General features: G+C 35.0%; 7 protein-coding genes across 9 annotated transcripts; 5 read left to right on the top strand and 2 right to left on the bottom strand.

The window, feature by feature from the left end:
- The first annotated feature begins 23,077 nt into the window (after positions 1–23,077).
- Positions 23,078–26,488, top strand: LOC112782690 (uncharacterized). Of its 2 annotated transcripts, XM_025825195.3 has the most exons (7): positions 23,078–23,666; positions 24,364–24,496; positions 24,581–24,652; positions 24,740–24,883; positions 25,514–25,585; positions 25,702–25,773; positions 25,858–26,488. In XM_025825195.3, exons 1-7 carry the CDS (start codon positions 23,564–23,566, stop codon positions 25,895–25,897), a joined length of 636 nt encoding a protein of 211 aa, XP_025680980.1. In that variant the 5' UTR covers positions 23,078–23,563; the 3' UTR covers positions 25,898–26,488. The 2 variants fall into 2 exon arrangements, with proteins under 2 accessions (XP_025680980.1, XP_072086383.1); XM_072230282.1 differs by having other exon boundaries at positions 25,702–26,029.
- A 5,536-nt stretch (positions 26,489–32,024) lies between these two features.
- LOC140182941 (uncharacterized) lies at positions 32,025–32,405 on the top strand. Its single transcript, XM_072230919.1, has one exon. The coding sequence runs from the start codon at positions 32,025–32,027 to the stop codon at positions 32,403–32,405; it is 381 nt and encodes a 126-aa protein (XP_072087020.1).
- A 4,408-nt stretch (positions 32,406–36,813) lies between these two features.
- On the top strand, positions 36,814–43,078 carry LOC112782688 (BRASSINOSTEROID INSENSITIVE 1-associated receptor kinase 1). Its single transcript, XM_025825193.3, has 11 exons — positions 36,814–37,653; positions 38,353–38,485; positions 38,570–38,641; positions 38,729–38,872; positions 39,503–39,574; positions 39,691–39,762; positions 39,847–39,926; positions 40,893–41,021; positions 41,120–41,461; positions 41,770–42,164; positions 42,404–43,078. The coding sequence occupies exons 1-11, from the start codon at positions 37,551–37,553 to the stop codon at positions 42,716–42,718; spliced, it is 1,857 nt and encodes a 618-aa protein (XP_025680978.1). The 5' UTR covers positions 36,814–37,550; the 3' UTR covers positions 42,719–43,078.
- Positions 43,079–43,582: 504 nt separating this feature from the next.
- On the bottom strand, positions 43,583–47,319 carry LOC112784250 (protein RAE1). Of its 2 annotated transcripts, XM_025827405.3 has the most exons (11): positions 47,083–47,319; positions 46,907–46,993; positions 46,675–46,752; positions 45,989–46,182; positions 45,573–45,714; positions 45,299–45,379; positions 44,939–45,067; positions 44,443–44,520; positions 44,270–44,341; positions 43,957–44,037; positions 43,583–43,875 (listed from the first exon to the last, which is right to left on the bottom strand). In XM_025827405.3, the coding sequence occupies exons 1-11, from the start codon at positions 47,131–47,133 to the stop codon at positions 43,825–43,827; spliced, it is 1,044 nt and encodes a 347-aa protein (XP_025683190.1). In that variant the 5' UTR covers positions 47,134–47,319; the 3' UTR covers positions 43,583–43,824. The 2 variants fall into 2 exon arrangements, with proteins under 2 accessions (XP_025683190.1, XP_025683191.1); XM_025827406.3 differs by lacking the exons at positions 44,270–44,341; positions 44,443–44,520 and having other exon boundaries at positions 47,083–47,314.
- An 11,357-nt stretch (positions 47,320–58,676) lies between these two features.
- LOC112782941 (aminotransferase ALD1, chloroplastic) lies at positions 58,677–61,563 on the top strand. The gene is made up of 10 exons (XM_025825623.3): positions 58,677–58,870; positions 58,975–59,000; positions 59,077–59,144; positions 59,291–59,407; positions 59,703–59,765; positions 59,920–60,024; positions 60,119–60,169; positions 60,271–60,591; positions 60,719–60,925; positions 61,029–61,563. The coding sequence occupies exons 1-10, from the start codon at positions 58,800–58,802 to the stop codon at positions 61,332–61,334; spliced, it is 1,335 nt and encodes a 444-aa protein (XP_025681408.1). The 5' UTR covers positions 58,677–58,799; the 3' UTR covers positions 61,335–61,563.
- A 352-nt stretch (positions 61,564–61,915) lies between these two features.
- On the bottom strand, positions 61,916–64,086 carry LOC112782940 (F-box/kelch-repeat protein At1g22040). The gene is made up of 2 exons (XM_025825621.3): positions 63,980–64,086; positions 61,916–63,607 (listed from the first exon to the last, which is right to left on the bottom strand). The coding sequence occupies exon 2, from the start codon at positions 63,575–63,577 to the stop codon at positions 62,141–62,143; it is 1,437 nt and encodes a 478-aa protein (XP_025681406.3). The 5' UTR covers positions 63,578–63,607; positions 63,980–64,086; the 3' UTR covers positions 61,916–62,140.
- Positions 64,087–64,812: 726 nt separating this feature from the next.
- Positions 64,813–66,210, top strand: LOC112783974 (heavy metal-associated isoprenylated plant protein 21). Its single transcript, XM_025827065.2, has 3 exons — positions 64,813–65,198; positions 65,492–65,567; positions 65,903–66,210. Exons 1-3 carry the CDS (start codon positions 64,974–64,976, stop codon positions 66,022–66,024), a joined length of 423 nt encoding a protein of 140 aa, XP_025682850.1. The 5' UTR covers positions 64,813–64,973; the 3' UTR covers positions 66,025–66,210.
- The last annotated feature ends 5,357 nt before the right edge of the window (positions 66,211–71,567 follow it).

Raw genomic sequence — 71,567 nt, 5'->3', positions numbered from 1 at the left:
CCCACAGGAAAATACTTGGTCGAATGAGTTTCTTTTTTGCTACTTCCTTCAACTACCTCCTAAATTCTGTCGATTATCACGATGTCTTCTATCATGGTACAATCGAAGTTAATCTGGCTTCCAGCACTAAGTCTATCATAAACTCACTTTCTCTCTGAAATAGATATTCTAGTATACCTTCAAGAATTACCCCGAGAACTTTCTCGCAATAGGGATTTGGCCTCATCTTCACTTGCCTCTTAAACAATTTCTAGCTAAAGGTTGAATCCACCCCATTCCTCTTCCTCGCAGTTTACTGTCACTGTGTTTCAAACAATAACTCCGCGTAGCTCTCCACACTTCCGATTCCTTACATATAATCCAACCCGCTTCCACTGCATTCACTCTAATTCTTAGGCTTCAAGAACTAAGACACTCTTTTAAGTTAAATAAATATCGCTCCGTCTCAATAACTAGAAATCATAGGTCGATCATTCGTTTAGAAACCACTATTATCACAACATACCGCGCGTTACAATTGAATGATATATACAAATATCATGCAAGGCAGTTAAAAATTTAGTAACTTGTTTACCATTACCTCGAGTCTAAGAATCAAACTTAACTGCGTCCCAACTCCTCCTATGTGAACAATCCCGAGATATATGCCCTGTCTTCTCGCATTGGTAACATACGCTTAGCCTGCCCCTGCATGGTCTGTTTCGGTGATACTTTTTGCATCTTGGACACTTTAAGTCTTCCAGTTGAGTACTAGTCTGCTCGTCTGAATCTTGTCTCCGACGGTTGTCATTCCATCGGTCATTGTTCTAGCGTTGAGAATGTGAAGTGATATAACAACCCCTTTTGAAATTTTGGCACCTAGGTGTAATCTTCTTTTTCTTTTTTCTTTGTGAAAGATTCCCGGCGGTCACTCCTTGCCACCACAGTCCTTCTTAAGCTTTCTCCCGTCGCTTGACCTGTGTTAACTAACTCTGGATAATTCACTATTTCCACTGGTACCACTGTACTTGGGACATTATTTTTGACTTCATGTCTATTACCATCATCGTTGCCAACTCTAACTTGTTGTTCCATCTTGCCCATCGCTCGGCTAGTCGTAGCAGCAACAGCACCAATGGCAGCAGCAGCACTCGTCATCGCGGTCATGAAATCGGACAAACTACCTACCAATATGGTTACCTTGTTACCTCTCCGTTCTGGACCTTGATTACGCCCACGAGATGCCATTTGGTTCCTGTTCATGTCAAACAAGTGATATCAAGGTGATCAGTCTTAATATCGCAAGTCTAGAACTTCAAAGTCCCAAATGCATGCTCATGAACATTCATGCCATATATATCAGTTAGATATCCTAATTAGCATGTATAGACACTCAGAGTATGCCTAGAAGCATAGTCAGTCCGTCCCTCAGACTCTACAGGAACGAACTGCTCTCATACCATAATGTAACACCCTACCACACAGAACTTTACGCTTAAGTCGTAAAACAGAGGTGGTGTGGTATTACGACTTCTAAAATAAAATATATATACGTATAATAATTGGAAGAGCATAGTATATGAGGAGCCTTTAAGGATAGGTAAAACCAAATCGCAAGATTAAAAGCGCAACACTCAGGAATAAGGATTACTTGCGTACGAAGGAAGCTAAGGTACATAAACATATGTGTATAGAAAGTGAGAATAGAAGGTCAAGGGTAAAAAATAACCAAACTTCTAACTCAGCATGCGAAGCTAAGACTGGCTGGAGAATATTTATATACATATATATAGAAATCCATAACCCAAAATGCATAAAATCAACCCTAGTTCTCCATAAACCTCTATGGGGTGCAAAAGTAAAGCATATATATAAGGAGAGTCTATACATATAGATATAACAAAATAGAACAAAATGTAAACTCCCAAAAGCCCCACTTCGCTGCAGAGAACTCCAGATTCCTAGCGAGGTGCCTCTCGACCTGCATCTGAAAAACATAAATATCTGTATGGAATGAGAACCGGAGGTTTTAAGCATGGTAATGGTGCCGCATACATAAGATATAAGATCCCAAAAAATCCAGAGGCAATCCTAGAATACCGACACTCAGATTATAAAACTTAAAGAACTAAAGCAGAAACCATAAATCAGGGTGGTCCTCTAAGGATTTCTAAACCTAACCAAAACCATACTAAAACCTTCAACTCTTCTGCTTTTCCTCCACTCCTCCAACGTCGGTGAAACCACACAGACAAACAAACAAATAATGGCAAACACAAGTAGAATACAAGTACTGCAGATAGCAAATATAACAATTAAACATAGTAAGTTCACTTAGGCATTCCCAATTAATGCACAAGCAAGCAAATCAAACAATATACATATGATGCATGCCTGTCCTATGGCTAATGAGTCTCATCTGTTGGTTATCAGGCCAACCTAACAAGTCCGGCTGCTAAATCTTGGACTGTTCTTCGATGCGCATCCCCAAGAGTCTACGTGGTGTGCACGAATCCCCATACTTTGTACACTAAACCAGCAAGTGCACTGGGTCGTCCAAGTAATACCTGAGTAAGTCATGGTCGATTCCACGAGGATTATGATTTGAAGCAAGCTATGGTTATCTTGCAGATCATAGTCAGGCGGATAGAAGAGTTGTTGGATTTGTTTAAATGCATAAAATTGGAATAAGATGGAATTACTAGGTTTGATTATAGTCAGTGATAAGAAGATGGTTAAGGCTTGGAGATGCTTTGTTCTTCTGGATTAATTCCGGTCTTACTGTCTTCTTCAATTGTGAATGATTTTTTCTATGGCAGGTTGTATGTGATTGACGCCGGTTGAGAGGTCGCCAATTCTCCTCCAGATCTGAACCCCAGGGTTAGTGTGGATCCATTCTGATTGAAGGTGAAGCTCCTGGAGTTTATTCTCCTTGGTGATCCTACTCAAAACACCATAGACAAGGTCGAATCTTCCGGATCAGAGGATGCTGCGCCTTTGGTTCTAGCCTCTACCACAAAGACTCTAATCTCCCCATACTTCGGCTGAACTGGTGTCTCGAGAAGTCCCCAATGAAATCGTGGATTAGCCGTCTAAGAGATGTATAATCAAGGTGGTGGTTCATCATTGTCCGATGAAAGACTCACTCTGAATCCATGTAGAATATGATAACCTTATGCCAGTTCAACACATTCATATTGATGAAGAACGAAGATACATCTTAGAATAGAGAATCAAACACGGATTGAAATAGAACATTAATACTTTTATTAATCCATAAAACTCAGCAGGGCTCTTCCCCTTAACCTAGGAGGTTTAGAAACTCATACTGATAGAGAATACAATAATAAATGTGTAAAGTGTCAAAAGGTCCTGAAAAAAAGTGTAAAAGTTCTCAAATAAATACTAGACTAATGACTCAGAATTACATAAGTAGGGTAAAACAGTCTTTTAGTGCTAAAATCCACTTCTGGGGCCCACTTGGTGAGTGTTTGTGCTGAGCTTGATTGAGATCCACGTGCTAGGAGGCCTCTAGGGTATTGAACGCTGGCTAGGGGGTTCTTTTTGGGTGTTGGACGCTGGTCTCTTCTCCCTTGGGCGTTGGACGCCAGAACAGGGCAAGAAGCTGATGTTGAACGCTAGTTTTGGGCCTTCAATTCTGAAGCAAAGTATGAACTATTATATATTAATGGAAATCCCTAGATGTTAGATTTCCATATCCATTGAGAACGCTCCATTTGGATGTCTATAACTCTAGAAAAGCTCTTTTGAGTGCAAGGAGGTCAGATCCAGACAGCATCTGCAGTGCTTTCTCTGTCTCTGAATCAGACCTTTGCTCTAGCTCCTCAATTTCAGCCAGAAAATACCTGAAATTGCATAAAAATACACAAACTCAAAGTAGAATAAAAAATATGAATTTTACACTAAAACCTATGAAAACTTAATAAAACTTAAACAAAACATGCTAAAAACTATATGAAAATGATGGCAAAAAGCGTACAAAATATTCGCTCATCACTATGCATAGCGTTTTCTCATATATAAATCTTGCTCATTGGGGGATATCCTTCTCGGAAATTTATACGTGCCCGATCACCCTGATAAACCCATATTTCGTGAGTTATTTTGTGCTTAATTTGAGTGATTTATTCAATCCTTCACCCACTTATTCATATTAATTGCATGGTTTTACTTTTCCTTCCTTATTATGTGATGTATGTGAAAAACATGTTTTCTAAGCTTCAAAATCAATTATTTTAATTGCCTTTATTTCCATTCGATGCCGTGATTAGTGTGTTGAGTAGTTTCAGATTTTCTAAGGCAGAATGACTTAAAGGATGGAAAAAGAAACATACAAAAATGGAAGAAAAGTGTGAAACGGAGTTTTGAAGAAATTGGTATCCACGCGATCGCATGGACGACGCGATCGCGTGCCAGAAGCGAAGAAGCAGCGACGCGGCCGCATGACTGATGTGACCGCGCGCCTTAAGTAGAACGCATATGACGCGGACGCGTGACTGACGCGACCGCGTGGCAAGGAAAACTCCAGATGACACGACCGCGTGACCCACGCGGACGCGTGACAGAGGCCATGTATCAGAATTTACAGAATACGCTCAAAGCGGATTCTGAAGCCTCTTTGGCCCAAATCCAAGTGCAGAACACATAGACTAGAGGCTATAAAGTGGGGGAATGCATCCATTCAAAAGGAGCTCGCATTTTTTATTACTTTCCATGATTTAGATTCAGTTTTGAGAGGGAGATTCTCTCCTCTCTCTCTTAGGATTAGGATTTAGGACTTCTCTTAGTTTTTAAGAGTGATTCTCGATCCAGGTTTTATGTTTCTTTGTTTTAAGCTTCCCTTTTCACTTTTACTTATTTATTCCAGCACTTGAGTTGATTATTTACTTTTATAATTTAATTTATGAATTATTCCATGTTATGATTTGAATTAATGATTTTTTGAGGTATTTCAGTTATTGATTGCTTTCTCTTTAATTTAAGTTATTATTGCTTCCCATCTACGGACATTTTTATTCCAGCAATTTTACTTTTTCCCCTTTTGGTCTTGGTTAAGAAATCAGTAACTCAACATTATCAAACTCAACATAGCTGATAATCGCTATCTTGCTAATTGAACCGAACTTCAATAATCCCAACTTTTTCTTAGGAATTAAACAGGATTCGAAGGTCAAACTAATTAGTCCCTTGACTTTCCTTTGCTTTAGTAAAGGTTAACTAAGTGGAATCTAGATTCAACTTTCATTATTGTTGAGAGAGATAACTAAGTTGGACTTCCAATTTCTTTTACCTTGCCAAAAGTTTGCTTTACAATATTTATTTATTTTAATTACCATTTATTTTACTTATCATTTAAATCACTTGCTTCTCACCTCTTAAACCCCGATTACAACCTTTATAGCCAATAATAAGAACATACTTCCTTGCAGTTCCTTGAGAAGACGACCCGAGGTTTGAATACTCGGTTAACAATTTTTAAGGGGTTTGTTACTTGTGACAACCAAAACGTTTGTACGAAGGGATTTCTGTCGGTTTAGAGACTATATCTACAACGCGACTGTTTTTATGAACTTCTTTACTGGCAAAAATCCCAACGTCAAAATGGCGCTGTTGCCGGGGAACTGCTAACGTGTGCCTTATTATTGGTTATTGTAAATATTTTTCTTTTGCTTGTTTATTTATTTTTGTTCTTCCTTTTTATCTTTATTTGCTACCATGAACTCTCACCCCTCTCGCTTTGAGTTTGGTTCTAACTTTGTTGAAGGAAATAGAAGTTACAGCAAGAATGTGCATCAAGGTCAGACCAATCAATGATGGATGGAGCCAAGAGGATCTAATCAACCCTTTAGGCAGTAACACCCTCCGAGATATCCTGGACAAAGACCATTCTACAATGCATACCCAGTTGAAAGATATGGTGGACAACCTTGTAACTACCAACAAGCCCCACCCCGTGCCTATAGACTATCCTTTCAACATAACCTCAAACCACCACACTCACAAGCTTCTCTTCACCATTCGCCACCATATGATCCTTTCTTACCCAGATTCCAATCCAATCACTCCCAACCACCACCACTTCTATATGTGTCCTGTCCAAATCCGGCAACCCGAGAAGCAGAGGTTCGCCTAAAGGAAACAGTAAATAAACTTCAAACAACCATTCGACAACTGGAGCAAGCAGTAATTCAATGGGCTTCTAGACACTCAATTATACAAGGGTCAGCCACAGCCCCATGTGGACAGTCTAATGAAGAGCGTAGCATGAAGGAGATACCAGAAGCTCCAGTGGACAAGACAGAGCATGAATTTGTACTAGAACAAGTAGAAGAAGCTGTCATTGTACAAGAAGATGAGTTGGTTGAAGATCTAGGAGATGCTGAACCTCCATGGGAATCCAGAACTGAGGAGAACTCCGTCAAGGATGTTACATTTGATGCTAAGGAGGATAGTACACAACCCCCAAGGCAAGTCATTTATGAAGAATCAGACGGAATAACCCAAGACACAAATTCCCTTGATAGTGATAGTCACAAGTTTAGCTCTCTTAGTAATGAACTTGCATCCGCAAGTGAATTCTCTGAGATCGAAGAATCTTCCCCAAGTGAATATGAAAACGATGCGGAGGTAGATTTCTCTCAACCTCCAATCTATGACTCAAGTGATGAGGAAGACATAGAAGACTTTGATCAGGACACTGATACAATTGTAGAACCTTGCAAGGAAGTGGAGGAATTCACAGAAGAGCACAAGGGAGTAGAACTTACAGAACCACCAGAAACACCTATCCCAAGGCCATTACCACCTAATACAAGCTTCAAGTGGGTACAATCCTTAACCTTTAACTTTACTTATTCACTTGAATATGGTTTACTTGAAACAGATGGCCAGCTTAGAGCTCTCTGCGGCTTTAAGAGTAAGAGGGAAATGGCTCGTACTCAGAGTTGGTGCACAAGGTTCAATAAGGTTCCACGCTTCACCTCGAAGTACATGGATTGGTATCATGCTCAATTGCATGGATCACGGAGAACGTTTGGTCACCATGGTGAGATTCTACTTTTTAAACCGCCCGGATGGAAACATATAGATCAAGACAGAGGCGGATTTAAAAACAAAGATCGGGATCATGGATTCTATTCTGACATTCGTCATCCCGGGAGCCTGAAAATCTGCTTGAAGCTGATCAGAAGCTTCATATGCCTAGTTTGGGACCCCGGAGGCTATTGGCATTCCAAACATTGGTGGAGATTTTTGGACGAATTTAAACATAAGCCGCCATAGCAGGAAGCTCCTACAATGTCCAACTTAAGGACTTAAACTAAAAGTGCTAGGTGGGAGACAACCCACCATGGTACGGTCGCTTCTTTTTTAATTTATTTCTTGTTAATTGCTTTCATTTTTATTTTCTTTTTATTTTACTTTATTGAACCTGGAATCATGCATAGCATTCACATTAAGCATTGTATTCTGCATACTACATTCTGCATTCTCAAAAAAAAAAAAAGCCACGCGATGCGACTGCATCAGCGACGCGTCCGCGTCGCAAGGAGAGGGGAGAAAATAAAAACGAACAGAGAGTCACGCTGGAGCGTGGCTGGAGGCGTGCCCGTGGCACAAATCGTCCCACGCGACCGCGTCGCTGACGCGTCCGCGTCGAGTGGGAATACTGGCCTCCCACGTGACCGCGTGACCCACGCGACCGCGTGCCCTGGATTTCGACATAACAAGGTGTATGGCCGAAAGTTGAGCTGAAATTGGGCTGGACTCGTGCTGGAAGCCCAAGCCCTACCACGCGACCGCGTCACCCTGGATTTTGGCAATACTAAGTTTTAAACAGAGAGTTGTGCGACCGCGAGGCTGCACTCGCGCCACTAGCACAAATCGAGTCACGCGATCGCGTGCCCCACGCGTCCGCGTCACCCAACCTTATCGTGCACCACGCGACCGCGTCGCCAGCGTCGCACAACCTATCCAGATTAGTGCCAATTTTCTTATCTTTTCTCCCCCAATCCTAATTTTTCCTCCCTCCTTTCTTACTTACTTCTTCTCCCCTTCTTTCCCTTCTCATTCTTCTCATCTTTTATTTTATTTTACTTAATTTATTTGCATATTTTATTCATTGCATCTTTATTTTGTGCATATTTTTGTTTTCTTTTCTAAATTTATTATTTTCCATTGGTGTTAAAAGTTCTTATTCAACGGTTATATCTTTTCTGGTATTATCTTGGTGCTTCATGACTTGTTTAATTTTGATTGAGTAATATTATTTAAATCAATGCCAATCTTTTATATCTGTATTACTTTTGCATTGACATGAATTTATATTATCTCTCCTTCCCCATTGTTGTACATTTTGTACCACTGGCATGCCATGGCTTCTATTGTTTTCTCACTTGCATGTTGTAGCTACCATGTAATTGAGACCCTTATTATTTGGCATTAACCCACCCATACTGTATTTATTTTCCTATCCTTATTTCTGGGTTACTCTTCTTCCCTTTTTCTTTCAGGATGGCCACCCGGAAGAGAACCGGAAGACGTTTACATGGGGAGACAGGCAAGTCAATCTGCACAATCTATAGAGAAAAGCATCAGTTGAAGCCACCCGTCCACTTGCGCATCTTAGCATGCACCGAGGACGGTGCAATCTTTAAGTGTGGGGAGGTCGATACCGATCTCCATGGGTTAGTACCTTTCTGTTTCAACACCAATGTTTAAATTTTCTTTGTTAAATTAGTTATTGCATTTGCATATTTTTTTGATTTTATGCATTTAGTTACTACTTGGTTAAAGTAATAATATTCTTTTAAGACCCTATCTTTGAAAAATTTCACTAATTTAAATTGAAAAAAAAAATTTATGTTAAAACTTGTTTGAAGTTGTATGTGAAACATGGTTTTTGAGCCAAAGAACACACAACCTGTGAGATTTTGAGCTTATTTATATGGTTACATTATTTAACCATAAATATTTTATTCTTGTGTGTTTACTTCACTATGATTGCAACCTTTGCTTTGTTCCATTCTATATGTCCAATATTTAGTGTATTTACATGCTTGCATATGATTGAGGCCATTGTTTGATTTTAGCTCACTTATCCCAAATAAGCCTACCCTTTAAATCACCATTGTCAGCCACTTTGAGCCTTTTTATCCCCATTTGTTCTGTATTTTACCACATCACTAGCCTTAAGCAGAAAAACAATTGAATATCCCAATTGAATCTTTGGTTAGCTTAAGATAGAGATTGTGCATCAACTAAGTGTGGGAAAACTGTGGAAACATGGATTAATAAGGGAATGTATCATGTTTCTAATTTATTTGAATATTGGAAATTTGGGAACCTACTCATGAAAAACCAAAATAGAAAATCCATGTGCATTGATAAGTTATGTTTGCTTTTATGATTCAAAAAAAAAAAGAGAAAAAAGAAAAAAAAAATATATATATATATATATATATAATATAAATAAATAAGGGGACAAAATTACCCCAATATTAAGTTTAATAAAAGTTCAATGCACATGTGATAAAAAAAATTTTAAAAAAATTTGGTACATGAGTATGGGAATTATACAAAAGTGGGAATTATGGGTAGCTAGGCATGAATTTAAAATTATATAGAGTATATGTATATTAGGTGAGAGCTTAGGTTAATTGAAGATTCATATTATAGCTCACTTGGCCATACATATATCCTTACCTTTACCTCAGCCCCATTACAACCTTGAAAAGACCTCATGATGTTTGCATTAGTACATTAAATATATGTTGATTGGTTAGATGAAGAACAAAGTTTTAGAAAGCATGATTAGAGAAGACTAGAGTGAATTACCCTATACACTTGAGAGATTAGAGTGATATACACTACCAGTGAGGGTTCAGTGCTTAATTCTATGTTCCCTGCTTTCATGAGCTATCTTCTTACAAGTTTACTTGCTTTTTATTGTATGATTTGAATTAGTGAAATCTGATTTATTTTTGTCTTGGAGAACTTATTTATTTTTAACCAAGTAGGTAGAAACATTTCTTTGCATGTAGTTGCATTCATATAGATAGGTTGCATTTCATATATTCTACTATTCCTCTTCATCTTTATATCTTCTCTTGAGCTTAGCATGAGGACATGCTAATGTTTAAGTGTGGGGAGGTTGATAAACCACTATTTTATGGTTTATCTTGTGCTCAATTGAGTGGATTTTATCAACTCTTTACCCACTTATTCATAATATTTGCATGGTTTTATATTTCCTTCCTGATTTTGTGCTATGATTGAAAACATGCTTCTTTGATCTTATATTTGCTTATTATTAATCCTCTCTTATTACCATTAGATGCCTTGATATGTGTGTTAAGTGTTTTCAGAGATTACAGGGTAGGAATGGCTCAGAGGATGGAAAGGAAGCATGCAAAAGTGGAAGGAATACAAGAAGTTGGAGAAACTGCTAAGCTGTCCAGCCTGACCTCTTCGCACTCAAACGGCTATAACTTTAGCTACAGAGGTCCAAACGACACGGTTCCAGTTGCGTTGGAAAGCTAACGTCCGGGGCTTCGATTTGATATATAATATGCCATAGTTTCTCTAACGCTAGGCGACGCGAACGAGTGATCCACGCGGACGCATCGCATCTGCGAACTTCAATCCGCGCGGCCGCGTGGACGACGCCTCCGCGTCACTTGTCCGCGACCTGAATGTACCAGAATACGCAGGGGGCGATTTCTGGGCTGTTTCTGACCCAGTTTTCGGCCCAGAAAGGACAGATTGGAGGCTATAAAGTGGGGGAATGCATCCATTCTAGGAGGAGCTCGCATTTTTATTACTTTCCATGATTTAGATTCAGTTTTGAGAGGGAGATTCTCTCCTCTCTCTCTTAGGATTAGGATTTAGGACTTCTCTTAGTTTTTAAGAGTGACTCTCGATCCAGGTTTTATGTTTCTTTGTTTTAAGCTTCCCTTTTCACTTTTACTTATTTATTCCATCACTTGAGTTGATTATTTACTTTTATAATTTAATTTATGAATTATTCCATGTTATGATTTGAATTAATGATTATTTGAGGTATTTCAGTTATTCCATGGTATGATCGTTTCTTTTAGTTTTTATTTGGTTTTATTTGTTTTCAAGTTTTATTTTATTTTATTATATTGAACCTGGAATTTTGCATCTCACTCATATTAGTCATTGCATTCTGCATTTTTCATGCATAAAAAAAAGGGGGATGCACGACGCGACCGCATGCCCCATGCAATCGCGTCATACTGCGAATACACTATCCACGCGACCGCGTCATCCACGCAGCCGCGTGCCCTGGAGATCGGCGTAAAAATCCAACGTCCAGAAAGTTAGGCTGGAATCGTGCGGCCCTTGTGCGTTTTGCACAAATTGGCTCACGCGATCGCATGCCCCATGCGATCGCGTCACTTGCACAAATACCAATCCCACGCGACCGCGTGAGCGACGCGATCGCGTCGCATGGATTGCACATCACCCCAGAAGGAGACAGAGAGTTGCGCTGAAACGGTGCTGGAGTCGTGCGTTTAGCACAATTTCCAGCGACGCGATCGCGCGACCCACGCGATCGCGTCATCCCCTCTTCCACCCCTTTCATGCGATCGCGCGACCCACGCGATCGCGTCACCCCATTATCACCCCCACCACGCGACCGCGTCCCCCCACGCGATCGCGTGGATTCGAAAATATAACCCCTCCAGCCACGCGAACCCTATCAGTCGTGCAGCCCCCCCAACCCTCTTCTCCCTCTCTTCTTCTTCTACTATCAACCACCACCCAGCCACCATTGCCGCCGCCCCGACCACCGCTGCACCAACCACTGCCGGAAACCACCGACCAACCACCGCCGCCGTCCGCCCCCAGCCGCACCCAACCCCCTCTTCTTTCTTCCTCTTTCTTCTTCCTCCCTCCTCCTCTGCCACTGCCCCCCTCCGCGAACCACCACCCACCGCCGCCATCCGTACCCGCCGCTCCCACCACCACCCGCAACCCCCAACCCTCTACCCTATTTCCCCCATTACCCTTCCCAAAGCCCCTGCCCCCTAACAGCAGCAACCACCGTGCCCACCGCCGCCACCCGCCGTGCTGGACGTCACCGCTACCACCCTAGCCACCTCTGTTACCTAACCTCCTTCTTTCACCTTCCAGATTCCGCAACACGCAAGCCCTTTTATCCATTCGTAGTTTTTTTATTTTTTCTTCGTTTATGTTCATGCTTAGGATAGCTAGATATGCATGTTGTAGTGGATTTTAGGTTGTTAGGTAGATTAGGATGTGGTTAGTGGATCTAGGTCTATTTATTTGCACTGTTCTTGCTTCTGTTTTATCATATTTGCAAATCTGCTGTTGTTGTAATCTTGTTCATATGCTATATTTCTTGTATATTACTGCTCTTTACATTGAATTTTCATGTTTATATTATATTTATGTACCTGCAGCTTGACTTTTTAATTCATATGAACTGCTTTGATTGCTGTTTATTTTCCGGGATAATCCAATTTTAGCCGGAATGCTGCCCAAATTTCTATAACAATGTTTTCATTCATATTTCAGTTTGGCAATTTGAACTCTATTTTCCACTGCTTTCTCCAAACCGTTTCATGAATGCTATGGCAGACTTTCTTATCCTCTTTGATTTCCTGGTTTATAAACTGCATCTATGATATTCTGATTCCAATTCTTGCTTTCTTTATATCTCTTTGAATCAACATCACCCTGTTTTCCTTGTTAGGTTGTGAGTTATTTCTAGTCATAATTGTGAATCCTTGTTACATGGAATATTTTCTTTATGCCACTTACTTGAACCCACATTTTACTGCTTCACTAATTTTAATTTACTAACCCCTCTTTCAAATTCTAACCATACTAACTTTTTCCAAATCTCTTTTCTGATTTTTTCTCATTTCCCTCTAACTTTCTAACCATGGCATTATGACAATTTCTCTATTTAACTTGGATTCTGATACATTTTGGATTGTTAATTCTTCCTTTCAAACTTTTAAACTACTATACAATCCTCAATACACCATTACTTAACTCATTTACCTATTTCCCATTCTCCTTTGCCGCTTTGAGTTTTCTTTGTTTAATTGCCTACTTGCTTTTCTATTTTTATATATCCTGGTTTTTCCATTTTTTAGGATGTCTGCCTCACAGAAGAAAGGAAAAGGCAAGGCTACTGGCAAGCGCAAAAGAGGAGATTCCTTCCAATCCATCATTGCCCTCATGCATGATTCCTCATGGCGGGAGAAGAACTTTACACAGCAGGAAAAAGCTGACCAGCTGCTCCCTGCAAATGATTCAATAAAATTTGCAAACCGATACTGCGAGTTGAAGTATCAGGCATTTGCAAACTCCAGGAATCTATACCTGGAGAGAACTCTGAGGATTCCAGAAGCACTCCAGCAGTACACCACTGAGCAAATCAAGCAAAGAGGCTGGTTCTTTCTGGAGAGAACACTGACAGAGGTCAATGCATCTTGGGTCCGGGAATTCTACTGCAACTACTACATCACCACCCTAGATGCAGTGAACCTGAGAGGAAAGCAGATTCTGATCATTGAGGAGGCCATAGAGGACATTCTCCGGCTCCCAGCCAAGTCCGATAAGCCTGATGGTTATTCAAAGGCTGAGGAGGACATGCGCCTGATGCAGTTTGATTGGGATGCTGTAAAGGCACGGATAGCTCTCGACCCGACTGTTTCTTGGGAGATGGGTCAGGACACCACCATGCCTAGAGGGATCAAGAGGGCGTACTTAAATGATGAGGCTCGGTTATGGCACCAGATCTTGAGCAACTATGTCATGCCGAGTACTCATGAGACGGAGATCCCAACTGCTATGATCACCCTCCTATGGTGTGTGATGGAGGGTAAGGACCTTTATCTGCCATGCTTTATCCGGCATTATATGGCCAGGGTCCACGTCCGAGGCACCCTCCCTTTTCCGTATCTGGTTACACAGCTAGGCCGTCGAGCTGACGTGCCATGGGAGGATGCCGATGAGAGACCACCAACGGCGGACTGCAGGAAGATCATTCCTCACAGCAGGAACTTCCTAGCCTTGGGCTACAGACCACCACCCTTCACTGCTACTGATGAGACAGCCCCACCGTCAGTTGGACCCTTTTCATCCACGGCTTCCCCTGTTGCCCCTGCTGCCACCACTGCACCTCCACCTGCCTCTGAGCCCGTATACCGCCTCGTGCACCGCCTATTCCGATAGCTTGATCAGATGGAGCGCCGTAACCGGCGCCGGTATGAGAGACTGGAGCGTCGCAGCCAGCGACGCCATTCGCATCTGAAGCTGATGATCCGACAGGGTGGTGACATCCCCTCCGAGCCCGACACACCATCAGAGCCATCAAAGGAGGAGGAGGATGAGCACGAGGAGGAGACTCACTTCCAGGCGGAGACCCATCAGCAGGCAGACACAGAGCAGGCTGCACCATATCAGGAGGTTACGCATCAGATCGAGGCTGCAGATCCGGAGATCCCGATTCAGTCAGCACCGCCTTTACAGTAGCCAGACCCTCAGCCCACCACCACCACAGAGCCTCCAGCTACCATCCCTACCAGTGATGACACCCCTTCACACCCGGCTTGACTGAGCATCAGGGACGATGCTTCATTTTAAGTATGGGGAGGTCGCCATCTCTGGCGTTTTATTTTGGTGAACCACTACATCTCTTTTTTTTTTCTTTTATTTTGGATATTTTTCTGTATTTTTCTTTTTACTGTTATTTTCTGAGTACTTATACATTGCTACTTTTACTCTAATTTTGTATTTTGCATTTTTAGTTCATATTTTAGTTATTTAGTTTAGTTGGCAATTCTGACTTATTAGTGGATTAATTAGTATAATTTACCCTTTTTAGCATAAGATATCATAGTTTAAATTGAAAAATATAAAAAGGAAGTAAGCTAGGAAATTGAACATAACAGATTTAAATCCATAAACCTTGTATATATAGCATTACATCATATAGTTAAGTTGACAATATTTCATCAAGGAGGAACATTAAAACTTTAAAGGCTACCTTAAATAATTTTTTTATGAGAATAATGGAAATTTTTAACTAAACCTGCATAACAGATATGAATGATATATGATGCTTGAGTTAGAGAACACACAGCCTGTGAGTCTTGAGCTTAATTGTATAGTTGCATTTAAACCATAATTTCATTCCTGTGTGTTTCGCTTCTTTTTATTCTGATGTTCTTTACTTTGATTTAATCTATATGTCCAATTATAGGATCTAGATACATGCCAAAAGAATGATTAAGGCCATTATTTGATTTTAGCTCACTTACCCCAAAATAACCTACCTTTCACATCACCCTTGTTAGCCCCCTTGAGCCTTTAAAATCCCTTTTATTCTATTTAGCCACACTACTAGCCTTAAGCAGAAAAACAAAATAAAATCTCAAGTTGAATCCTTGGTTAGCTTAAGATAGAAAATTATGAATAGATTAAAATGTGGGAAACCTATTGGGAACATGGATGATAGAAACAAAAGGTAGAAAAGTTAAAAGAAATAAAATAAAATTTGGGAAGCATGCTCATGAGAAATCAAAGTGATTCAATTACCATATGCATTAAAAAAAAAAGTTATTTTTCAGCATTCAATAAAAGAGGATACAAAAGAATTCCTCAAAATAAAGCAATGCACATGGGATAAAAATAAAAATTGAAACATGAGCATGTAACAACAAGTGGGATAATATGGGAAAATTGGTAAAGAAGCTTGTTCTACTAAACGTGTATGTTAGGTGAGATCTTAGTCTAATTAAGGATTCACTTATTAGCTCACTTAGCCTTATACATATATCCTTACCTTTACCTTGGCCCCATTACAACCTTAATTAAAGACCTCATGACTTTTGGTATGACTGTACTCTATAATTGTTGATTAGTTAGATGAAAAACAAAGTTATAGAAAGTAAGAATAAAAAGAAAAGTAGAGTGAATAACCCCAATAAACACTGAGTGACTAGAGGGTAAACACAAAATCCAGTGAGGGTTTAATAACTCATCAACATATATCTGTGCTTAATTTACTAATTGTTTTGCAAGTTTGTACAATATTTTTATTTCCCATCTCATTTGCTAAAATGCTTTATTATTTAAGGGTTGGCTATATATATATGACTCCTTGAGGATGTAAATTAATTTGACTACATGTAAGCTTTATATATGAGTGGATAAATTGGAATTGCATGACTCATTTAGGTAGATGCATTTAGAATAGGTTGCATTGCATAACATTCCACCACTTTAACCTTACCTTATTCTTTACCTTGGATTTAGCATGAGGACATGCTATTGTTTAAGTGTGGGGAGATTGATAAACCCATATTTCGTGAGTTATTTTGTGCTTAATTTGAGTGATTTATTCAATCCTTCACTCACTTATTCATATTAATTGCATGGTTTTACTTTCCCTTCCTTATTATGTGATGTATGTGAAAAACATGTTTTCTAAGCTTCAAAATCAATTATTTTAATTGCCTTTATTTCCATTCGATGCCGTGATTAGTGTGTTGAGTAGTTTCAGATTTTCTAAGGCAGAATGACTTAAAGGATGGAAAAGAAAACGTACAAAAATGGAAGGAAAGTGTGAAACGGAGTTTTGCAGAAACTGGTATCCACGCGATCGCATGGACGACGCGATCGCGTGCCAGAAGCGAAGAAGCAGCGACGCGGCCGCATGACTGACGCGACCGCGCGCCTTAAGTAGAACGCATACGACGCGAACGCGTAACTGACGCGACCGCGTGACCCACGCGGACGCGTGATAGAGGCCACGTATCAGAATTTACAGAATACGCTCAAAGCGGATTCTGAAGCCTCTTTGGCCCAAATCCAAGTGCAGAACACATAGACTAGAGGCTATAAAGTGGGGGAATGCATCCATTCAAAAGGAGCTCGCATTTTTTATTACTTTCCATGATTTAGATTCAGTTTTGAGAGGGAGATTCTCTCCTCTCTCTCTTAGGATTAGGATTTAGGACTTCTCTTAGTTTTTAAGAGTGACTCTCAATCCAGGTTTTATGTTTCTTTGTTTTAAGCTTCCCTTTTCACTTTTACTTATTTATTCCAGCACTTGAGTTGATTATTTACTTTTATAATTTAATTTATGAATTATTCCATGTTATGATTTGAATTAATGATTATTTGAGGTATTTCAGTTATTGATTGCTTTCTCTTTAATTTAAGTTATTATTGCTTCCCATCTACGGACATTTTTATTCCAGCAATTTTACTTTTTCCCCTTTTGGTCTTGGTTAAGAAATCAGTAACTCAACATTATCAAACTCAACATAACTGATAATCGCTATCTTGCTAATTGAACTGAACTTCAATAATCCCAACTTTTTCTTAGGAATTAAATAGGATTCGAAGGTCAAACTAATTAGTCCCTTGACTTTCCTTTGCTTTAGTAAATGTTAACTAAGTGGAATCTAGATTCAACTTTCATTATTGTTGAGAGAGATAACTAAGTTGGACTTCCAATTTCTTTTACCTTGCCAAAAGTTTGCTTTACAATATTTATTTATTTTAATTGCCATTTATTTTACTTGTCATTTAAATCACTTGCTTCTCACCTCCTAAACCCCGATTACAACCTTTATAGCCAATAATAAGAATATACTTCCTTGCAGTTCCTTGAGAAGACGACCCAAGGTTTGAATACTCGGTTAACAATTTTTAAGGGGTTTATTACTTGTGACAACCAAAACGTTTGTACGAAGGAATTTCTGTCGGTTTAGAGACTATATCTACAACGCGACTGTTTTTATGAACTTCTTTACTGGCAAAAATCCCAACGTCACACCCTTACGTCGTAGGGTCAACAGAGTATCGAGTCTCAACTTAGAGCCCGAGGTGGCAAGCCACTGCTCTTTACCCAGAAAAACTCATATCTCAGACAAAATAAGTGCAAAAATCTCATTTTCATTCATACTTATTCATAACTATTTCATAACCATTCATTATAGCCGTAACATCACTTATACATCATATATTTGCACCTTTATACATAATTCATCATAACCCAGAGCAAGTGGGGCGAACCACACCCTTACATCTACCCGAAGAGCATCTATACTAACCAACCTGGAGCAAGTGGGGCGAAACCACAACCCTTGCGTCTATCCAGGAGGTACATTCTCATATGTCCAGGAGGAATAAAAGAGGGGATCCAAACTTCCCACCATCTCGCTGGGGGCGATTTTACAATACCAGGAGGAACAAAGAAGAGGATCCTCATCTTCAACCATCTCTTGGGGTCGCACTTTCAAGAAAGATTGCTCAGATGTAACATTTATTCCTTTCTTTAATCATCTTTATAATATAAAAAAAAGTATATATATGCAACCTATTTGCTCATACCTAATTCATTACTTCTCAAGCTTTCTTCATCTCTAAGTTACTTCACCTTCCTAGTTTAAACCCTTTCACTACCACTATAACTCATTTCTAGGGTCCTAGAGGATAAAAAATAGAAGTTTAGAAGTTCGAAACCATATCTAAATCACAAAAATACGTGTTGCTGAAAACGGGGTGCGTGCGTATGCACACATGTGTGCCTGCGCACATTTGTACAATTTTTCAAAGATGTGCGTACGCACTAGGAGGTGCAGACGCGCTCAACAGCAAGCATGTCCATGTGTGTGCGTGCGCACCGTGGTGTGCGTACGCACAAGCAAAGTTATGGACCGTCGAAGTTCATTTAAATCAAGTTTTTCAACTAAAACACCAAACCTCTATTTTTACCACATTTCCAACTCAATTCAAAATTCCAAATTTTCAAACCAACCACAAACAAACTATATTTAATCCCAATCCTTCTCAATCATTCCAATACTCATTAACATACATATACCTTAATTTCAACCTCAAAAATTTAAAACTCAACATAATTTAATCTTCAACTTACTCGTTAACATAACATTATTCATACATTACTAAGTCAACCATCCACCACATTCATATCATCCAACATCACTCCCATTTATGCACATACAACCCAACACACACGGCATCAACTAAAACCACCCAACATGCATTAATCATACAATTCAACTTATCTTAAGTCATCTAGCCTAAGTTTTTTCACAAAATATTATATATTATATACAAGAAATCAAAGCCATACCTTAGCCAATTTTTCCGTATAACCTAAAGGCAACCCCACAAGGCAAGCTCACAAGTTCTACCGCCAAAATTCAGCCTCCAAAGTTTCACCAAGCATCCAACATTTACAATTAAGCTCCAATTCACATATATACACACCTATATCATATCATTGCACCCATACATATATACACACCTATATTGTGGGTGACGCGTATGCGTGGGAGGGTGCTCTGGTTTTTTTTTTAATTTTTCAAGTTCTAGCACCACCTCAAGCATTCCAAGCATCCAAACAGCTACCAAGACACCATCAAACCTTATTTAACATACTAGACTACCAAATAAACTCAAAAATTAAATTAAATATGAAATTAAACTAATTTATCAATATTTACAAAAGATAAAATAAAAAGATGTTACCATGGTGGGGTGTCTCCCACCTAGCACTTTTATTTATTGTCCTTAAGTTGGACATTTGAAAAGCTCCTTGTCCTGGTGGCTTGTGCTTGTACTCATTTTCGAACTTTCACCAATACTTGGACTTCCAATAAGCTCCAAAGTTCAAAATCAATAACTCCAAGCTTTGATGGAGTTCCACACAAGCTAAGGACTCCCAAAATTGATCATCATATATGCCGAGATCCCAAATCTTATTTCTATACCCGTCTTCAAGTTTATCATCATAATTCCCATTGGGTGGCAAGTGATCCGAATTCTGAAGTAAACACCCAAACAACTTCCTAAACCCAAGAAATTGAGCTCCACACCAACCTCTGCAATTAGACTTTGAGCTCTTAACCATAACGAACCTTGAGTGTTGTTTCCAACCACTAATCATCTTCCTTTTGCTCTTAAAGTCACAAAGAGCTCTAAGTTGACCATCTGTCTCAAGCAAACCATATTCAAGTAGAATAATAAAGTTTAGAGATAAGAGATTTACCCACTTGAATGAAAGGATGGATGGTGATGGCTTGGGCAAAGGTGTCTCCAATGTTCTTGCAAGCTCCACTCTCTTATGCTCTTCTTGATTTACCTCCACCTCTTGGTAGCTTTCTTCCAAGTCAATTTCTTCTTCATTGCTTACCAAGAGTATGGGAGGTTGTGCACCTTCTTCCTTAACCTCTTTTTCAAGTCCAATGAGAGAGGATTCAATTGTAGATAAAAACTCATCAATTATTGAATCCATATCTTGATCAACCTCTTCAAAGTCTTCAAACATGATATGTTTTCGAGGTTGTACACCCTCCTCAACATCAAATTCAAACTTCTTGGAAGGAGGCTCTATGACTTGAGATTCCCATGGAGGTTCCACATCTCCTAAGTCTTTAACCACTTCTTCCTCTTCAACAATTACGGCTTCCTCCAATTGTTCCAATACAAAATTCAATTCCTCATTCTCCACCGAATTTTCTAATCTCTCCTTCATACTACGCTCTTTATTTGATTCTCCACGTGTGACCATAGGAGTGCTTTGATTGCTTAAGCATTGGGAGGCTAAGTTGTTTATTACCTTGGTCAAGGTAGCCATGCATTCTAGATGCCTCCTTTGAGCTTCACGTTGCTCTTGAAGTAATGAAGTGAGATAATCATCTACTGGGACTTGGGGTGGATAGGAGGGTTCATCATTTGGGAGAAAGGATTCATAATAGAAAGGTGGCTCATCTTGATAAGAATATAGAGATGGTGCATATTGGGGTGGTGGTTCTTGGGAATATTGATGTTGGAATGGTTGTGGCTCCAAGTATGATTCATATGTCTCATATGGTTCTTAGTATGGTGGATATGAGTTAGGATCATATGGAGGTGTTTGGTGGTAGGGGACTTGTGAGTATGGTGGTTGAGGGCTATGTTGAGGAGGGGGCTCATAGGCATATGGTGGTTGTGGTTAATAACCACAAGGGGGTCTACCATAGCCATTGGGTTGGTATGCATCTTGGAATGACTCTTGCTCATAGTACATTGGTGGAGGTTGTTACCAAGAGGGTTGTCCATAATTAAACTTGGGCCTCCTCCCACCTTTGATTGTTCCATCCTTGATGCATGTTCTCATTATGATTCTCATTTTCTACAACATAGTTGTAACCACACTCATAGCCAAAATGATAAGAATTCATAGTAACAATAGAAAATAAAAATAAAAACTAACAAGAATTAAGCAAATAAAGTCCTACAACTAACAAAAACTAACAAACAAGCAAAAGACAAACATATTCACAATATTCACATATGAACAATAACCAATAACAAGCACACATTGCAATTCCCCGGCAACGGTGCCAAAAACTTGACGGAGGATTAATGTCGGTTAGGAATTTTTACAAAAATAATCACGTTGCAAGTATAGTTCCAAACCAACAAACAATCCTCAATCAAAGTTTAATTTTTTTTGTCACAAGTACAAACCCAATAAAAATAACCGAAGTATTTAAACCTCGAGTCGACTCTCAAGGAATTTTCAGGGAAGTGTGTTTATTATTAGTTATGATTATATCTTTTGGGGGTTTTTGGGTTTGATTAACAAGAAAATGTAAATTGCAAGAAAGTAAAACTAACAACTAAAATGGGTCTTGACAAGGATCAAGGGTCAAGGTTCCTATCTTAGATCATTGACCACAACATGGTGATTACAAAGGATTAATTCCACTTAGTTGCCCTCTAACATCGGAGGATTAAGTCAAGTGTACATAATTGGTCTTAGAACCAATATTAACAACCCTAAATCACCAATGAAACTGGACATCAATGATCTCAAGGGACCTAAGTCCTCAATCACAAGTCAAGAGTACCAAAATATACTCTAAAATTCAACCAAATATTTTATCAAACACTTGAAAGGTATAAAAGAAAAGCATATTAAAACTGCAACAATAATAAAATCTAACAACTACCCAAGGCAAGAAAATAACAATAACAAGCCAATTAAACAAAAAAAAAAAACATCAAACATAAATTGCATTAATGAAGTTAAATCAACACAGAGTGCATGAACATAAAGGCAACAAATAAAAGGAAATAACAAGTAAACTAGAAGAGCAAAGATGTAAGAACAATAAATTACAAAGAAAAGTAAATCAAAACAACAATTAAACCTAAATCTAAGGGAAATCTATCCTAATCTAACCTAATTCTAGAGAGAAGAGAGAGCTTCTCTCTCTAGAATGTGACCTAAAACATATTTCTAATCTAGTCCTAATTGCTCTCCCTTTGATCCATCTTGAATTCAGCCTCTAATAGCTTCATAAATGAGTTGGATTTGGGCATGGATGGCTCAGAAATCGCCCCCAGCGTATTGCCTTTAAGTTGGTCACGTGCCGCTTGTCATGCGTACGCATGGGTGACGCGTACGCGTCGCTTGGTAAAATTCCCTCTCACGCGTACGCGTAGAGGACGCGTGCGCGTGGCCATGAATCCTCCAAATGCTCATTTTTTTTATGAATTCTCCACTTTGCATGCTTTTTTCTTCATTTCTTCCATCCAATCTTTGCCTTATGAGCCTGAAATCACTAAACAAACATATCAATGCATCGAATGGAATTAAAGTGAATTAAATTTAGCTATTTTAAGACCTAAAAAACATGTTTTCACTCTTAAGCATAAATTAGAAAAAATTACAACATGCTATTTTAGTGAATAAATATGAGAAAAATTGATAAAATTCACCAAATAAGACATAAGATAAATTATCACTCGTATTAATCGTGTGTTATAAAATAAATAAAAAAAGAATATAATAAATATAAAATAAAAAAATATAAATAAAAAACTCTAATATTAATATTTATCAATATAATTATCTCACTATAATAATAGAAATAATTTATATATTTATTAATATTATATATATTACAACATAAAAAAAAATTATATGTTATGGTAGTGCTGCATATTGTCCACCTCTATTTATATATACACATGACTTTAAATTTTCAAACTTCATTCAAATTAAACATTCTTTGGTTAGAAACCGAGCCGCCCAGACCCCAGATATTAATGGGCCAACTCAGCTCTCATCCTTATCACAACAACAACTACTATTATTAGAAGGTCGAAAATTCCAACACAGGATGCAGCATTCATTGACTCTGTTCCTCTCCTTCACCCTTCTTCCGTCGACCGTGTTCCCTGCATTTTTCAGCTGAAATTCCCTACACCCATCTCTGATTTCACCTCCAGATTCCAAACTAAGACCTTAGACACAAAAAAGAACGCAACTTGCAACTACCCAGACTTCGATTCTGCCTCCTCTTCCAAGTTAAAAGTGGTTCCTTTTTGTTTTCGGTTGGTCAACGAGGTCAAGATGCTGCTGAGCTTGAAGGGTATCATGTAGATCGAATAGGACATAGAGGGGTCTGTGAATTAGTGAATCAATTGGTTTTATGACTTGATTATTATGAAGGTGTAGGTGAAGATTAGTATGGGAAACGTGGAGATGGTGACTTCAACTTGCAAGGGTTCTTTTCTTGTTTGTGCAATTTTGCTGCTTGATTTGGTGCTTAAGGTCTCTGGCAATGCAGAAGGTGGGTGGTTCCCTTTTGTCCTTGCTTCTATTGTGTTTTAATTGTTCCCATAAATGTTTGTTCCCATTAAGCAGGTGCTTTAAATGATCAGGGTTGGGAAAATTTACCCCAATTATGTTACTTGTTCCTTTTGTTCTTTCTTTTTGATCTAATTGATTTCCTTTCGGCTTTGTTGTAGCTGGGTCATGTGTTAGAACTGGAGAACTTAATAATACACTTGGAGTAGCTTTTGTCAAGTTTCAACTTAATGCTTCCCTAGTTGTAATATATGAGTTGATAGAATTAAATGGCTTTATGGTTTTTCTTAGTTTGATGATACCCTTGTATCTGTGTCATTAGTTTGGGTTATTCACTTATTTGTTGATTATTGAGTAGGGAAGGTTCAATGTTTAGTACAGGATATCACCATAATTGGTGATTCTAATAGTATGGGAGGCTTCTTTATCTCAGAGTGGTTTGTGGAAATGCTTTTGTCCTTGGAGAAAAAGAAGTGGCTTTCCATTCGCTTTAAAGTTTAATCTTTTTTGTGAGTTAGTTAATTGTGAGATGGAGGCTACTAGGGTTGACTCATTAAAGTTGGGATTCATGTTTGTGATTCCTAAATCTGATAATATTTCGCATTGCACCATAAATGTGGCGACCATACAACATAATAATGAATATCTTTGCACCTGAATATTGCTTCTATCTAACACAGGCGATGCCCTAAATGCATTGAAGAGCAACCTACAAGATCCTAACAATGTTCTTCAAAGCTGGGATGCCACCCTTGTCAATCCATGCACATGGTTTCATGTTACATGCAATAGTGATAATAGTGTGACCCGTGTGTAAGTTGATATGTAACATTTAAAATTTCCTGTTTATTTATGATTGGTTGTCTGTATAGTGATTATTAATCCCTTTCTGGTCAGTGATCTTGGAAATGCAGATCTATCGGGTACATTGGTTCCAAACCTTGGTAATCTACCAAATTTACAGTACCTGTAAGTTGCTATCCATATACTCTTTATGATCAGATTATTTCATTATCAAAATCTTTGAGTTTATATTCGGGGGGGTTTCAATTACAGGGAGCTTTTTAATAATAATATAACTGGAAAAATCCCAGACGAGCTTGGAAATTTGAAAAACTTGGTGAGCTTGGATCTTTACTTGAATGTGCTAACTGGTCCAATACCAGCTACATTGGGCAAGCTTAGTTATCTACGCGTCCTGTATGAAATACTTTCCTTATTCTCATATTTATATGCAAAATATATTTGACTTGATTTCAATTTCGTTTCTCCCTTTAGCTTTTCAGCATCCAATTTATTGTTTGATTTCCCATGCAATATAGTGGTAGAGTACATTGTCTGCGACATGCTATTTCATTTTCAATAAAAGCTGTGGTATAAATGAGCATATACCTATAGGAAAAGTATCTTTCATATTTTTATTGTTGCTAGTACTTCTATTTGACTCAATAATGATTGTGTGTTGAATTGCATGAAATATATGGTAATTAATGATAGTGCTCCGTGGTTGTAAAAATGAATAAATGAAGCACTTATTAAATATGGTCAAAGGTCCACTCTCATGCTTAATCATATAGTTATATTTGTTAAGTAACTTCGGTGAACTGATATGCATCCATGCGCTCTATCTTTTACTCTCTCTTTTTTTTTATGTTTCAATATAAGTTTATATTAGTGATAGGCTTATTCTATTTTTAACTCTTGCTTGCATGAAACTTGCACAACTTACTATTTGGTAATCATTGTTGCACCTTTTTGCTGATAATGTTTTTTTATTAAAGTATAAAATCTTATTACCTGCAAATTAATTCTTCCTGCCCTCTGAAATAGGCGTCTCAACAATAACGCCTTGTCAGGAGGCATTCCCATGTCTTTGACCAGGATCAATACACTGCAAGTTCTGTGAGTGTGACTCCTATATTTTCATTTCCCACTGAGTTAATATAGACATGTATTCTTATTTATAATCATTTACTATATTTTTGAGAGTGCAACACCATGATTGTTGTGGAATGCAGTGATCTCTCAAACAACAAGCTAAAAGGGACTGTGCCAGTCAATGGTTCATTTTCAATGTTTACTCCGATCAGGTTGGTGCTAATAGTTTTATTTATATCTGTGACTATTATTAAGAGGTGACCTCACTGTTGATAGTTGGTGGATTCCAATTACAGTTTTCAAAATAATCCTGGCTTGATACAACCAAAGATGTAGATAACCAGGTTGGTGCAGTAGTATTTAGTACATAATTAGTAAGATTGGAATCTCAGCATGGGGTTTGGGAAAGGGATAGTTTTGTCCATGCTTGGGATAAATGATGAAAGCTCCATGAACTGTGGCTCTTGACCAACCATCATGTCCATGCCACCATATGGTTCCTTCCTCTGTGGTCAAATGGATAACTTGTTTGAACACTGCACCTGGTTGAATTGGACACTGTGTTATGTAAGCAGCTCCATCTGATCATGGATTCCTCCCTTGTCTAGCCCCATGCCTTTGAAAAATAATGCAAATATTCTTTCAGTAATTAATGCATATACTCTCTGTTGTATAGAGTAGAAGCTAAGGCACATACCAATGTATTGTTATATTATGGTTTGCTTGGTTATAAACATTGACAATAAGAGTGTCTCCTGTGTGGGCCTTCAAGGTTGGACCTGGAAACTCATCATTTACTGTCAAAATATTCTTGGTGCTGCATAGTCTAGTGTAACTTGAAGATTTTATCTGCAGAAATTAAAGGCATAATTCATCTAAGTGTTATGTAACATGCACACTGATGAAATAAAGTAGACTTACCACAAAGTTGTGATGACGAACTTCAGCATTTGCAACATGATCAATGAGATAACAACCGTATAGGAGTAGGACTGCAAAAATTATCAAGGAATATGCATTACTAGTCTTCATCACCATCATTGGTTAGGAACTTAGGATCCGATCGAAAATGCGTGTGGAATGAAAGGTGTCTCGTGCAAACAGAAGAAAACAAAACCGGGTAAAGTATATTTTTTGTCTATAAAGTTTGACAAAAGTTTTAAAAATACCTATAAATTTTATTTTATTTCAATTTTGTCTCAGAAGTTTTTTATTTGCATCAAATATACTCTTAACGGTTAATTTTTCAAAAAATTTAAAACCAATTCGACAAGAAGTTAATTTTTATGCATTATTGTTAGATTGGTCTTAAATTTTTTGAAAATTTAGCCATCGAGGGTATATTTGATGCAAATAAAAAACTTATGGGACAAAATTGAGACAAAATAAAATTTAGAGGTATTTTTAAAATTTTTTGCCAAACTTCAGGGACAAAAAGTATACTTTATTACGGAAATATGTGATAACAAACAAAAATTAGAATTTACCTTATTTAGTATTTATTAATTATAATAATAATTAATTTATTGAAAATTAAATAAAATAAATTTTGGCTATTTTTATGTCTATTAACATTATTGAAAATGTTAATAGTGGAGCAAATTTCAATTATGATTATGAAAAAAAAAGCCAAAATAACTCAAACCTTGTCTTATTTAATATTTTTTAATTGTTACGATAATTAATAAATATTAAATAAAATAAATTAAAATTTTTTTATCTCTTTAATATTATTAATTTTTTATTTAAATAATTAATAATACTAAAGAGATAATAATCTAAAATTAATATATTTAATTTAATATCTATAATTTTATGCGTATAATATTAAAAATGACATATTTATTATTTATTTTTTTTATATCATGCTCATTAATATTAAAGAATAAATCTCTGTTAATGATAAAAGATAAAAAAAGTGACTCCGTTAGGGTTAATTGGAGCGGTTCTTCACAATTTTTCAACTGTGCAGTACTCAGACTATACAATTGAATATGGAGGCAGGGATGAGAATTGGCAGAGAAGAAAATTCCGTTAGTGATGGAGAAAACGACAATGAGGTACTAGTCGAGGAAGAGGACATCAGGAAAGGGAAGGAAGCATGCGCTAAAAGCCTCATAGGCCGTGTTTTTGTGGACAAAAAGTTTTCTTTGGGCACTATGGAGAACGCTTTTAGAATCATATGGGGGTAGACCAGAAGGATTCAGAGTCTCGGATAGAGGAGGTAACAAATTTCAATTTTTCTTTGACAGTGACAAGGATCTGATGCGGATTGAAAAAGATTCCCCATGGCTCTTTAAAGATTATGTTCTTCATGTGAGGAGATGGAACGACTCTGATCGGAGGAGAGTGAGATGCAAGGCTTCTCGGTATGGGCTCAATTCTGAGGTTTGCTAGAATGCTATAAAACTGTAGAAGTTGGAAGGAAACTGACTGAGAAAATTAGTACGGTTATAGAGATTGGCTTCTATGAAATGAAGGGTGGAGAATCCAGAATAATCAAAGCAAGGGTGGAAATGGATGCATCTAAAAAACTCAAAGATCACCTTTGTATGATTGGCCCTGATCAACAGGTTGGTGAAATTGGTGTGCGGTATGAAAAGATTGGGAGATTTTGTACCTATTGCGCACGGATAGGGCATGAGCCAAAAGGGTGTGAATTACTCGTTACGGATTCAGCAATGAACTCAGTGAGGCAAGACAAAATTGGGGATTGGATAAAAGCTGACCAGATGGGTAGGAGGATCGAAGTTGAATGCAATGGTTATAATGCGTCTAGTTCTAATCTGAATGACCAAGGGGACAAACCGAAGAAAAAACCTATGCCTAGCTAGTTACTTAATAGCCTCTCAGGTCTCTCTATGAAAGAAACGGTGGGTGAAAAAATGGTCCCAAAAGTTACTAGTTCTCATTCAAAGAGCAACTCTTTGATAGAGAAATCGGGAGTGAATTTGGTAGACATAACTTCAGCAAGTACCAAGGAAACACAAGAGCGAGCGCAACCCCTTATGGCTGTAGAAGAGGTTCAAAATGTTGATCAAACTAACACACCAAAAAAGGAGCAAATCAAGATCAAGCAGATGGTACGAAGAAAAACAGAGAGTCCTCACATCAAATGTGGGGTGAAGAGAAGATTCAGTGAGAAAGAAAATATAGCACCGCACAAAAGGATTTGCTTGGAAGAGGTCTAAAACACTCGTGAGGAGGTGGAGGGCACCGGCCGTCAAACGGTGCCCCAAGAGCCATGAGAGTTCTAACGTGGAATTGTCGGGGTTTGGGGAGACCCCTGACATTCTATAATTTTAAAGGAATTTGTCGATCCCACTCCTCCAAGGTTGGTTTCATCTGAGAAACAAAAAATCAGCCTCGTCGTGTGGAGAACAAGTTAAGGGCATGTGGTTTTGGTGATTGGTCTCTGTGCAATCCTAATGGCACAGCAGGTGGCCTAGCATTGACATGGAAAGAGGGCACTGATGTGGTAGTAACGAACTTGGGTGATTTCTTTATTGCTACAAAAATCAAGGATGTTACTAGGCAGGAGGAATAGGGACTAATTGGTGTTCACTTTAGCAGCATAGAACAGATCCGGCTTCAGCAATTTGAACAGATCAAACCTGTCCTGCAACAATTTCAAGGCAAAACCATCATTCTTGGTGACTTTAATGCTATAAAGAATACCCAAGAAAAGGAAGGTGGATGTTTGACTTCGGAACCTTCTATGACAGCATTCAATTCCTTTATAGATGACAATAGTTTACTGGATCTGGGAATGATTGGAAGACCGTTCACCTAGTGAAATAGAAGGAGAGGACAGGAGCTTATTCAAGAGAGGCTTGACAGGATCTTGGCAACATTGGAGTGGTGTGAGTCTTATCCTACAGCTACAGTTCTCAGACTACAAGAGGACGGCTCAAATCATGCCCCTTTACTACTGGATTCTAATCCTCCTATGGAGAAAACAAAACGCAGGTTTAAGTTCCAGGAGAGATGGTGTTGGAATGCTGAGGTAAGGGGAATAGTTGAGGAGTCGTGGAAAGCGGAAGTTGTGGGTTCTCCTATGTTTATTTTTGCCCAAAAACTAAAGAAATGCAGACATTCACTCATGCGATGGCAGCAAACTTCTCAGTCAAATTCCCTGCAACAAATCCGGGAACTCAAGGACCGATTGGAAGAACTGAGATCCTCTGGAGTTCAAGGGGGTGAGTAGGTTCTGGAGATTGAAAAGCAGCTCGAGGTGGCCTACCTAAATGAGGAAAGCTACTGGAAAGACAAGTCAAGAATAAAGTGGCTAAAAATTGGGGACCGCAACACCAAGTTCTTCCACCAATTTGCTCGAGTCAAATACCGCAGTAATAAAATCTGGAGTTTGGTTGGTGAAAATGGGGTAGTGGCAAACACAAACGAGGGTATTGCAAAAGTAGCTAAGGATTACTTCAAAAGTATCTTCTCAGCCTCTGCTATTCAGGATCCGAGCCAGGACTTTGAAGAGTTTGAACCGAAGGTAACCCCAAGTATGAATCAGAAACTTTTATGGCCTATTTCTATGGAGGAGGTTAAAAGAGCAGCATTTAGTGTCCATCCACAAAGCACCCCGGGGGATGACAGATTTACATCTAAGTTTTTTCATACATTTTGGAGCATTGTGAGTGGAGATGTTTTCTCGGCTGTGAAGAGTTTTTTTACAAGAGGCAGATTACTCAGGAGTTTCAACCATACCCAGATCTGCCTTATTCCTAAGGTTCTCGGTGCCAAAGACATGTCCCAGGTGAGACCCATTAGCCTCTTTACAGTAGTCTACAAGATTATCTCAAAAATCCTTGTCCATAGACTGCAACACTTTATGAATCTCTTAGTTAGTCCGAACTAGAGTGCCTTCCTGAAAGGTAGACTGATTTCGAACAATGTTTTTATTGCGCATGAAGTTATGCACTACCTAAAAACGAAGAGATTCGGGAATGTAGCTGAGATAGCCATTAAACTAGATATGAGAAAAGCGTACGATCGCATAGAGGGGCCTTTTCTTCGGTTTATGATGGAACGACTAGGGTTTGATGCAAGATGGATTGGGTGGATTAAAGAGGTTGTTACGACTATTTCTTACTCTGTTGTTGTGGAAGATCAATCATTTGGCTATTTCAGGCCAAGTAGAGGTATCCGGCAAGGTGACCCTCTCTTCCCGTATCTTTTTCTCTTCTGTGCAGAAGGCCTCTCCTTCCTGTTACACAAAGCAGAGCAAAACAGGAGCTTACAAGGGATCCAAATCACTAGAAGATGCCCGACTGTTAACCACCTCCTCTTTGCAGACGACTCTATCCTCTTTTGTAAAGCGTCTCCTAACTGTTGTGATAGTATTCTGGATCTACCGGGTGATTATGAAAGGTTTAGTGGACAAACAGTCAACCTAAATAAGTCGGCTATTTTCTTCAGTAAAAACACCCCCCAAAATACCAGAAGCCAACTGGCTGAGAACCTAAATATCCGACATATTGGGGTCCAAGATAAGTATTTGGGTGTGCCTTCTACAATCCAGAGATCAAAAAAGGCAACATTTGGGGCTATTAAAGACAGAGTTCGAAAAAGAGTTGAAGGTTGGAAACGTAAACTACTCTCAGCTGGAGGGAGACATGTCCTAATTAAGGCGGTGGGAGAAGCTGTCCCTATCTACACCCTGTCATGCTTCAAACTGCCTGACTCTTTAATTCAGGAAATTTACGGTATTTTAGCTCACTTTTGGTGGGGTCAGAAGGGAGAGGAACGGAGGATTACCTGGGTCAGCTGGGATATGATGACTAGGCCGAAAATGGAAGGAAGCCTGGGATTTAAGAACTTAAAGGCACAAAACCTGGCACTTCTAGGCAAACAATGCTGGGGAATAGCAACACAGCCTAATTCGATATTGGCTAGAATCCTAAAAGGCAAGTACTTTCGCTATACAGATATCATAAGAGCAGAGGTAGGGAACATATCGTCTTGGGGCTGGAGAAGCATTCTGGAAGGGCAAAAAGTCACTGAGAAAGGCTTAATCTGGCAAATAGGTCCTGCTTCTGAGGTGAACATTTTCTCTAATCCATGGGTTCCGACTCAGTAACAATTTACCCCTACCATCAGGTTAAACTCCTTTGCCACGAATCAACTCGTCTCACGGGTCAGTCACCTGATGCATGAAAACAACGAATGGAATCAACAACTCATTGCCTCAATTTTTTCACCAGCCATCACCCAGCAAATTTTAACACTAAAAATTGGGAAACAGAGGGATAAACTTACCTAGTTGTTCCACAAATAAGGTAAATATGAAGTCTCTTCTTGTTATAGAGTAGCTTTTACCTTCAACCACGAACCACCTGAGCTTCATCCACACCTCTAGCAAAGACAAGGGATTTGGCGTGATCTCTGAAAAACTAAAGCTCCACCAAAAATCCTCCTTTTCCTCTGGCGTGCTCAGCATGAAAGGCTTCCGACTATGGAGCTGCTTCATCGAAGGATCCCCTCGAGACTGGCTACCTATCCGCGGTGTCATGCACCCACAGAAATCATCATACATTGCCTATTCTCTTGTGAGAAAGCTAAAGAAGTGTGGAATATGAGCCCTTACTGTGGTATTACTGCTGGCGAAGAGGAAAATCTGTTCTTCAAGTGTTGGGAGGCGAAGAAGAAACACTTAATTTTTAACCCAACTGAAGAGCAGAACCTAGTATCATTGGGGATTTACTGCTGGTGTATATGGCGGTCTCACAACGACCACGTCTTTGGGCAAGGTGCCAAGACTCCCCAAGAAGTGGATGGCCTCGCGAGAAGGATGATTAACTGGGTTTCAGTAACTGCCAATGAACCCCAAATCTGAGTGGGTTATTCTTCTATCTTCTCTCTCTTTATTGTAACTATTAAGTTAATGCTCTATGTGTCTGAGCCTTAGAGAGTCTACTCTCTTTCTTTTTTTTGTCTCTACTAGTCACATGGACGGTTGTATTCTTTTTTGCTGAAAGGAATAAAGTATCTAATTTTTTTTTAAAAAAAATCTCTGTTAACTGTTTATTAACAAACTATAAGTTTCCGAAAATCTCCCTTGACTCCTGATGGACATCCTTGACCATGGATTTTATATAGAACCTTTTAGTAGTATTTTTATTTTTAGGATCTTACTGATAAATGTTCGATGCTTATTAAAGTGCTTTGTATTAAAAAAATATATTTAATAGCTTTTTTGAAAGTAAAAGAGTAACAAAAAAGATAATTACGTAGCAATTGTGTAATCATAGCCTATGGTTGATTTAACATATCTTTAAGCAAATTAGCACATATATATAGGTCATCACAAACCAAGTTGGGTTGGTCTAGTGGTTAGCTCACTAGTCCGCTTAAGCAAGTGTCGGGGGTTCGAATCCCGCCTTGTGCATGCAGCAACCCATTGGCCAGCGGCAAACCCTTAAATGGAGCTCAGTACCGCGACGGATTAGTCCTTGACCTGTCGGGTTGGGGGATACCGTGGGAAACCAAAAAAAAAATATAGGTCATCACATATTATGTATGTATATATATATATACCAAAATAATTAAAATTTTTACCAATACAAAAGTCAGGCATGCAAGACTATATATATTCTTTTAATTTGGTTCTTATTTTGATTATTTTGGTGACTTGGTTCTTATTTTGATTATAAACGTAAATTATTTTTTTTTGGTAATAAACGTAAATTAATTTTAATTATGCTTACGCAACACACTGTGGTATGAATATGATTATTTGTTTTTGGTATAATAAACTACATTTTCATTTAAAAAGCCCAACTTATGGTGGTATATTAGACTAGTACAAAATGGGCTGAAACGATAGTATACATTGGCGAACGGCCCAATCTAATAAAGCATGCAAGATTTTATATCTGTAGACTGAAATTGAAGCATGACCCAAAATACTGGGTTCAAAAATTTCTTGATCAGTATTAATGTATTATATTAATTAGGTAAATTCTACTCAATCTTCTTTATAAATAATAAGTTATTTCTTATAACATGTCTAATTATCATTAGATAAAATATGTTGATTTATCATAGTTTATATAACTTTTAATTTAATTTAAATTATGATAACCTAATTAATTAATCAAGATAACTTTTTTTTTGTAACTTATAAGAATCATTAGAGAATTCTATTTTATAATTATGATGAAAAGTAATTGCTAAAATTTGTTATTCTTTGTTATTATGAACAGTGTAAAGTCACTTAAAGTTTAATTTCAATTATCATAACTCAGGTTAAATTAAGAATTAATATTAATTATAATAAATTAATGGGTTAAATATGATTTTGGTCCTTAAGATATAAGTCACAACTTTTTTTTGTTTTCAATATTTTTTGTATATAAAATCGTCTATAAAGTTTAACTTGGTTTTAAAATTATCCTTATTTTAAAGACCAAAATCATACAGAGGTAGCGGCAGAAGTAGAGTTAAAGATGGATCGTGGACAACTTCTTCTTCTTCTTTTCTTCTTCCCTTTTCTTTTTCCCTTTCTCCTTTGCAGAAGCAAAAATACTCTTTTTTTATAATTTTTTATTATGAGTAATTTGGTCTAAAATTTTAAGATTTAAGTAAAAATGACGATTTTGTATGGAAAAAAACGTTTGAGACGAAAAAAATTTTCAACTTATACTTAAGGGACCAAAATCGTACTTAACCCTAAACTAACTCATTTTATCCAATAATAAATAAATATATCACAAGAAATAATTTATCTTTTGTTTAAATTCATGTAAATTATTATTAGGAGTAAGTATTGTTTTGCTCCCTAACGTTTAGGTCAGAATCAAAATCGTCCCTCACGTAATTTTTTATTTGGAATTGTCTCAAACGTTTTATTTCATATTAAAATCGTCCTTTTAACTTTTCATGGACAAAAATACCCTCCACCACCACCAGTACCCTTACCACCACCACCACCTCCCTTACTCCTACCAATACTAATAATCAGATTCAAGAACACCAACAAGAACACATTATTCAAATTCAACAGTAAAATCAGCACATAACAACAATGAAATCAGAAGATAACAAATCAAAATCAGAATTAGAAGCAAAAAGTACAGAAGCAGAAGCAAACACAGAAATAGAAGAAGCAGAAGCAAAAAGCAAAAAGCAGAGGCCGAAGCAAGAAGTAGCAAAAAGCAAAGGCCGAAGCAAGAAGCAAAAGCAGAAGCAGAAAGCAGAAGTCGAAGCAAGAAGAAGCAGAAAACAGAGGCCGAAGCAAGAAATAGAAGCCGAAGCAAGAAGTAGAAGCAAAAGCAGAAACGGGGAGGTGCAGCGGCGAGGTCGGTAGCAGCGGCAGCTAGCTCTCTCCCTAGCTTGCGTCTCCTCTCTCCCTCGTGAGCTCTGATTCCCGACAGTGACGACGACGACGGCTCCAAGTTTCGCCGATGCCGTTCCCCCTCCCCCTTTCCCCTTCTCTCTCTTCCTTTTCCCTTTTCTCTTTTCCTCCCCCTCCTCGCGTCCTTTCTCCTTTTCTTTTTTTCCCTCTCGTGTTTTTTTCTTTTTTTAAAAAAAAATTTATAATTTTTTTATTAAAAATAATTATTTTAATACGAAATAAAACGTCTGAGACGATTCTAAATAAAAAATTACATGAAGAACAGTTTTAATTCTAATTCTAAATGTTATGGGTTAAAATAATACTTATCTCTTATTATTACGAACAGAGAGTAATTGGAGTGGTTGGGGTGAGTGTTGTAGTTATAGACATAGTATATTAACCCTAATGAGTGTTGCAAATGTCATTGGCATGACTTGGTCACTTTAATAAACCGTTAAAACATCACCGAGTTGTACTACAACATTATGCTCTTATCTAACTAATGGTTTACTTGCATTAATTTTGAAGTGCAATTTGGTGCCACATCTTCCGATATTATATATATTACCCCAAATAATCATGTGGCGACACATTGTTCCTGTTTTCTATAGTCAAATATTTGACTAAGGCCATCCCTATTTTCTTTTAAATTCATTTGGATGATGTAGTGTCTAAAAAAATTGTACATTTTTCTATTAATTTCAATTTTGACCTGATTACATGCATGTATGTTCTAAGTATTTTTATATTAGTATTTACTATTTAGTAATTGTAACTTTTTGAATTGTAAAGACCTAATAAAAATATTGAAATAGTTTAAAGCGACTACCAAATACGTTAGACTATCAATAATAATAATAATGATAATAATAATAAGTTGGCAATTCGGGATCCATTATAAATTCATATATAATAATGCTTTAAGGGAAATTTGCTTTTAAATAATCTGTTAACAAAACTATTCAAATATGAGAAATTTTGCTAGTCACGTGACAACTTGGACACTTAATATTATTTACTTTTCTGATGGAACTTAGGAACACTCATAAATTAATGTAAGCACCTTCATTTTTATTAGTATAAAAATCATGAGTTAAGGTTTTCATCAGGGGGGAATTGTCAAAGAAATTAAGTCACGATGATAATTATATTCATTATGAATTATATGCATATTAATTATAACTATCCTATAAAATCTGTAATTATTAATTAACTAAAACGCCATATGACCATATCTATCATCATCACAATCCGTATCCTAAAGCATGACTTTTCCCCTAAAAATTTCATTGTCTTGGGTTAATAATTAACGAGGATTTTGATATTAGAACTATCAATGGGAGTTTATTTGTTAAGACAAAAACACTGATACCTCAGCAATACATGATAGTATCTTTCTTTGGTTACTATATCCTAAATTGAGAAAATAACTTCTCTTATATAAATAATAAACAATTGATACACTTCTTTCACGTATAACTACAAGACATCTACCAAATTATAACTGAGTCACTAACAAATTAAAAGAACCCTCACAAGTCACAACAATATAAAAGAGAACACTTTATTGTTCTATACTCAATAAATTTATTCAAAGTGCAGACAAGCTTGAAAAACGGAATCCCCATTAGTTGACCAAAATTTTAAGGCAATAAAGGATGCCTTTATTTACAGACATGGGATATTAAAATAGAAATATAAAAATATAAAATTATATTTGATAGATAAAATATAAATAATAATATTATATTAAAAAATATTAAATTAATATATTTTATTTTATTTTTTATTATTTTTTTAATTTTTTATAATTATATTATTTTCAAATTTTTTAAATAAAAAATTAAAATAAATTATATAATTTATTTTAATTTTTTATTAAATAAAATATAAAAATATTAAATTTTATTTTTTTATTTTTTATAATTTTTTTTTATTTTTTACGACATCTGACAAGTTAAAAGCTAATCCGTTGCGAATCTTAAATCCGTTTAAAGAAGAGTATTAATTTTTGAAATTGTGAAGCTTGAAACTTTGAATTAAACAAAAACAAGTTTTGTTGATTGTTGAGATATGAAGGGGTGTGGTGGGGACAGTCACAGGCGTGCAAGCGTGCGTCTTTGACCCAACTTGCTTTACTTGTTACTGTTCCAATAACCCCTCACTCTTCTTTTTCTCTCTCTCAATTAAATTCTAATCACACTCCATAATTCATTTAAATAATAATAGTAATAATAAAAGTGAATAACATTAACAACTACTATTATTAGAAGGTCGAAAATTCTAACACAGGATGCAGCATTCATTGACTCTGTTCCTCTCCTTCACCCTTCTTCCGTCGACCCTGTTCCCTGCATTTTTCAGCTGAAACTCCCCACACCCATCTCAGATTTCACCTCCAGATTCCCAACTAAGACCTCAGACATAAAAAAGAACGCAACTTGCAACTACCCAGACTTCGATTCTGCCTCATCTTCCAAGTCCAAAGTGGTTCCTTTTTGTTTTCGGTTGGTCAACGAGGTCAAGATGCTGCTGAGCTTGAAGGGTATCATGTAGATCGAATAGGACATAGAGGGGTCTGTGAATTAGTGAATCAATTGGTTTTATGACTTGATTATTATGAAGGTGTAGGTGAAGATTAGTATGGGAAACGTGGAGATGGTGACTTCAACTTGCAAGGGTTCTTTTCTTGTTTGTGCAATTTTGGTGCTTGATTTGGTGCTTAAGGTCTCTGGCAATGCAGAAGGTGGGTGGTTCCCTTTTGTCCTTGCTCTCTATTGTGTTTTAATTGTTCCCATAAATGTTTGTTCCCATTAAGCAGGTGCCTTAAATGATCAGGATGGGGAAATTTTACCCCAATTAAGCTACTTGTTCCTTTTGTTCTTTCTTTTTGATCTACTTGATTCCCTTTCGGCTTTATTGTAGCTGGGTCATGTGTTAGAACTGGAGAACTTAATAATACACTTGGAGTAGCTTTTGTTAAGTTTCTACTTAATGCTTCCCCAGTTGTAATATATGAGTTGATAGAATTGAATGGCTTTATGGTTTTTCTTAGTTTGATGATACCCTTGTATCTGTGTCATTAGTTTGGGTTATTCACTTATTTGTTGATTGTTGAGTAGGGAATGTTCAATCTTTAGTACAGGATATCACTATAATTGGTGATTCTAATAGTATGGGAGGCTTCTTTATCTCAGAGTGGCTTGTGGAAATGCTTTTGTCCTTGGAGAAAAAGAAGTGGCTTTCCGTTTGCTTTAAAGTTTAATCTTTTTTTGTGAGTTAGTTAATTGTGAGATGGAGGTTACTAGGGTTGACTCATTGAAGTTGGGATTCATGTTTGTGATTCCTGAATCTGACAATATTTCGCATTGCACCATAAATGTGGAGACCATACAACATAATAATGAATATCTTTGCACCTGAATATTGCTTCTATCTAACACAGGTGATGCCCTAAATGCATTGAAGAGCAACTTACAAGATCCTAACAATGTTCTTCAAAGCTGGGATGCCACCCTTGTCAATCCATGCACATGGTTTCATGTTACATGCAATAGTGATAATAGTGTGACCCGTGTGTAAGTTGATATGTAACATTTAAAATTTCCTGTTTATTTATGATTGGTTGTCTGTATAGTGATTATTAATCCCTTTCTGGTCAGTGATCTTGGAAATGCAGATCTATCGGGTACATTGGTTCCAAACCTTGGTAATCTACCAAATTTACAGTACCTGTAAGTTGCTATCCATATACTCTTTGTGATCAGATTATTTCATTATCAAAATCTTTTGAGTTTATATTCGGGGGGTTTCAATTACAGGGAGCTTTATAGTAATAATATAACTGGAAAAATCCCAGACGAGCTTGGAAATTTGACAAACTTGGTGAGCTTGGATCTTTACTTGAATGTGCTAACTGGTCCAATACCAGCTACATTGGGCAAGCTTAGTAATCTACGCTTCCTGTATGAAATACTTTCCTTATTCTCATATTTATATGCAAAATATATTTGACTTGATTTCAATTTGGTTTCTCCCTTTACCTTTTCAGCATCCAATTTATTGTTTGATTTCCCATGCAATATAGTTGTAGAGTACATTGTCTGCGACATGCTATTTCATTTCCAATAAAGGCTGTGGTATAAATGAGCATATACCTATAGGAAAAGTATCTTTCATATTTTTATTGTTGCTAGTACTTCTATTTGACTCAATAATGAGTGTGTGTTGAATTGCATGAAATATATGGTAATTAATGATAGTGCTCAGTGGTTGTAAAAATGAATAAATGAAGCACTAATTAAATATGGTCAAAGGTCCACACTCATGCTTAATCATATAGTTATATTTGTTAAGTAACTTCGGTGAACTGTGATGCATCCATGCTCTCTATCTTTTACTCTCTCTTTTTTTTCATGTTTCAATATAAGTAGTATATTAGTGATAGGCTTATTCTATTTTTAACTCTTTCCTGCATGAAACTTGCACAACTTACTATTTAGTAATCATTGTTGCACCTTTTTGCTGATAATGTTTTTTATTAAAGTATCAAATCTTATTACCTGCAAATTAATTCTTCCTGCCCTCTGAAACAGGCGTCTCAACAATAACACCTTGTCAGGAGGCATTCCCATGTCTTTGACCGGGATCACTTCACTGCAAGTTCTGTGAGTGTGACTCCTATATTTTCATTTCCCACTGAGTTAATATAGACATGTATTTTTATTTATAATCGTTTACTATATTTTTGAGAGCGCAACACCATGATTGTTGTGGAATGCAGTGATCTCTCAAACAACCACCTAAAAGGAACTGTGCCAGTCAATGGTTCATTTTCATTGTTTACTCCGATCAGGTTGGTGCCAATAGTTTTATTTATATCTATGACTATTGTTAAGAGGTGACCTCACTGTTGATAGTTGGTGGATTCCAATTACAGTTATCAAAATAATCCTGACTTGATACAACCAAAGAATGCTCCTTCTGCACCATTATCTCCTCCATCAGCACCTTCTTCAGGTTTTTTGTTCTTCTATTGTTGATGATTTTGAATTGTTGAAGATAACTTGACCTAAATATGTTTGTTTGTAACGTAACTCTAGTTCCCATTGATGTCACAGTCTGTTGAGCTAGACGCTAGAACAAATTACAAGTTTATAACTATAACTACCTTAACTTGAAGCCAGACCCAATTTTGGTTTGGAAAATAATGAGACTGGGGGCTAGGGGCCACATCTCCTTCAGGCCAACTAGATCAATAACATGTTAATAGCAGCTCATCCAAAATGTTAAATGTCTGTTAAAAGTTATTCAAAAATGTAAATGTGTGAAGATGTACTCGTATACTCTTGAAGTAAATGAGTCCCCATTAGTTATATTATCAAAAAAAAAAAAAAGGGAAAAAGGATAACGAAGCTTCAAATCTTTTCTTAATAGTATTTTATGAAATAAAAGTAAAAGAAACTTTGTAACATGGTATGAAGTCGTTTGTTATATTTAATGCTAGTAGGAAAATTTAATTCAACAGTTGAATTGATAAAATTCTATGTTCATAATTTTAGTACTTTGTGAAACAACTTTTTCATGTTGTGCATACTTTACTTTTGTTTCCTTTAGAAGCTGTCTCCGGTCTTTACCTTGCATTCCAACATTATGTTCACCCTGTTACCCCTGAAGGACAAGAAGAAAAGTAACTTTTGATAAGTGGCAGGCTACTGTTTTTCCCCGTGTATATTTTTTAATTATCGAAAAGGATGAAATGATGAACACTAGTCTCTGAAGACATTAAGGATAGCTCCTTTAGGACAAGTGTATATGTCTCATGCTTAAATGTATTGCCTCCACAGGTTAATGTGCCTAATGGTTAAGTCGTATAAGTCAAAATATAATTATGTAGAACCTTGGGATTCTTATCCCATTAAATTAAATTCAATTTCTTTATATAGACTCATGACTTATTACTCAATCCGTTAATTCTTTTTGCAGGTAACAGTGCTACTGGAGCTATTGCTGGAGGAGTTGCTGCAGGTGCTGCTTTGTTGTTTGCAGCCCCTGCTATCGCACTTGCATATTGGCGAAGAAGGAAGCCTCAGGATCATTTCTTTGATGTCCCTGGTTAGTTGAATACACAAAAGATGGTATACATAATGATAAATGCTGTGCATTATAGTTGCCACTGATTTTCTGACATCTTATCTGTCTTTCAATGACAGCTGAGGAGGATCCTGAAGTTCACCTAGGCCAGCTTAAAAGGTTTTCGCTGCGTGAGCTGCAAGTTGCAACAGATAACTTTAGTAACAAACATATTCTTGGTAGAGGTGGATTTGGGAAGGTATATAAAGGGCGTTTAGCTGATGGTAGTCTTGTAGCAGTAAAAAGGCTGAAAGAGGAGCGCACACAGGGTGGGGAGCTGCAATTTCAAACAGAGGTGGAAATGATCAGCATGGCCGTGCATCGCAATTTGCTTCGGCTCCGTGGTTTTTGCATGACACCTACTGAACGGTTGCTTGTGTATCCTTTCATGGTTAACGGAAGTGTGGCATCATGTTTACGAGGTAATTATTGAATCAACAATGCAAACTGCTTTTATTCATAAATTACTTTTCTTCCTATGTCATTATATATAACTTCTCTTGTATGCTGTTTATGGTAGAAATGTTATAGTCAAATCATGGATTTCTTTTTTATTTAGTATTGAAGAAATGACATTTATGTATTTTTAGATGTTATCTATTCTAGAACATAACACGCGTAGATATACAGAAAATTTTATACAGTTCAAATGCAAATCAATTCTTACGGCTGGTATTCAAACTGTTTTATGTTAGATACTTGTTGATTGATATTGCTTGTCTTATTGTAGAACGTAATGAATCTCAACCGCCACTTGACTGGCCAATACGCAAGCGTATTGCATTGGGAGCTGCTAGGGGGCTTGCTTATTTGCACGACCATTGTGACCCTAAGATTATTCATCGTGATGTCAAAGCTGCAAATATATTATTGGATGAAGAATTTGAAGCAGTTGTTGGAGATTTTGGCTTAGCGAAACTTATGGATTACAAAGATACTCATGTTACCACTGCTGTACGTGGTACAATTGGGCATATAGCACCAGAGTACCTCTCAACTGGGAAGTCGTCAGAGAAGACTGATGTTTTTGGATACGGTGTGATGCTTCTTGAACTAATAACCGGGCAGAGGGCTTTCGATCTGGCTCGACTTGCCAATGATGATGATGTCATGTTGCTTGATTGGGTAAGTATTCAGATTTTTCAAAACATGTCATCCCAAGGAGTTGAACAATTTTGCTAACTGTATTATCTATGATCTCTTGACATGATTACTGATGCCGAATATTTTATTTTGTTGCTTTCTATCCATGATTCTGTAACCTCAAGTTCCTGGCTGCAGTGTTCTGAATTGCATAGGCCATGTGTAATGTTAGCATGAATGAGTAACCATTTTTGGCAACTGGCATTGTTTTGTGGGTGCAGGTTAAAGGGCTTCTTAAAGACAAGAAGTTGGAAACACTGGTTGACGCGGATCTGCAGGGCAATTATATCGATGAGGAGGTAGAGCAGTTAATCCAAGTAGCGTTGCTATGCACACAAGGCTCCCCTATGGAAAGACCGAAGATGTCCGAGGTGGTTAGAATGCTAGAAGGCGACGGTTTGGCCGAAAAATGGGAGCAGTGGCAGAAAGAGGAGATGTTCCGTCAAGATTTCAACCACATCCATCACCCCAATGCAAATTGGATAGTAGACTCTACTTCTCACATCCAAGCAGATGAACTATCTGGTCCTAGATGATCCTTTTCAACATTCAAAAGGCAGCAGAAGGATACCAAAATCCTGCACTGACAATGCTTTTTCTGTTGGAAAATAGATACACTTCTGATTTGTGCATAATGATTTTCTTCACCCTCTTGGCCTCTCTTCTTTTTCTTTTTCATCCTTTTTGAAATTATGTTAATGTTAAGAATACATGCCCCATTGATCATATGTTGTGATTATTAAAAGAAAGAAGAAATTTGTTGTAATTTCAGTTGGGTTGTCATGTTGCAGGATAAAGTGTGGCCCAACAAGCAAACCACCACTTTTGTCAATGTATGTATGAGAAAATTAGTATAGATCTTTATGGAAATAAATACAATTCTGTTATCGTTCTCAGACATGAATATTTTGGTAGGTAGTCTTCTGTTGATGTGGATTCAGCCATTCCGACAATCATGAATGTTACATTATTGTGCGAACAAAATATTATGTATCACTTTTTGTGTACATTTTGTGTGCATTTTTATTTTTGGTATTAAACTAATTAATAAGAAATAAGAGAATAAAAAATTTATCTTTTATACCGTAAAAATATATATTTATCAAAGAATCATGCAAATATAATTTTTTTTTTAAATTAACTTAACTCGTCCATAAGATATAACCTACTTTGGCTACGAAGTTTTAATGTGGATCTTACTACATATTAATTGCTACTAGATAACAAGAACGAATCTCAACTTATATATGCACCCATAAGGTAACTTGAAATCCCTATCTGTATCACTATATGTCAGCCATGAAACAAACCCGCGTATAAAGTTCCAAATTAACTAACCAGAAGCACTGCCTTTGTAGTTTGTGACCCAGAGATTAAAAACGAAAACGAACAAGAATCACTGACCACAATAACCAAGAGTGAACAGGTAAGGAACTAGGAGCATTACACTATCTAATCCACAATTGTACTTGCATCTCACCTTGTCATAACTCAAAATTGCTCGACAATGTTTTTAAAGAAAAAAAAATTGTCATAAGGCAACAAATCTCGTTCAAGCGTTCGCAAATTTCTATTTATATACAGAGCCAACTAATATACTATACATAGAACAGAATCCCAGAAGAGGATCATCTCCATTTCATTATTTTCTTCCTGTAGTACCAATGCGTGGTTTGCCCTTAACCTCAGACTCCTGTGTATCACATGTGCATAAATGTCATTAAGAGATAATAAAGATATATTCTTTTAGATATGAGTCATCAAACCAAAATACCTGTGGCAAGTGGAGGAAGATGTACGTCTTTGCTGTAGCAGGATTACAATTTTCTGCCCCTTTACTCCAGTCATAGCAGACCTATAAGCAGGATACAAACAAATTAATGCTACATGTTTACAAACTCTTCCCATCTCGGCATCACCACAAGTAGTATTAGTCTTATTTTTAGTTGAAACCATGAGATACATATGCAAGTTTTGGTAAATCTGATGCACAAGTACCATAATTAACTTAAAGAAGTGCTTGAAATTAAATTGGTGCTAAAGTTTATTCATTAATGCTGCAAACTCGAGAATTGATGTGGGTATACCGAGTAGGCAAATATTGAACCATCATTATTGAAGGTACTGCAAGGAATAGGTTGGTTGCATCTTAACATGGCCTGGATAAGAAATCTTGAATTAGAAAAGCATGTATTTTACCAGAAATACTACTATGCATGTGCCAGTTAGAAATTCAACTAATGTCATCAAAGACAAATACCTTCAACCTCTGTTTACTATCCTTGTCCCAAAAATTGAAAGCACCATCTGATCCAGCAGTTGCAAATGTGTGGTGTATCTAAGGACAATGGGAAAGGAACGAGAGAACCGATAATAGGCAAGGGTCAACATAGTTCCCAATGATATAGGATGTCTACCATTGGTAGAACTGTGGTTAGAAAGTAGAAATTAAGGACAACTGTTGCATTAAAAAAAATGTGCACAGGGAGGCCCACAAATCATACATAAGTAAAGAATCAGCTATGCACTAGACAGAAGACAAAATAGAATTCGTGCATAGAATTCCAGAAAATTGCACAACTAAAGGATATAGAATAGTAAAGATTTAAAAGAAAAAATAGATAAAATAAGTCAATAGTAAATTGCCACAGGCTACGCATTTGTCAAATATTGCAACACACCAAACCTTTAGATCATCGGTAAAATATAAAGTAAATCAAGACTCAAATCAGCATAGTCGGGAACATATATCTCACCGGATGGAAATTTAAGGAGTTGACAGAGTATATTTCATTTCCCTCTCTGTGGCATTTGAAAGTGAAGTTTTTTCCCTGCTGACCATCATCCAAATGATGCACCCCAACTCTTCCTTCAATTGATCCAACCTGCAGTAAGTATATTCTCAGTTTCAACAGTTCAAATTAATCAACTTAGACTTATACAGATGGAGCCCAACCATGGAGGACAAATATGTTAGGCTAGCAGGTGAACTCAGTTTCATTAGACAACAGACAGAAATTGAAGTGTAGTTCCCCTTTCTTTGCTGGAAAGAATAGATATAAGCGTGACTTGTAAAAATAACCAAACATCTAAAAGAAGTGGAGCACGATACATACCAAGAAACCTTGTTGATCAGGGAATGCTGCAAGGCACCTTGTTTGATACTTTAAGGGTGAAACGATTCTCTTGAATTCAACCTGTTGCACATGAACAATAATGCCCAAGCTAAGCAATTTGAGAAACCAATGATGTGTAAGCAACAAAACAGCCTCATGAAATAAAGAGAAAATAGACCCAATATCACAAGTTAATTATATGACTGAAAGATAACACAAATCTAATGTAAAATATGATTAAGTTGTGATAAACTAGATTCAAGTGAAGTATTACCTGAGGATTTTGCAAGTTGTATACAATCAGATTTCTATCAGCTGTGCCAACAACCATCAGAGGATGCCTCACTGTCATTGCATAGCAGCGCTCCGGGAGTTGCTGGGTGTGCACTGGATTTGGTTGCCTTGTATCCCAGTACCTAAAAGTAGCCAGAAAATGTTACGCGGAGAGGAAAGAAGTACCAGATCACACAAAATATCAGTGAAGAGCTAGATATGAAACCATCCTCATATGTCTTATAGTGAGGCTATATATAGAGTGAGACTTATTTTCATACTCCCCCCCCCCCCCCCCCCTCTTTCCTGTAATAATTTACTTCAATTCTAATTAAAAACAAAAAAAAAACCACCTGAGTGATGCTATATTATTCAATGGATACCGTAAAATCAGCAAATTCTATTCTAGTACCTTACCTCAGAGTTTTGTCCCAGCTTCCAGTTACTAAAAGGCTCATCTCCGGAATCCAAGCGATCTCTTTGATTGGTGCATCATGCATCGCAACAGTCATTGGTTGACCACCAGATAACAAAGGCCACATCTTTACTTGCTTGTCACAGCCACCAGAGAAGACAGTTGTGCCATCATCTTTCCAAGTCGAGCACAAAACCTATGCAGAAAGAGAAACATTATGATGTGCAGACCAATTGAAAGAGCTTACTGCTTCCAGAATGTAGCTTACAGCTTACTACTACTACTACTAATCTATTACGTTAATCATTTCGACAGTGAATGCATCTCATTAAATATTAGTTGCATATATCAACAAAAAAAAAAAAAAAAAAAAGAAACATGTGGTAACTAGCACACATACATTGAAAGTCCAACAGGACAACAATGCATAATCAACCCTCGAAGATCACACATGCAAGTGATCTAACTATGTTCTTCAATTAAATCAGTCAGACATTGAAATAATAGTCAATCCTGTATGTCATAGTGAAACATAACACCGTGGTTCTTGCACTCTAACCATGACCATCTACTTCTCATTCCTAATTTTAAAAACCATCTTGCTTATACAGAACACTGAACACAACACACTCATAAATTCACATGCAATACATGGTAATGATAACTTAGCACAACCTAAACACCTTACCGGGTGGTCATGAGATATAGATGCCTTGGGGACAGTACCAACATTCACCCCATTCCTTGCTACCTCCCAACACCGAACCTACAAGAAAAAGATTCACAAAGTAGCACTATATCATAAGCCTGTTGAACTGAGGCCTTTTCAAAATGTTGCATTCAATTGCAAGCAGAGAAAAAAAAAAGGGTGAAATTTACGCTACACAAGTAAACAATTTAAGAGAATGATGATGATTCACCTGGTTGTCCCAGGAAGTGGCAACGAGGAAATTAGCTTTGGGACTGAAACTGAGACTTGAGACTGAATCAGTTGGAGGTTGATTCACCTGACAAAAATTAAATCCCCAAAAACACAAGTTCAGAAGCTGCTTCTGATGAAGAAGAAAAGAGGAAGAGATAGAGAAGTCTATGATACCTCAATGGACTTGTTAGGGTTATGATTCGTGCTTGTCAAGAAATTCGACATTTTTTACGCCAATTTTTTTCCGGAAGATTTTCTCTGAGAAAATCACTGAAAAACAGAAAAGAAATGAAAAGAAAAAAAGTGTTTGCAGTTTGGAGGGAGAGTTAGTAAAAGAAAAAGAAATGACTCGAGTGTGCAGGAAAGGGTTTAGTTGGGGTAAGAGCAGGTGTAGGAATTTAATGCTGCGACCTAGCGTTTTTGCCACGCCTTTTTTATGGGCTATTATCAAGGGCTCAGCGTGCTTATCACGCTTGATTATGGGCGTTTTTGGACATTGCTTATGGGCTTATTTTTTTGTTTCTACATTATTGGCCACTATTTTGGGCCAGAGTTATAATACTTGTTTCTTTCCTACTTAGTCCTCTTGTACGGTCCAAGAAAAAAAAAAGATGTATATAACTAAAAAGGATGGAAAATAAAATAAAAGTCCGTCTCCAATCTGCAGTGTTGTGCAGTTTAAATTAGTATTGAGTATCTTGACCAAAAAAAAAAAAAAAATAGTATTGAGTATTTTGAAAAAAAAAATCAGTATTAAGTATGTTATAAAATACTAAACAAAAAGGAATATGAAAAAAAATTTAAGCCGAAATGACTAACATGAATTCGAAATTGTTAGCATAAAGAAGTATTATTTATTTGATTGACTTGCATAATTTAAAACTATCAATGTCAATAGAGTCACACAACCACATCTTATGGTATTTGTTGGATGAGAATACAAAATATTTTTATACTATAAAATACAAATGCACATTTGATCACAGCTAAAGAATTTAATTAGAGAGCCAACTTGCCAACATTTTAAAATTCTTTTTATCATAAATTTTAAAAAATGAGAGTTAAAAAAATGACTAATATTAACTAATTAAAAAATAGTTTTTTTCATATTTATTCTATATTTTTTATATTCAAAAAATATTATTTATATATCAAAATTAGTCACTAAAATTAATCATTATATATATGTATAAATATATGTATGATTTAGTTTATTTTTAATGTATATTTTATATTTTAATATATATTTTATACTAATAATTCATAGTTGATTTTGGTGTATACTTAACTCGATTAATTTATATTACGTACATTTATAATGCTTAAATTTATTATTTGGTTTTTCCCCTTTGTTTGTGGCCTTTGAGCGCATGCATTAATCAAGCATAATATTAGACCTATTATTGCATATACTTAGATTTTTGTCTTGCATGTTGAAATGAAAAGACAACTATATTATTATTTTTTTTTTTTTTACCAAAGATATGAAATTCGAACCCGCAACCTCTTAATTGAGTATGGGGAGACTATGTTATTTGAGCTATTACTCATTGACAACTATATTATTGAAGGAGGTTAATATTATTAATTCAATATATAAGATCTTATATATGTCAATAATTGGAGAAATGTGTTAATGCTCGATTAAGATATGAACCTAGCTAGCTGCTGGCTTGCTTGCACTTACCGACAGAGAAAAGAAAATTATCTGTTACTGTGTAAATCGCGATAGAAATGAAATATCAACTTAATTTATTGAATATATAGGTGCCTTTTTGTTTTTTTCTAGTTTAATTAGACGTATGATGTATCCGTCTCTTTTTAAAAGAGAAAAGCATGAAAAAATCAACCACATTTTCCATTTTGGCAGCACTTTTTTTTTTTTCCCTCTCTCATAAAACCTAGTGTCCCAAAACCCTTGAACTCCTGTTTGATGATGATGTTGTAATAATCTAGCAATTTTGAAGAGTATTTGTTTAATTGCACTTGGTCATCAATCATCATAGTAATGCAAAATGGCGGACCCAAGAAGGTGGAATGGTAACACTTGAATTGATCGAACTTGGGGAATATGATGGTCAAATGTTTATCATAGAAATTTGATGGAAAAAAAAAGATATATTTCACTAACAATAAAACAAAAAAAAAGTCTTATTTAATGAATTAATCAACTTAAAATCTTTCATTTTATTGAATAGTATTAGTAGACAAACGTTTTATCATGAAATTATTTGTGTTAAAAATTTAAATTAATAGAAAAAGGTAACATAAATGATATTATTCGATATATTTTTAATACGGTTTTTTATGTAAGAACTTTTTTTTAGACAAAAAATATAACTGTGCACATAGAAATTTAATGTGATAAAAATGAGGATGTTGAATAGACGAGCGATCGCACATAAACAAAATAAGAAATAAAAATATAAAGTTGGAGTAGTGTCTGCTGTAAAAAAGATGATAAAATTTCGCTTTAAGTGGTTTGAACATATAAAAAGAATACCATCGAGGATAGATTATAGATATAATAGAAGGTGGACAACTGATGACTGATAGAAAAAGACTAAAAAAGATCATATATAAAGTGATCATAAGAGATCTATATATATGTCAACTGTCTTACTATAAATATGATGGGAGTCACTCAGATAAAGATGTTTAAAATGTCTTTTTTTAAAGATGTTTTTTAATAATTAAAATTCAATACATATAACTGATTAAACCGTGTTATTTTTGTCAAAATTAGATTAGACAAATTGATTTGGCCAAAAAATTGATGAACTAAATCTTGAATCAGTCTAAATTAATATTTTTTTTATAAAAAATGACTACAATATCCTTATTATATAAAATAAAAAAAATTCTTATTTTATATATATATATTTTGAAAACTCTAAGTTCTAGCCTTGTCTTCTCTTCTCTCTGTGTCGTCATGGGCTTAAGATTTAAGTAGTGTTTGTTTTGAGGTACTCGAAGGAGACTGGAATACTGAGACTCGATATCATGTTTGTTGGTCTAAAGATTGATACTAAAATTTCAGTCTCAATTCCCAAAATTTTAGTATTTTAGTACCTCCAAAAAGTGGAAACACAAGAGACTGAAATTTTTGGAGACGGAGACTGAAACTTTAATAACATTTTATACCTAAAATATCCTATTTTAATTAATTAGTTCCAAATTTACCCTTTGTGCAAATTAAATTAGAGCTTCATTCTTATTTCAGTCTCTATCTCCCACTTTACACGAAACACAATATTAAGACTTATTTTAGTCTCTGTCTCTTAGTCTCTGGTTCTCTTCAAACCCTACCTTAGGATTTTCAAAATATATATATATATATATATATATATATATATATATATATATAATGAGTATTTTAGTCATTTTTTATAATAGAGTATTGTAGTTATAAAAAAATATTAATTTAGACTGATTTAAAATTTGGTTCATCGATTTTTTTGCCAAAATTAAATCGGTTTGTCCGATCTAATTATGACAGAAATAATACAATTTAATCGATTACATATGTAAAATTTTAATTATTAAAAAATATCTTTAAAAAAAATATTTTAGATGTCTTTATCTAAGTAACTCTCAAATATAATATATACATGATAAAGTACAAAATGTTATTAATCCATGTAATCGACCTCACCTTATATAGAATAAGAATAAAACTTTATTGTTGTTGTTTGTTTTTTTAGTTTGTCTCACAATAAACTTCTTTTTTCATTTGGATAACAAAATCAAATTCTAATTTTTTTTTTTACAAAAAATATAATATTATATAATAGAAGAGGAGTGCTAGGGCCAGCAACTTTTGTGATTTGTAGCTATCAAATAGCCATCAATGATGATTTTAATGGTATGAGATTGGTGTGAGATTTCATCCAATAATGATTCACTTTTCTTTGCTGTTACATACGGGCTAAAATTTGATAAAGTTGTTGGTCCCTAGACTTTTCCATAATAAAATTACTTTAAAATACATAGTTAATTAGTTATATACTTATATTCATAAGTAAAAAAAAAAAAAGTTATATTGATAGATAAATAAAAGAAAAAGAAAAAAGAAAGAAGAAGGAACGAACTACCGCAGTTTCTTTGGTGACCCTCGAAAAATAATTGGTCGTCTTAGTATGCAACGTATATGTAGACTAGATACATTCCAAATTAAAAATGATGATAATGACTAATTAGTTGCCACTCTATATATAGATGGAAAACGCATCGTTGAATATGTTGATGAGTAGTAAGGTAATAATAACTGAATAAGGTGTTAGGCAAAAAGCAAATTAAAAAACACATGCATGTATTCCAGTTCCTATCATGCATCCATGCTGGTGCTGTTTTTGACCAAATAAAATTACAATTATCAATGGAAATAGAACACTATTCTGACCTTGCATGTATGGGAATGCAAGCCATCAAGTCAACACATTCATATAAGACGTTAGATATTAATCATAAATATTTTAATTTTTTAACAACTAATACGTAAAAATAGATATTTAAATTAATTAAATAATAATTTTTATAAAAAATTGACTAAAAATTAAAAATTAAAGGACAACGAACTAGCATTTTTGAGAATAATAATGGATGACCATATATATTGTATTTATTTGTAGCAGTCGTGACGTATTATTATTATTATTATTATTATTATTATTATTATTATTATTATTATTATTATTATTATTATTATTATAAAAAATAAGAGTGATAATATCACCATTCTAATAATAATAAAAAAAAATTATAAGAGTAGTAGCAACTAGCAAGAATAATAGAGAATAAAAATCAAGAATAACAACGTGAATATTTTCTCAATGCTTGAATATATACATCGTCTTATCTTTACATATTCGTACTTATTATATACGTGCACTCTCTTCTCTATACAAACCAGCGATAAACCAGGGGTAATTATAACTGCTCCAACTACCAAGTCCATTAACAGAAAGTAGCTAGTTAAACTCTTTACAAAATACTATTTTAAATAATAATAATAGCAAGTGAGAAATATTACCATAGGTAACATTACATATATATTAATTTCTTGCGGGAAAGTGCTGTGTTGAATATATACTTGAATTGAGTCCAAGTGATCCTCTTATAAAGACGCGTAAAACGGATTTTGTAAAGATGTGTCGTATTATTATTAGACGTATTAATGAATCGGTTATTTTTTAATTTTTTAACAAACTAAAATAAAATCGATTTTTTATAACAATAACAATAAACTCAATTGTTATTAAATCCAATCGAATCGACTAACATAATCCACTATATCATAATTTTGTTTTGTTTTTTTTTAAATAAAAATTAGGGATATATTTATCTTTTTATCAAAAAATTTAAATATAATTTGGTTTAGATTATATAAATCAGTCGGATTAAATCGGATCTAATAATTATAGTGTGGACAATTGAATTTATTATTGTTGCTATAATAAATCGATTTTATTCTGATTTATTAAAAAATAAATTATTAACTGATTTAATAAAAATAACTAATAATATTATGATACGTATAAATGTCTTTAAAAATAAAGATATTTTTAATATCTTTATGGAAGTAGTCTCCGAAATTAAAAGAGTAAGAAGCGAAGTTGCATGGATATTGCAAATAAGTTTCCCGTGTACGTAGTTCACGTCATAGTTTGACGATTTTCCCTAATTAATTGTAGTCATTACTTTTTGCTGCAAAAGACAAAACTATTTGGACATTAGATTTTTTTTTTTTGGGCAAAGAAAAAACATTGCCACCGTGGATGAAATACTCTATTCATTTTAAATTATTTGTCTTTTTTATTTTAAATTAACTATTGTTTTGTTTTTAAATTTTATTAACATCTTTTAAAAATATATATAATTAACACAGAATATATTTTATTTTATTTTTTTTTATAAAAGTAAGATAATAATATAAATATTAGTTATCACTAAAAATATATATTAATGGTTTAAAAAAATATTCTGTCGGCACAATACTGATAAATTGACAATAATGAATGTCACACAGAAAGAAATGTAAGAAAAAAAAAAAGAAAGAAAGAAGGAAAAAGAGAGAAATAATGAAATAAATAAATAAATAAATAAACAGCTAAGGGAAGTGGCTGCTGAGGATAGGGAAAAGATAGAAAAATAAAAAAGATAAAGATTTATGCGGACACAGTTATTTTTATATAAAATTAATTGAGAAATTATTAAATAATTTAATATATTTAATTAAATTATTATTTAATAATTTTTAATTATTAATTTTATATTAAAATAATTGTATTTAAGTTTTTGCCTAAACATAAAAGAAGATTTTGAGTTTTAAATATTTTAAAATGAAGATTAATTATATGAATTTTTTTTGTTGACTATTATACAGATTAAAATAAAATCAAATAATATTTACGTAAATATAATAAAATTATATATTATACTTATATGTAAATTGACACACCTAAAAGAATTCTAAAACTAAAAATAGTTATTTCATAAACATTTAATAGAATTTTTATTCGTCAATTAAATTAATTATTAGAAAATCTCCTTATCAGTGCACTCTTTTTTTAAATATATAAAAATATGGAGATGATATAGAGGGCACAGACCATTTGTCCTGTGATGGTTGGTGTGAGGAATCTTTTGTCTAATAACTTGAGTAGATTTTTCTTCATCATTAGTCATATCAACATATATAATAATTGATGCTAACGTGCGTAATTATTTTATTTAATTTCAAATACAATAACGAAGTTGTTAAAATTTCAATACATTATATATATGGAACTCTATTTTCTATAATGATAATAGTAATTTCCGTCCTTTAACAAAGTTAGCATAGTAATAACTTTCAATTTTTAGTGGATGTGAGAGATTTGATTCAATGAAAAACAAAAATACAAATTGCATGTGTCACGCGCACGTGAAAATATCATCATCTTTCGTGAATTATTATTATGAAACAACATTAATTTGGGTTGATAATAACTTGATCATATTGTTTTATGTTCATTTTCAATTGACCAATCATTTTCTGTAGCGGCTTTATTGTTAGTATTATATTTTGGAAGAAAACTAATTAATGCTGGGAACCAAATAAATGTGTCTAAACTGAGGTTTGTCATAATAATAACGTGTGAAGCAATGATAAATTATATTATTATACCATTTTATTTCATATCTAACAGCTCTCATATATGCATGCATGTACTATGTAGCATCTTTTTTTGTTATCTTTTATTTTTTAAATCTTCTGCTGAATTGAGTTGGCTTTAATTATTTAATACGACACTGCTTTATCTTCACCTGAAACCATTGAAAATTGTAGATATATGAAAGTCCAGGACTCATTGTGTGGTTTTGATTTTACTTTGACTTCTCTTGGTCCACCTTATTTATTTATTCTAAAATTAATGGCTCTTATTGTTATTGAAGCTTAATTATATCAAGTTCAAATTTTGAAATATTCTAGTTTTTTTTTTTTAAATTGCTGAATTATTGAATTCAACCTCTCAACTTCTTATGTATGTTCACATCATCACATGTAGTCGTTTTGTGAACACAAATATATATATATAAAATAAAAGTCCATGCAACAATGTTAATTCTACATACTAAAAAAGAAAGAAAATAAAAAGATGAATGCTACCTACCCCCTCTAAAATAACATGTAAGTTACTCTTCATTATGTGTCACATTGTAATTGGTCCTTATCTTAACCATAGTTAGAGCGCCAACGTCATCACCATCTACTGTCCTTCCACACAACCTCTCGTCCCAGTATAGCCAGCGCCTCTTTTTGTCATGAATCACTTCTTACCCACATAATTAATGGTTAATTTGGTTATTAAATTTTTTTATTAAAAAAATATATTTTTATTTAATTACGTGATGGAACATATATTTATATGTAAAATATAATTAAATAATAAAGTACGAATAAATTAAAAATTAAAAGAATAAAAATACTATAAAAAATACTTATAAGAAAGTTAGATTTTATCATTTTAAATTTGTGTTATTAATTTTAACAATTTATTTTTTTTAAAAATAATTTATGTACGATACAAAATATATTTTTTCTGATTTTAATTATACTTTTAAGTACTCTAAATAGAGTTATTATATTATATTTTATATATGAATATATGTTCTATTGTGTAATTAAATAAATATTTGATTTAATAAAAAAATTTAATAACCAAACTAAACATTACTTAGGTATGTATTTCATATTTATCTCTTAAATATTTATATAATTTATTTTTTAAACTGTTATATTGGTCTCTTCTCTAATATAATACAAAAAAATAAATTTTCATAAAAATAATTTATTTAATTATTAATTAAATAATAAAGTACTAATAAATTAAAAATTAAAAAAATAAAAATACTATAAAAAAATACGGTAAAAAGTTGAATTTTATCATTTTAAATTTCTGTTATTAATTTTAATAATATATTTATTTTTTAAATAATATATGTATGATAAAAAAATATGTTTATTTGTTTGGAGTACAAATTTTATTATTATATTTGTATGTTCATGATTTTAATTATATTTTTTAAATACTTCGAATAGATTTATTTTATTATATTATATTTTACATATAAATATACGTTCCATTACGTAATTAAATAAAGATATATTTTTTTAATAAAAAAATTTAATAACCAAATTAACCATTAATTATGTGGGTAAGAAGTGATTCATGACAAAAAGAGGCGCTGGCTATACTGGGAAGAGAGGTTGTGTGGGAGGGCAGTAGATGGCGATGACGTTGGCGCCCCAACTATAGTTAAGATAAGAACCAATTACAATGTGACACATAATGAAGGATAATTTACATGTTATTTTAGAAGGGTTGGGTAGCATTCACCAAATAAAAAGGTCCATATATATAGAGTAGTATTGTACGAATTATTTTTATATGGAATGAAGTAATTTTCCACGTAATTTCTTTTCGCCACATCTGTCTAATCTCTTATTTGAGTGGATTAGTAGTTAGTAGCATAATACGTATATTGAATTAAATGGTCAAAAGTGGGTTAACATTTTCCACTGATATTTGGCACGCACATGTAGATATTGCATGCACAAATGTTAGTCAAGATTCAGTGTTCTTGAAAGAGAGAACAATAAACATTGATTGGCATTTTATATTGCATGCTTGTTTCCATATATATATTTTCCTAGCTATTTCCACAGTGATTATAACTTATACTATAATGCGACCTTAACCAAAACGCCATTCAGCCCCTCTTTTATAGGTTAACATAATAATTTAATATATTAATATTAGCATTTAATAATAGATAATAGAAAAAAAAGACTTAAAATGATGACCATACATGATATGGTAAAAAAAATTAGGAGCCACTCAGATAAAGATATTTAAAACGTCTTTTTTTAAAGATGTTTTTAAGTAATTAAAATTTAATACATATAATTGATTAAATTATGTTATTTTTATCAAAATTAAATCAGATAAATTAATTTGGCCAAAAAATCGATAAATTATACTTTAAATCAGTCTAAATTAATATTTTTTATAAAAAATAATTATAATATTTTTATTATAAAAAATGACTAAAATATTCTTTTATATATATATATATCCTAAATTTTAACTCTTTTCTTTTCTTTGTGTCATTATAGGGTTAGAATTTAAAATTTTTAAAATTAAAAAAAATATATAATAAAAATATTTTAGTAATTTTCTATAATAATGTTATTGTAGTCATTTCTATATAAAAAATATTAATTTAAATTGGTTCAAGGTTTGGTTTACTGATTTTTTGACCAAATCAATTTGTCTTATCTAATTTTGACAAAAATAATGTAGTTTAATTAATTATATGTATTAAATTTTAGTTAATAACAAACATCTTTAAAAAAAGACGTTTTAAGCATCTTTATCAAATTGCTTCCAAAAAAATTTACCTATTAACAGTTTATTTGTAGACATAATAAGACAAAGTCTTTTGATCCATGTAGTAAATTTCGTCTAGTGAGATAAGGCGAAATTGTTTTGTTGCAATATTATACTTAATCATCAATTGATTTGATTCAAGTCTAAACACAAGAAAAGCTTTACTTTTCAAAGCGATAACGAAAATTTTTAAGTTTTAATATCTTTCTATGAATAGCCAAAACAAATATTCTTCTATTTAAGATAACATATCTCAAGTTACGTACTATGTCATTCTTTGAATGAGATATGTTATTTATATATATTTATTTTACTTTATACATTGAGTTAAAAAAAAAAATTCATTATTAAACAATGGAGTGTAAGACTCGTCTGATCTAATTTAGATGATCTCATATTCTATTTAGTTTATATATATATATATAATGTAAATTAAAAGGAGTACACAAATTATTTTTCCATCATAAAATTAGGCTATGATATATAGGTTAATCAGTTAATCTATCACTTAGCAAGATAAATATTTGGCATTTATGAACTGCGAAGGAAAAAAGTTAGCCTTCATTTTGTAAATAGCAGCATTATTAAATGGATGGTATGTTATATACTATATACAGTGTAGTATGAAATGGTATATTTTCTAGTTCTAAGACTCAAACGTTCATGTTTAAATATAATAAATTAAAATGTAGTTCTTATTTTTGTCCAAAGTGTGATCTGCAATATTTCTTGTAAAATCCAATTGTGTTATCAATAAATTAACATGGCATCCAAAATTATTTCTTCTTGAAGGTGATGTCTTTAATAATTAATTAGTTCTTGAGAAATTTTTGTTTTCTAAGGGGGAAAATAGTAATGCTGGAAGTATGCTAATACATGAACATGACAATTGATTATTAATTTGGAAGGTTCAAAGAATTGTTAGGTGGTCCAAAACTGAAGATAGCTCCATCAATGAGAATATGAGCAAATACAATAATGATGGGCATATAGGTCTTCTTACTTATTGGTTCTTATTTAAGCCTTTTTTTTTTTTTCAACAATAATGTATGTGGTATGTTATAAAGACATTTATTTGCCTCTTATTTATTGAAGACTTGATGCATGAGACGGCTTGTTGATTAAGAAATGAAGTTCCTAAATTTGTGCCTTAGCTTACTAGCTAATAATTGAGAAACATTGTTCTTGATTTGGTATTTTATGACTCACAATTTAATTACTAAAAAGTATTGAGAATCTAGCAAATGTCAAATGATACATATTAATGCGATGTCTACACAAAAAAGCTATTATATATGTATAAATATATATTATATATATTTTTCGTTCTCCATGAAGCTGTACTCAGATTCGAAACACAGGTTTAACTAATATAGTGGAATAATAATAATCCATATAGTTCTGTATTTGTGCGTAGATGTAAGTTTGTAATACAATACTTAAGATTAAGGGCGGTCCAATTTATCAGAAAAAAAAAAAGAACAATGCAGTTTTAAAACATTTTATTTTAAAAATAAGTTACACTCAATCTTCATTAAAATGAGATAATATTATTATTAATAATTTGTATGCTTTTTTAAAATATGACTTTAGGTGCTATAATAATAAATATAATACTAAATATATATCCCTATAAATTACTATATAATCACCAGAATGGTCATAAAATCATGAAATAAACATAATGGAAAAGGGAGAAATTAGGTGAACGTTTGGAAAATGCAAGTGTTGAAATTGACATGTGACTTTCCCATGTGTGTATGCATGAGAATATACACACAGGTTATTAGACACCTCTATTTTTATTGGATTGACCCCTTATATATATAAAGCTTGCTATTGGGAGATAAACTTGCACAATTCCTACTACTACTAATTCAACTATTACTTGTCTTCTAACATATGCACTAGAATCCCAAAGCTACTTCTGGTTGCAGAACAGAAATCAGTGCTAAAATGTACAAGACATCAATTTTCAGCTATACTCTTAATACAAATGTTTTGCAGCCTAAGATGGTAGTTGCAAGGTAAAGAAAGAAAAGAATGTTAAAATGTATCTTGTACTGACAAAATTCCACTTATATTAGTTTCTTTTTTATATTTGACTTATTGATCCAATGACAATTTTCAGGTTGAAGAATCCAAGTCCAAGAATTGGTATGCAATGACTCATACTTGTTTGTTTTGTTACCCTTAGCATGAAACTAATCATTATGAATAATGTCATATGCAGGACACTGCACAAAGGTACCCCGGAATTCAAATATGGAGAAACTGCAACATGGATATTTGTTTCCTGAGGTGCCCTTTTCATTCAAATGTCTGAGCAATGTCTTAAAAATTTAAATTGCTACAGTGAACAACTAAATCTAAGATCAAGTTAATAGGTCATGTGTCTTGTTACTCTATGACTTTTAATCACTAGTTCTATATGTATCATGTATCAGATTGAAAGGCACGAGCATATGCACTTACAAAAGTATCCACATGCAAACATCATTGACCTTGGAATTGGTGATACTACAGAACCCTTACCAACTATGGTAACATCAAGCATGGTTGATGTAAGTCATTAAGATTATTTCTACTTAATTAGCAGGAGAAAAATAAATAAGTCACTTTGAGAATTAATGTACCATCTCAACTTTGTGTATATATGACAACTTCTCTTTCAAGTAGTTGCATGAATGGATAGAATCATGCTTACTAAAAAAATCATAAGCTATTCCCTTTTTTATTTAAGAAATGGTAAGCACATAAAGAATCATACTTATACAATTAACAATCAACACTGATATTTCCCCTATATAGGAATTTTTCATGTTGGTTTTCTTGTAACCTATGCATCATTATTTGCAGTTTGTGCGTGGTCTTTCAACATCAAAAGGTTATAAAGGATATGGTCCTGAGCAAGGAGAACAGGTACTTGAGTCATTAATAACAATTTTGTCACTAAAACAACAATTTTTGCATCTTTGGATAGGAAGTAAAATTTTCTACTTACCATATAGTAGATCAATATAATATTATATCATGCAGATGAAATGCATATATAATCTGGAAAAAAAAATCGCAGGCATTGAGGAAGGCAATTGCTGATGTATACTACAAGGATCTAGGAATAAAACCCACAGAAGTTTTTGTTTCAGATGGTGCACAGTGTGATATTACTCGCCTTCAGGTATTCCATCAATGTTAATCCACAATCTAGAAGTAGATTTCTACCTACCTACTACATTAAATGTACTTACTTTGATTTTGATCAATTCTTGCAGCTGCTTATGGGTCCTAATCTGAAGATAGCTGTACAGGATCCATCGTTTCCGGTATTGTAATTGCTCCTCTGTGATGGTTTTTCTTATTTTCATGATTATAAAGGCAAACAGAAGATGCTTCTAACTCATGGAAGTGTTTATGACTGAGGCAGGCCTACATAGATTCAAGTGTTATAATTGGTCAGGCTGGTGATTTTGTAGATAAAGTTGGAAAATACAAAAACATAGAATACATGAAGTGTGGACCTCAAACAAACTTCTTTCCTGATCTGCATAAAGCTTCAAGGCCAGAGCTTATTTTCTTCTGTTCTCCAAACAATCCCACTGGCCATGCAGCAACAAGAAAGCAATTGGAACAACTTGTTGATTTTGCCAAAGTGAATGGATCAATCATTATCTTTGATTCTGCATATTCAGCTTATATCACTGATGATAGTCCCAAGTCAATCTTCGAAATTCCTGGAGCCAGAGAAGTAAGCCTCATGGCCTATTTTTAAGACCTATTCATAATCCTTAATCTTGCATCATGTGCAGCATTATTTTTGCATGAAATTCCCAAATGGCAAGCTTAACTTTTGTCTTTCCTCGTTGTGCTTTCAGGTAGCGATTGAAGTTTCATCCTTCTCAAAATTCGCAGGCTTCACAGGTGTCCGACTTGGATGGACCGTGGTCCCTGAAGAACTCTTATATTCAAATGGCTTCCCTGTTGCCCATGATTTCAACCGCATAATGTGCACCTGCTTCAATGGAGCTTCCAACATAGCCCAAGCTGGTGGGCTAGCATGTCTGTCCCCAGAAGGTTTCAGGGTAAGTTACAGTTCCCTAAGAATCAGTATCTTAATTGAGAATTCATTGAAACTTCTGTTCTATTGTGATCTCTGCTGAATATTGTTTTTGAACAAAATCTCAGGCTGTGAAGTCCCTTATCAACTATTACATGGAGAATGCAAGAATACTGGTTAATGCTCTGTCTTCTCTTGGCCTGACAGTTTATGGAGGGAAAAATGCTCCCTATGTTTGGGTTCATTTTCCAGGCTCAAAATCCTGGAATGTCTTTGCTGAAATTCTTGAGAAGACTCACGTTATTACTGTCCCAGGCAGTGGTTTTGGTCCAGGTGGTGAGGAGTACATAAGAGTTAGTGCTTTTGGCCAGAGAGATTCCATCATTGAAGCCTCAGAGAGGCTCAAATATCTCCTTTATCAGGAGGAAAACTAATGATTATACTTAATCTCAGTTTTATGATCTATATTCTATACATAAAATAAAGAAAAAGGGCAAACCTTAGCCTTCACTACTACTTGTTAGAGGATTCAGGTGTGAACTACACTTTCTACGTCTAGAAACTTTGAAGTGCTCCTGCCAAAACTAGAAGTGTGAGGACATATGTGTAACAAATCAGAATATTGGACTTGCTAATGTTATTTGAACAAGTGATTCTTCTTCCTTTCTTTTTTGTTTATATTCTCCTCTTTCTTTAAGTTCTTAATATTAAGTTTAACAGACTGCTCACTGCATAAGATGATTGGTAAGTTTTGCAGAGTGTTGAATAGGTTTTGCTTTTTCCAACAACTTTGCTTCTTCATAAAGAAATGGCCAAAAAATTACAACCTAAACTAAATATGGTATAAAATATATAAAAGAATGTGTTCGCCGGAAATGCAAACTTTAAGGAAGCAATGAGCAATTATAGTGCATGACAAAATAACATAATTATTCATTCATAGAGGATGTATCTCTCAATGAAACAAGACCAAATGCTGCTATATGAGGATGTACTGAATATAAAGGAAGGAAAGGACCAGAAAACCTTTAGATCCAGTATATTATGTTCATAATCTTACTTTGTATAATCTTGATTTGTTCTGTGCATACGAGTAATAAGGAATTACATCTTTATGAATCAATCATACAGAGGAGAGAGGACCATTTACAATTTGAAATCTTTGTGGCTTATCAGCAAAATCAAGATTAACACAGACATGAAATCAGAACAACAATAGAAGATCTCTAGCTCTATTTCATCAAACTTTAAGGGAATGGCAGCTGACTAGTTCAGCAGATCTACCACTCCTAGAAGCAAAAACCTGCCAAATGTCTCTGTCTGATTCTGCTGCCGATGATGATTCAGTCGTTTCTGTGAGTGAATTATCTGGTGACAACGAGGATTGTGGCGATGCTAAGTCATTTTGCAAATCAGCCTGTAACACTATAATGTTGTGATTGGCATCTTTAGTAATTACGTGAAGCTTTCCACGTAAACTAGCTAAAAGATAAGGAGATTCTGAATCAGTGAAATCATTAATAGGAACATCTCCTGCAACAACTTTCCAAGTATCGCCTTCATGATCATATACCTTGATCTTTGCAGAGTCAAGAGAACTTGAAGGATCAAGTGCATATAGATCATCATTGACAATAACACTCAATTTTGTTCCAGCTTGCCTCGCTGGCCAACCTTCACCCATACCAACCGGCATGTCAAGCCAAGAATCATTATTTGGATCATAAACTTCTCCCCCGACATCAACAAAAAAGGGCCAACAATACAAACTCTGAGGAACAAATAATCTTCCCCTGTATGAAGTCATTCCTGTGGCAATAGGCTTGAGTAAGTCAGCCAAAAAAGCAGTTGGCAGCACTTGAGCTTTAGCAAAAGGCATGCTTGGTAATTGGGACCATGTACATGTATGCGGATCATATACTTCTGCAGATTGAAGGGGATTTAATCCACCACGACCCCTAGTAACCCCTCCAACAACATAAAGCTTATCATTTAATACACCTGTTTTGCAATAGGCTCTACCAACTGACATCGGACTGGCCTCCATCCAAGTGTTTTTAACGGGGTCATACCGCCAAACAGATTTCATTGCAGAAGCTTTAGAGAAACCTCCTAAAGCATATATGCAACCACCAACAGCACCAATCGAGCAACCACAGAATGGCATCCTTTCAAGAGCATCTCTCCTCCCAAGCCAGCTCATTATGACATCAGCAATTCTGATACTCGAACCCACCATGCTCCACATCCGAACGGGAAGGGCTGCCAAACCCTTCTTTTCTTCATCTTCACAGGAAACATTTGGCATTGAAGGTAGCCTTTGCCATCTTCTGGAAAGAGGATCCAAGGCATGCCATAAAAGTTTGTCATCCTTGACCCTTGTTAATATGTAGAGCCACTCCTCCGTCGTTCCAAGTTCTTTTCTCAAACTAAAAAGTTCAGAACTCACAAGGGCTTCCTTCCAAGCATGAGAAACCGACTTGAGATTTAAATAACAAATTCGTGGAACTCTAGCTAGAATCTGAAGTGATATCTCGTCCGGAAGGGACGGAATCAATCTTGTGTTATCCTCACAAGAGATTGACAATCTCTGTCTCTTTCGAGCTTTACCTTGTGAATTTTCAGAGGTATGATTCCATCTAGTCTTGGAACTATTCGGACTAAGTACATTCCCCATCAAAAACCACTTCAAATTCAGCTCATTAACCTTCAAAGATAAATTAAATCCGTTCAGGAACATCATCATTCTAAATCACTTCTCACCACTCAACAGGAAAATGCAGTGGTTAACTTAATCAGAATAGCAAATTCAAAAGCCTATGGTTGAATTGAAAACCCAAGGTTAAATTGCAAGTGTAAATTGGTTGGTTTGAATGTTCAAAAATAATTATGGGATTAAATATCCTTAGTGAGGACAACATGAACAGAATAGGGAAGTGTCTTTTTAGGGAAATAAGATAAATCAGAACCTATTTCTGGAAAAAGCACATTCAGATAATATTAAAAAGCAATTCCGGCAATATGAATATTGAATACAGAAAGTCAGATCAACACAGAAACAAAAAACGAATTGCGTTACCTCAGAGCTCAGAAGAAGGGGAAAGCCATGAAATTCAGGGGGATATGTTCCAAGTTCTACATAGACGACGAAATAGATTCGGTGAAACTTGAAAAAGTGTGTGGGTGGGTGTGTATGGGCCAACTCCATAAACGACATTGCGTTCCATCTATTACCTGCTTCCTTTTTCTTTTGGGCCGAGATCAATTGGATTGTTTCCAAGGCAAAATTGGGCCCAATTCAATTCATGGCCCACACAAACAAACAAAAAAAAGTTTTTTATATTTTAAGTTAGTAGTTTCAAAATATGAGGAGAACCCACACGCAAGTCTTCATATGAAGTTAGTAGTTGATAACTGTTAGATGATGATTTAGTCAAACTTATTAAATTATTTAACGATTTTCAAATATCAACTTTATTTAAAGATAACTGCACGAGGATTTCACTTTTGGGGGTGATGCATTGATTTTTAGCTGCTGCAGTTGTAATGAAATAGTGGAATTTATCAATTTTGGTGGAAGTTACAGGAAGGGCCAGAGTTGGTGGTGGTCCTAACAATGCAAAAGTGGTGAAATCAGACTGAAGCAACATAAATAATTTCACATGCCAATGCCACACCTCTGCTAAAGTAAAAAGTAGACTAACCAATCTCCTACTCCTACTACAAGTTTTGATGCACTTATCATCATAACTTTCTATAATCCTAACATTTAATTTCACAGCCATTTCTTACTTCTTATCATGTTGTATATAATGGATGATCCCAATTCACTCCAACCATCCCTTAGCATTAAACACATGAAAAGGACATGAAATTTGACACGTTAAGATCATAGGCATTATGCATATAATAGATGATAAAATGCCAAAAAGGTTCTACACTGATAGCCCAAGTCATAATGACAGCATGTCTCTACTCTCTATAGAGTCACTTTCTCCCATTTGCATTACATACTAAATAAATCACAATTCCACGCCACAAGAAAGACTTTATTCTGATCTTGTTCTTGTGTGATGAGCATGAAAATGAGGAGGAGTGGAGGATTCATGTGCCACTCTGAGGTATCAACAGCAGTGTGCATGAGTTACCGTTCTGTGGTTGAACCAACAAGGAGGCATATCAGAAGCATTTCCCTTGCTGACACAACATGCCTCATCAACTCCAAACTTGTTCATCAACACAATTCTCATCATCAACACAACAATCAACCTCACAAGACTGCAACACATGTCTTTCAGGTTAGACTCATTAGAAATGCTCATATATATAATGTTACATAGTTAAATTCTTAGAACAGAAAGCTACATGCATTTCTCTGGTAAATTGGCAATCAAGAAATGAAGTAATTAAAATTATTACCATAATTCCAAATGATAAGTTGTTTGTATTCTAATTAAAAGAGCATTCATATAGTAATATCTTCACATTAAGAATGCCTTTGAAGGGGGTTATAGTTTTATTAGTTGTAGTTCTAGTACTTGTTAATCCCATTTTTACATTATCATTTTGAAGATTTTAATGTTAAATACAGGTGGTAGTGATGCGGGTTGCTATCCATTGTCAAGGATGTGCTGGCAAAGTGAAAAAGCATCTTTCAAAGATAGAAGGTAATAATTATGGAAGACTTTCAAATGTATCTGAAACACTAATATTCTAGTACTTTTTAATCGTATTTTAATTATAAAAAAAATATAATATATATTAATTGAAATCAACCATTAAAATTACTAAAACATCACTGTTCTAAATACATTTGAACTCTAGATTCCCTAGGCTAGAACAACTGATGGGTATGCAACGGTGACAAATAAATGAGTTTAAAAAAAAAAAAGAAGCTACAACTTTTACCCCTTCTAAAAATAGCAGTAACTATAGTATTTATTTATTCTACAGTGAAGGGTGAAAAGAATTGTGATTCCATGTTTTTAATGTTTTGTCTCAGGAGTAACATCATTCAGTATAGATGTAGAGAGCAAAAGGGTGACAGTGATGGGCTACATTTCTCCATTGGAAGTCCTTGAGAGCATTTCAAAGGTGAAAAGAGCAGAGTTCTGGAATTGTTAAATGTTAATTAGCACTGTGACAAGCACATAGCAAAAATTACTCTTTTAATTAATCTGCATTGGTTCTGATTGTGATATCTTCATAGTCAATTTGATGATATTGAATGTCACATGTCATATATATTATTTAATTCGCTGATTACTTTCAAGCATATAATATGTCATCGTGATTGACTTGCTGATAAAATTTGGAAATTCAATGTTCTTATAGCCACAAAATTAAAAATTCTAAAACGAGATCCACCCATATAATAATGTTAGGAAGACAAAAAAAAATAACTAGAATTTGTCTTATTTAGCATTTATTAATTGTCGCAACAATTAATGAATGCTAAATAAGACAAGTTATGGCTGTTTTTGATAAGTTATGGTTGTTTTTGCCTAATTTTTTTTTGTTACCAAATATTTTCGATATTTAAGTTGAGCCGGCGGTTGTAGCAATAGACATACACATTAGATTCCTACCCATTATTAAATTAAAAATTTCTAAATATAGGAGAGAAGATGAGAAAGTGACTATATAGAAAATATCAACAGTATATATCCAAATGACTCTTTTAAGTTATCTATCTAATCGTACCAAAATGAATCTGATGAATACATTCACTTGGAAACAGTCGTCAAAATGATGTTAATAATATTATTATTGTTGTTGTTGGTTTATTTAATGTAACATTATTGATGCATACATATTCTGCTATATATATATAAGTATATCCTTATGTACATACATTATTCAATTCAATTATTATCTCCCAAGTTTTTGGTATAAAGAGAGCTGAGAGAAAGATTCATTTGAATGAGAAAGCTGGGGATTGAAGCAAAATAAGCTACTTCACTCTCCACGTACGGCCCAAGAACTGCAAACATGACTGACGGTAACAACCAAATTTATTCCATCTGCAGCTTCTTTATCATTTTCCATAGTTTAATTTGTTAAAAAATTTTAATTTCAACGTTACTCCTTTATAGATCAAAATTGAATAGATATAACAAAATCTCATTTAATAAAGTGACGAGACCCATAACGTAAAAAAGATGAAAGTTTTTAATTATAATTGAATTTATAACTTCAATTATGCATGAGCCTTATTACCTTAGTTTAAGGATGGTTATACCTTTACATTCTTTTTTTTTTTTTACCAAAGATATGAGACTCGAACCTGCAACTTCTTAGTTGAGGATGGAGAGACTATGCCATTTGAGCTATTACTCATTGGCTATACCTTTACATTCTTAATCTATCAAAATTCTAGCTTTCGAAAATTTTGATATATAGCAATACACGTATACACATGTCATTCAACGCATTAAGATTTTAAAATAAACATCATTTGTGAACTGTGTGATCTAAATTTTTATGTTTTGAATTTCTTTAATTAAAAATGAGGGCCCAATATATGTTTGCAGTAACGCTAAGTGATTTTTTTTTATATAATCAATATTGATAAAATTGTTAAAGAATAGATAAAGAAATTTTATTGATCGTTGATTGATTGAATTGAATTGAATTGCGAAGGTAAAACTAAATATATATAAAGTATTGCTTACGAAAGATAAAAAGATAAGTAAGAAGATAACATAAAGATAAGATAAGATAATAAAGGCTAAAATTGTAACTGAATTTATGTATTCTGTTGGGTTAAATTTGTGGGTCACGAGACTTCTTTATTATTGTCATGGGCTAAGGTGGAGTTTAATACGCCCCCGCAAACTGGTGGATGAAAGATATCAATAATCCACAACTTGGATAAGTTCCGATGAAATTGTTGAGGAAAACGCGTCTGACGTGGTGACGCGGAGGAAGATGCGTGCAGCTGAGTTTGAGCTGACGGCGGCAAAAATATAAAAGGAGATGCTGTGCTTTAGCGGCGATCTTCAAAAGAAAAATGAAAAAATAAACGCGTAGAGCGCAATAAGATTGATCTTTAGAGGGCGCATATGGCGCAATAAGAGTGGTTTTCAGAGGGTGCGTAGAGCGCGATAAAAAAAAGAGGGCGTGTGGAGCGCAATAAGATTGATCTTTAGAGGGCGCGTATGGCGCAATAAGAGTGGTCTTCAGAGGGTGCGTGGAGCGCGATAAAAAAAAGAGGGCGTGTGGAGCGCAATAAGAGTGCAGATGGAACTGCTGAAATAGAATGCAGACATGACTACTGAAACATAATGCAGACGAAACTCCCGGAAGAAGGTGCAGATGAAACTGCTGGAAAAAGACGCATACAGGCCATAGTAACTATTCCATGAATGATAGTTGTTTCCTGTTAGAACAGGTGTAACCAAGACTGATGTTGGATTTTTACTTGGATGGACGTAATAAGACTAATGTTGGATTTTTACTTGAATGGACGTAATAGAGATTGGTTGGGTTCTGAGCTAAATTAAAAGATTGATTATTTATCGTGAGAGGAGGTTGAAAAAGAAGTTGGGTGATTTTTCACTGGAAAGATATAGTTTATGTATCCTCTTCAAGGAGGATACCAAGGCTCTGATACCATGATAAAATTGTGAAAGAAATTTTATTGATTGTTGATTGCTTGAATTGAATTGTGAAGGTAAAACTAAATATATATAAAGTATTGCCTACGAAAGATAAAAAAAAAAGATAAGGTAAGATAAGATAAGATAATAAAGACTAAAATTGTAACTGAATTTGTGTATTCTGTTGGGCTGAATTTGTGGGCCACGCGACTTCTTTATTGTTGTCATAGGTTAAGGTGGAAGAATAATTTAATAGCAAAGAACTGGTGTGTGCGACTCTTGGATATACATAGCAACTTTGTTGAATTGAAGGAGTTTTTTTAAGTTAAAACTTGAGAAAATCGATTCTTGCTTTTCATCCTTTACTTTAGTATTAGGCTGCTTCGCTGCTTAGGTAGCATCTCTATCGGCTAGTGAGCTAGTCGCTACTATAGTTTTGAAAGCGTTTGCGCGCCCCTATGTTCGTTCCAAGACCTGGTTCAAGCAGAAAGGCAGACGGGATGATCATTATAATACTCACAACTCAGCTAATCAATTTCAAATTTCAAATTTTCTGTGGGGGGCTAGGGTTCTTCACGTTGTTCCTTCAATTCCAAAATTTAACTTCAGCATTAGTTTAAAATAAAAATTAGTTTAAGTCGATAGTTATTTAATGCAAGATTATAATTAATTGTAGAGGAATACATTAAATAACTAGCAAACTAAATTAATTTTTATTCTAATTGACATATACTATAATGAAGAGAAACAGATAGAGAATTACGAGCATCAACAATTGATTAAAAAAATAATAGAGGAGCAAGAGCAAGAAACTAAGAACAACAAGGTGGTTACTCTGTGGAAGAGTAGTTTAATAAATATTAATTAGCAACTAGTTTAAATTAAACCTATATTTTTAATTAAAAAATCTATATGCCTTTTGTTATATTAGGCTGATTCAATCTTGCAAGACTGATAAATGATTTTTTTTTTGGGACATTTTTAGGACTAAACCTAAATCCTATCTGAATCCATAACCCAACCCGCCCAAACTCAAATTCCAATCTAATCTTCTCTTCCAAAACGTTGAATTTTAGCACCAAGAGACAAGCTCCCATGGCCTCCATGGCATGATGTGTTTAATTTCACTTTTCGACTGATCTTCAGGTTTGGAATCAATGCGCGATCTGGTTTATGAAGTCCACATCAGGTCTCTCTGTTGGCATCACCTCGACAAGAAGCTCCGCCTCAGAGGTTGAGTCACCGCTTGAGTCCACAGTGTTCCAGGTTCTCTTTGCTGTCACATACCGCCGAAGTTTGTTCCTCTTTGCTTCCTTCGTTGTAGTGTCTCCAATTTTTGGTATTGCGTGAAGCTCGCCGCCCGTCGTCTCTGCAGCTGCTCCTAGCTAGAACGGTCAACGCCGCAGGGACCTCAGTACCCCTTATTTTCTGCGATCTCCATGTTGCCTAACACCCTGTGAAGCTTTGCACCCCAGATTTGAAGCTTCCTCCAATCGCACTCAGCACTCCCATATCCTCTCTCTGTACTCTCGTTGTCTTACGTCTGCCGACTCTATTATCAAGATATTCTGAATTTATCTTTTCTTAATATTTCCACAATTTCTTGTGTAGGATACATGTACCACGACGCCTGCAATCTGTTCGAGTTTGTTAGCTGAATTAATTGTTGGTTGTCTGATTCAATAAGCGTTCTTCCCATTTCCAGATTTTTCACTATTATAAGTGCTTGTCTAATTGCATTTGCCTCAGCTGCTAAACTAGAGTGAGCTTTAATTCTTCCTGAGAATTCCAATTTTAATTCTCCTTTATTATTCCTGAATACTATAGCAATTGCCCCATCTCCAGTTTCCTTATCAAAGGCAGCATCAACATTAGCTTTAAGCCAATTTGCAAGAGGAGGTCTCCATTTTACTTGTTGAGTGCTACTTTTTTTGAACACTTTAGTTACTGTCCTCTTCTATTTTGTTGCTTCTCTATAAATTCTCTCCATTAATTAAGCTCTTATGATAGTGCTTTTGGGATTTGTTTGTTGTTCCTGGAATACTGCCTTGTTTCTTACTTTCCATATTTCCCAAGATAGAAATCCAATTCTGCTGATTCTGTCTTTCTGGTCATCCCCTCCACTCCTTCTGATATTTAAAATGTTGTCTATCAACCACTTATCAAATGATGTTACTGTGTATTTGGTGGGTATGCAATGGCATTGTGCACCAGACCAAGTTTCCCTAGTCCATTCACAAAGCAACACCGCATGCTCCACCATTTCTTCTTCCTTTTGGCAAATTGAACATATTGAGTTGTCTCGTAGCCTTCTTTTGTATAGATTAGAGTTTACTGGAATAATATTTTGAGCTGCCTTCCACAAAAATATCCTGATTTTTGATGGAACATTCATATTCCAAATTTTCTTCCAGAGTTCCCGGTTATCAGTGCTTGTAGATGGATACTTGCTCAAGCCTTCCAGTGTCTCCAATCTTGCCGCTTGATACCCTATTTTTATGCTATAATTGCCGTCTTCCCTCAAGGGCCAAAATAACGAGTCTTCCTTCCTTACTATGCTTATGGGGGTTTTTAGAATCTGCTTACATACTTCATGTGGAAAAAGGTCTTTGATTTTTGAAACATTCCACCCTATTCCTTTTGTTATAATTTCCTCCACCTTTTGAATGTTGGAATTTTCAGTAATTTCAGATTTGATTTCTCCGAATATCCATCTATCTCTCCAAATATTGACTTGAGATCCGCTTCCTATACTCCATTTATCCTTTCTTTTGAGAAGTTCTCTTCCTATTAAAATACTCTTCCATAACCACGATGCGTTCCTCTAAATTTTGGCATCCCAAAAGTTGCTATTAGGAAAATAGACAGCCTTAAATACTTTAACCCAAATTGCATTTGGATTTTTCATAGCTCTCCATGCTTGTTTACTAAAATGGGCCACATTCTGGCACTTCAAATCTTTGAATCCTAACCCTCCATCTTTCTTACTCTTGGTTATTGAGCTTCATTTCTTCCAGTGGATGCCTCGCTCTTTTTCTGATGATGCCCACCAAAATTTAGCTATTT

This window comes from Arachis hypogaea, chromosome 20 (assembly GCF_003086295.3).
Source record: "Arachis hypogaea cultivar Tifrunner chromosome 20, arahy.Tifrunner.gnm2.J5K5, whole genome shotgun sequence".
Classification (NCBI taxonomy): domain Eukaryota; kingdom Viridiplantae; phylum Streptophyta; class Magnoliopsida; order Fabales; family Fabaceae; genus Arachis; species Arachis hypogaea.
This window is presented reverse-complemented; position numbering and strand designations above follow the sequence as displayed.

Coding starts and splice junctions, on each gene's coding strand:
- LOC112782690 (XM_072230282.1), top strand. CDS start 23,564: ATGGGAAACGTGGAGATGGTGACTTCAACTTGCAAGGGTTCTTTTCTT. Junction 23,667..24,363: donor GGTCTCTGGCAATGCAGAAG/GTGGGTGGTTCC, acceptor TATCTAACACAG/GCGATGCCCTAAATGCATTG. Junction 24,497..24,580: donor GATAATAGTGTGACCCGTGT/GTAAGTTGATAT, acceptor CTTTCTGGTCAG/TGATCTTGGAAATGCAGATC.
- LOC140182941 (XM_072230919.1), top strand. CDS start 32,025: ATGGAGCTGCTTCATCGAAGGATCCCCTCGAGACTGGCTACCTATCCG.
- LOC112782688 (XM_025825193.3), top strand. CDS start 37,551: ATGGGAAACGTGGAGATGGTGACTTCAACTTGCAAGGGTTCTTTTCTT. Junction 37,654..38,352: donor GGTCTCTGGCAATGCAGAAG/GTGGGTGGTTCC, acceptor TATCTAACACAG/GTGATGCCCTAAATGCATTG. Junction 41,022..41,119: donor TCATTTCTTTGATGTCCCTG/GTTAGTTGAATA, acceptor TTTCAATGACAG/CTGAGGAGGATCCTGAAGTT.
- LOC112784250 (XM_025827405.3), bottom strand. CDS start 47,133: ATGTCGAATTTCTTGACAAGCACGAATCATAACCCTAACAAGTCCATT. Junction 44,342..44,442: donor ATAGTAAACAGAGGTTGAAG/GTATTTGTCTTT, acceptor TTTCTTATCCAG/GCCATGTTAAGATGCAACCA. Junction 44,038..44,269: donor GTTCAATATTTGCCTACTCG/GTATACCCACAT, acceptor TCCTGCTTATAG/GTCTGCTATGACTGGAGTAA.
- LOC112782941 (XM_025825623.3), top strand. CDS start 58,800: ATGTACAAGACATCAATTTTCAGCTATACTCTTAATACAAATGTTTTG. Junction 59,145..59,290: donor ATGGATATTTGTTTCCTGAG/GTGCCCTTTTCA, acceptor ATCATGTATCAG/ATTGAAAGGCACGAGCATAT. Junction 59,766..59,919: donor GTCCTGAGCAAGGAGAACAG/GTACTTGAGTCA, acceptor AAAAAATCGCAG/GCATTGAGGAAGGCAATTGC.
- LOC112782940 (XM_025825621.3), bottom strand. CDS start 63,577: ATGGGGAATGTACTTAGTCCGAATAGTTCCAAGACTAGATGGAATCAT.
- LOC112783974 (XM_025827065.2), top strand. CDS start 64,974: ATGAGCATGAAAATGAGGAGGAGTGGAGGATTCATGTGCCACTCTGAG. Junction 65,199..65,491: donor CTGCAACACATGTCTTTCAG/GTTAGACTCATT, acceptor TGTTAAATACAG/GTGGTAGTGATGCGGGTTGC. Junction 65,568..65,902: donor GCATCTTTCAAAGATAGAAG/GTAATAATTATG, acceptor GTTTTGTCTCAG/GAGTAACATCATTCAGTATA.